The 71,377-nt window shown below is 31.0% G+C and overlaps 7 protein-coding genes and 3 non-coding genes across 14 annotated transcripts in view; 4 read left to right on the top strand and 6 right to left on the bottom strand.

Moving 5' to 3' along the window:
- LOC137811358 (ATP-dependent Clp protease ATP-binding subunit CLPT2, chloroplastic) overlaps positions 1-1,251 on the bottom strand; it is a 6,254-nt gene extending 5,003 nt beyond the window's left edge. Inside the window, exons 1-3 of the mRNA XM_068613056.2 lie at positions 940-1,251; positions 824-862; positions 623-732 (exon numbers count right to left, since the gene is read on the bottom strand). Of these exons, the coding sequence (XP_068469157.1) occupies positions 623-732; positions 824-862; positions 940-1,157 (367 nt within the window). The 5' untranslated portion in view covers positions 1,158-1,251. The remainder of the gene's footprint in view (positions 1-622; positions 733-823; positions 863-939) is intronic.
- A 12,278-nt stretch (positions 1,252-13,529) lies between these two features.
- ACR7 (ACT domain repeat 7) lies at positions 13,530-16,593 on the top strand. Its single transcript, XM_068613053.2, has 7 exons — positions 13,530-13,783; positions 14,370-14,415; positions 14,533-14,647; positions 14,757-14,824; positions 14,940-15,506; positions 15,595-15,699; positions 15,791-16,593. The coding sequence occupies exons 1-7, from the start codon at positions 13,722-13,724 to the stop codon at positions 16,151-16,153; spliced, it is 1,326 nt and encodes a 441-aa protein (XP_068469154.1). The 5' UTR covers positions 13,530-13,721; the 3' UTR covers positions 16,154-16,593.
- An 8,145-nt stretch (positions 16,594-24,738) lies between these two features.
- Positions 24,739-26,732, bottom strand: LOC137809689 (protein cornichon homolog 4). Its single transcript, XM_068610785.1, has 5 exons — positions 26,591-26,732; positions 26,263-26,444; positions 25,267-25,389; positions 25,047-25,174; positions 24,739-24,971 (listed from the first exon to the last, which is right to left on the bottom strand). Exons 1-4 carry the CDS (start codon positions 26,660-26,662, stop codon positions 25,141-25,143), a joined length of 411 nt encoding a protein of 136 aa, XP_068466886.1. The 5' UTR covers positions 26,663-26,732; the 3' UTR covers positions 24,739-24,971; positions 25,047-25,140.
- Positions 26,733-29,456: 2,724 nt separating this feature from the next.
- Positions 29,457-31,982, bottom strand: LOC137811354 (PPR containing protein). Of its 4 annotated transcripts, none has more exons than XR_016518615.1 (4): positions 31,517-31,982; positions 30,332-30,548; positions 29,825-30,219; positions 29,457-29,727 (listed from the first exon to the last, which is right to left on the bottom strand). XR_016518615.1 is itself a non-coding variant. In XM_090298543.1 (3 exons), the coding sequence occupies exons 1-3, from the start codon at positions 31,793-31,795 to the stop codon at positions 29,927-29,929; spliced, it is 789 nt and encodes a 262-aa protein (XP_090154669.1). In that variant the 5' UTR covers positions 31,796-31,982; the 3' UTR covers positions 29,457-29,926. The 4 variants fall into 4 exon arrangements, 2 of the variants coding, with proteins under 2 accessions (XP_090154669.1, XP_068469153.1); XR_011081053.2 differs by having other exon boundaries at positions 29,825-30,168; XM_090298543.1 differs by having other exon boundaries at positions 29,457-30,219.
- A 4,938-nt stretch (positions 31,983-36,920) lies between these two features.
- Positions 36,921-36,993, top strand: TRNAK-CUU (transfer RNA lysine (anticodon CUU)). Its single transcript has one exon. It is a non-coding gene; the product is annotated as a tRNA-Lys (tRNA).
- A 2,749-nt stretch (positions 36,994-39,742) lies between these two features.
- On the top strand, positions 39,743-42,816 carry LOC137811353 (uncharacterized). The gene has a single exon (XM_068613051.2). It carries the CDS (start codon positions 40,264-40,266, stop codon positions 42,496-42,498), a length of 2,235 nt encoding a protein of 744 aa, XP_068469152.2. The 5' UTR covers positions 39,743-40,263; the 3' UTR covers positions 42,499-42,816.
- A 13,842-nt stretch (positions 42,817-56,658) lies between these two features.
- On the top strand, positions 56,659-58,694 carry LOC137811352 (deoxyribodipyrimidine photo-lyase). The gene is given in 7 exon segments (XM_090298542.1): positions 56,659-56,993; positions 57,452-57,477; positions 57,479-57,673; positions 57,675-57,791; positions 57,870-58,116; positions 58,255-58,354; positions 58,456-58,694. Coding segments are annotated over 7 exon segments (1,038 nt in total). The 5' UTR covers positions 56,659-56,699; the 3' UTR covers positions 58,515-58,694.
- Positions 58,695-59,748: 1,054 nt separating this feature from the next.
- Positions 59,749-59,943, bottom strand: LOC137813152 (U2 spliceosomal RNA). Its single transcript, XR_011081385.2, has one exon. It is a non-coding gene; the product is annotated as a U2 spliceosomal RNA (small nuclear RNA).
- A 2,229-nt stretch (positions 59,944-62,172) lies between these two features.
- LOC137813135 (U2 spliceosomal RNA) lies at positions 62,173-62,367 on the bottom strand. The gene has a single exon (XR_011081369.2). It is a non-coding gene; the product is annotated as a U2 spliceosomal RNA (small nuclear RNA).
- Positions 62,368-64,098: 1,731 nt separating this feature from the next.
- On the bottom strand, positions 64,099-67,979 carry PRS3 (phosphoribosyl pyrophosphate (PRPP) synthase 3). 2 transcript variants are annotated; one of them, XM_068613046.2, is made up of 7 exons: positions 67,422-67,979; positions 66,481-66,796; positions 66,258-66,353; positions 65,919-65,987; positions 65,632-65,760; positions 65,404-65,506; positions 64,099-64,634 (listed from the first exon to the last, which is right to left on the bottom strand). In XM_068613046.2, the coding sequence occupies exons 1-7, from the start codon at positions 67,820-67,822 to the stop codon at positions 64,501-64,503; spliced, it is 1,248 nt and encodes a 415-aa protein (XP_068469147.1). In that variant the 5' UTR covers positions 67,823-67,979; the 3' UTR covers positions 64,099-64,500. The 2 variants fall into 2 exon arrangements, with proteins under 2 accessions (XP_068469147.1, XP_068469148.1); XM_068613047.2 differs by having other exon boundaries at positions 65,407-65,506; positions 67,422-67,931.
- Positions 67,980-71,377: the final 3,398 nt, after the last annotated feature.

Below are 71,377 nucleotides of genomic sequence, written 5' to 3'. Positions count from 1 at the left end.
ATCAAACCATCCAAACACAGTGCTGACTATAGGGAAGATCAAGTCCTTTATTGTTCCACTGTAGGTGCACTACAGCACATCACCGCCAACAAACCTAAACTAAGCTATAGTGTCAACAAGCAGTGCTAATCTATGGCTCAACCATTGGCTGAGCATTGGAAGGCACTCAAACAAATTCTTCAGTACTCAAAAGGCACTATCCATCATGGACTTTTGATGCAACCAACTTGCACTCGATGTCCTTATAGTCACCACCATGCATACTATGATGCTAATTGGGCATCTGATATTAGAGACAACAGATGTCCCATGGAACCATAGTATTTTGCATAAAAACTTAACAGGAAACCAATATTTCTATTACATCAAGGAGTATCCCGAATCCCCATTGTTGTGAGTAAGATCCCGTGCTCCTCTATCTATGTTGTACAAACAAACTAATTGATATTATACCATAAGATATCCTCAATTCAGTTTTAAAATATCACTTCCCAAAACACAAACAAATTTTCCTAACCTTAATTCTTCCAAAATAAATTCTTCTAAAATCAATTCCACTAAAAATGAAAAACTAACACAAAAAGCTATACAAGAATTGCAATGCAGCAAATGAGTTAGTTACCCTCGATGAGAACCCCCATGAGAAGGGCTTCAGTGCCGGTAGTAGGATACTTAAGTTTTCTCGCCTCCAATTCAGACATTGCAAACGATTTTATAGCCTTGGAAGACCATCTTGATTTCATCAAAGAAAATTACCAAGAAAATAAGGACAATGGAACGAGAAATGAAGTAGAGTGAAACACATTTGGGAGAAACTACTCACTTAGGAAATTCTTGGCCAGGAGAAGCACGCTCTGCCTTTCTGCATTCAGAATATCACAATTTAAACTTAAAACCCAAAGAAAGGCAAATCAATACCGAATTGGGAAAAGAACTTACGCGGTGGGGAGGCTGAAGGAGACGGTGGCGGGGAGCGGCCGGTGCCGGGAAACAGACACGTGATTTCTGAGATTGAGACTGCATGGTGAAACCCTAAGCTTAGTTCCAAGCCACAAACGTTGAGGACTCTTTAGCGTGAAAGTCTGACCCAGACGAACTCCAGTGTCGGACCGGAATATCAAACTCGCGGGGCAAAGATGGTAGTGCGCACAAGCCATTTCACAACAAATTTTAATGCCACAGTTTGGGACTGGATAAAGCTATTTTAAGCAGAGAAACATACGCCGTCGTATTCTCGACGATATCTTCTGGGCCGCTTGAAAAGTAACAGTTGGGTTTAGGGCCTCTAAAACACTCTACTTGGGCTGGACATTTTTAAAATGTGGCTGCTTCTTCCTGCACCTCCATACCTTCTTCTCTCACCTCCATAGATTTTCATATTTCCAAAAATGCCCCTCTGTAATATTCTGGATTACATAATTCGGAAGTCATTTTTCAAATTTGTAATTAGCTTCCGGATTATATAATCCGGAAGTCTTTTTTCAGATGCATGATTACTTTCTGGATTACATAATCCGGAAGTCTTTTTTAACTTCCGGATTATGTAATCCGGAAGTCTTTTTTCAAATGCATTTCTGGATTACATAATCCGAAAGTTATTCTATGGGGGTGGCACAAGAAGGATAAAAATGTATTTTCATGTTGTGTATGGAGGTGCCAGAAGAAGATATGGAGGTGCAGGAAGAAAGAGTCTTAAAATGTAAATCCAAAATTACTCTTTGCATGCATCTCATCTTGGCAGTTTCTTCCTGCACCCGCACGTTTTTCTTCCTACACCCCACACTCTTCTGCATAGACTAAATAATCCTTATTGGTTTTTTAAATTCCAAAAATATCCCTAACCTAAAAAAACTCAAAGAAGACGGTGAGTGGTGTTCTTGCCCAACGTGAATTCCTACCACTAGCGTGTTAATTCATCTTCCACATTGCACCTCCAAACTATTCTCCTTTCAATCTCACACATTTCTTCTAGGTGATTTAGAGTGCTCTTGATAAAAGTAAGTAAAAAAATTTGTTTTCGAATCTAGACATCCATTTTTTGTATAGATTTTTGTTTTCGTAAGTGCTTTTTCACATTCCAGATTATAGAATCTGGTAGAATTTAGCATCACAGAATACGGTAAATTCTCGGATTTATGCTTCCGGTAAAATTCCGGATCCAACAATCCATAATTAAAAAAGACAATTCCAGATTCAGAAATCCATAACACAAAAAAACAATTCTGGATTCAAAAATCCATAATGCAATTTAGGCTTCTGGATCCACCAATCCGTAATACAATTTAGGCTTCTGGATTCAGCAATCCAAAAAACAACAATTTTTTATATTTTAACTTCTGAAACACCCCCTCATTCGGAAAACACAATTTAATCAATTTCGGATTCATGAATCTGAAATACATTATCGGATCCCGATATCTAGTAACCCCGAAATATCCATAACCACCATGCTCTTAAAAAAAAATTAATTTTTACCTCTACAACCCAAACAACACTTCAGCAACGTTGCGTACTTCTCCACCTTGTTCCAAACAATTACAAAGACCCTCCACAATAGTTGATGTTCAATGATGAAGATGAACTGTGACAATGAAAGTCCAACACGGTGCCCTTTTCAAATTATAAGTCAAGGTTAATTTTGGAATATTTAAAATTGTGAGGTGCATGAAGAAAAACGTGGGGGTGCAGGAAGAAGAAGCCCTCATCTTATAATGTACTTCTTATATTACCTAAACTTGGAAATGCGGCGACCCGTCCCGCACCTGGTCCACAAAAAGCGGGTTGGGATGGCCCGTTCCTCATAGAATTTGTGAGTTGATTTGTGTAGCCCGTCCCGCATAAGGGTTGACCCACGGGTCTGCGGGTTAGCTCGCATAAAAAATAAAAAATATTTTTTAAAAATTAAATAAATAAATAAAAATTTTGAATTTTTATTATTTAGATGCATTAGGTAAACTTTGAAATATGAGGCTACATGAATAGAATATGGATGTGCAAAAAAATATTTCTACATTTTAAAGTTATGCAGATTATACGGCTAACCCTCCCGCACTTGGCCTGTGCAAGCTGCAGGTTATGTGGGACGAGCCTCAACGGGCCAGCGGGCTGGTCCGTACGGCCCGTTCCACTTTGTCACCCCTATAAACTTTTATTCTCGATATTTTACATTTTCCAAAATATCAATTCTGTTATATTTACAGAAATCAAAATACATTTAAAATAGGAATTTCAAAATAATTATTCTAGAATATAAATAGTATATTTCAAAATAACTATTTTGAAGGGATAATTTCAAAATATATAAAAATATTTAAAAATTACTATTTTGAAATATAAATAATATGCTCCAATTTTAAAATGATTATTCTGAACAAAATAATGCGTATTATATTTCAAAAAATATTTTTATAATGTAAAAAAGTACATTTTGGAATGATCTTTTTTGAAATTGCACAAATTACACTTCATAATTGTGTTGTTCCGGGTCTATTTAGAGTTAGGAGAAGATATGACTATGTATATGCACGGAATAAATTTATGTGGAAAATGATATCTGGATTCAACTTGAGATGAACGGGTAACAACATGTGATAAGGACAATCGGAAAAAAATGCTACAATCTCGAAGGTACCTAAAAGATTAATTCACTATATTCACATAATAATTATAATGTTCTCAAACTCTGATTCTATCAAAAGATTTACAATTAACTTTCTATAACATAATTAATCATTTTATCTCCAATATATTCACGGAATAATAACACTTTCAAACCTTAATTTAATAAAAGATTCACAACTAATTTTTTATAAAATAATTAATCATCTTACCTCCTTTATATTCACCGAATAATAACGCTCTCAAATCCTTAAATTTATGGTCCTAAAGGGATCGAAAATTATTTTGTACTAGTTCAAGGAAAAAACCAAACTCTTTATTTACTCTAGAACCCATAAAAGCCTTTGAACAATAACTAACAACCCAATAAAAGCCTTTGAACAATAACTAACATGAGGAAACATAGAAAGATAAAAATATAAAATTTAAGAAAAAAAAAGTATAATATATGAAATTTAGCCCGAACGAAAATATACAAGAAGAAATCTAACAAACAATGCTTATAGAATAACCGCGTAAAATAATATAAAATTTAAGAAAAATCATAATATAAGTAATTTACCCATAAAAGAAATATATAAGAAGTCAAACTAACCAAGTTTATAGAAAGTTTTAAATCATATTCGATTGTAACTCACTTACATGTTTATAAAAAATTATTAAAATGAATAATTTATACATTGAAGCACTATTTTATTTTGTAAAATCTTTATTTTTCTTAAAAGTAACTGAGGTTGTACAATAACATACATTTCTAAAAAGATAAACGTAATTATATTTTAATAGAAACTCGGATACAAAAATCATAATAATTACAACAAACAGTTAAAAAAGACTTTGATATACTAGAAAGTAAGTTTATATTTAATACATTATGATAAAATTACCTATGTGAATATTCTCTCTCTCTCTCTATATATAATTGAACTTATTTTAAATTAACGTAAATTTTTTAGTAATATATAGAAATGGATTTTCCTACAAAGAATAAAAATTGAAGGATGGTTACACACTAAATAACAGCAATGTGGTGCTGTGTGGCTTCGTATTTTATCTTTATTTGCTTTTTGGTACTCTCTTCTTGCCATTGCCACCTTCCTGGCTGCTTCAATAAACGTCCCCACTGTTGTAGTTATATGGTTTGTTCCATTCTCTATTGCATGGTGTATGGTCCCTTATCTCATTCAACACTTCTTATTATTCTATATACTTCTTGTCACCATTCAAAACCCAATTACACACTTCAATATATGCCCTTTCACTTATGCTTCACTTCTTTAACCTCATATTTCTGCAAATTCAAATTTAATCATACTTAACCTATTTAAATGCATGTTTATCCACTTCAGGTGTCTTTGGGCCAGCTTTATCTTTTACTTGAAAGCTACCTTTTTATATTAAAGCTAAAAATAAGAGTTTCAAAATAAAAGCACAAATTGTTTATCGAATCTCATTCTTTTACAGATTTTCTTTATCAACATTCTTTTACATATTAAAGCACTCTTCAAAAAATAAGTTGTTTAATTAAAAAATTTCAAAGAAAAGTTGTGTCTCGTTGAAAAAAGTGAATTTACAAAAGTTAAAAAATTAATAAAAATACTAATTTCATATATTTAAATTTAACTGTTAAAACACACAAAAGTTATCCTAATGACGAATTAATTAGCGGTGATTTGAAAGCTAAACACTAAATTTACTCATAAAATCAAATACATTGGATGTGCTGGAGATATTTGAATGCTATATATGTATTTTACTGTATATGGATTCTTTATTGATTGAAATGAAATACATCGAGTCTTTTAAACATTTTGTCGTCACTTAAAAAACTAAAAGATGTAACATTTTAGTTTGTTTTTGTGATATTTGTTTTCATATACTTTCGAATTATCGTAACTCTTCCAAAAAAACATTTTGGCTTGTGGACTAGTTCACCGAGCTGCAATTCACTCTCTAAAACCAAAAAATAATAATTTTTCAGAGTTCTATTTATTTTGTGTTTTAGCTAAGAAGGGTGTTTCCTTACTAGAACTTACAATTAAGTGAAAAATAGTAGTTTTTAATCTTAAAATGTTGTATTGTTAAGTCATATTTTTTCTTCATATATAGGAGTGTTCTACTCCCCTTCTCCTTTTATGTCTTATTTTGAGTTATATTCTTAAATTGATTACAATCTTGTATATAAAGTCAATCTTCATATTTAACATCCTCTTCCTAATTAACACCCTTTTTTTTTTGAAAAATAATTGGAATTTTTTTATTAATTTAAAAAATGGATATTAAGACTAATGATCATCCATAACCTCACAATAATCATTATTTACATAGACAAGATTGTCTCACATTTTGTGAATCACCTTCGTTGAATTTAAAGATCTCTGACACAGTTTTGTTTGTAAAATATAACTTTAAAAGTTAAATTAATCTTAGTTTTAAGTGTAGAAGGATGCGAGATTCTGAGGGGATATAATAAACTAGAGTTTCAGAAAAAGTAGTTATTTATTGTATGGTACTAAGTGGTGTCCGTATAATTGCACCGTAGTAGTTGCGGAGTGGAGTATCACACACACACTGTATTGATTGGAACATGTTAGGGTAACTAACTACGTTAGCAATAAAAGTGATTATTGATTGGAACATGTTGACGCACGTTGGAGCAAGACAGAACATTAGGTTGGAGCAAAACATGCGTGGAGTGTCCCACGGAAAGACATGCGGCGCCGTTGGATTAAAGGCCTCCCACTCTGCCTCCTCATTCTCGTCTCAACTGTTAAGCAACAGTTAATCTGAAAACCCTAAATCGAAGTAACAAGTGGTGAGTACCAAAATTCCTTCTCTCTCCTCGTACAGTGTCCCTTGGTTTGTGTAAAAAGACAAGCTGACAAACCAAACGCAGTGTGTGGCGTGGCGTGGTGTGGTGTGGTGTGCCCCACGCCTTTTTAGGGTTGATGGCCTGAACCACGTCTCTTCCCGCCACACTTTCAACCATCTTATTCTATTCCTCTCAACTAACCTCTCTTCCAATTCTTTATTCTTTCTTGCAGGCCTTCACCACTCTCTCTATCTTTCTTTTTATTTTTTCTGTTTCAAATATTTTCTGTGTATCTTCTACACTCCAACAATACCAATACATGCTGTATTATTTTGTTTAAAGCCAACCACGGTAGCTAAACCCTGGAACGTGTTTTCTGACAAACCCCCTTCATCCATGGGTCCCAACCCCACTCGCTTCTTTCCGGATTTATCTTTCTTTTAATACTCGTTTCCAACGTTGTAAGAGAACGATGATTATTTGTTTCCTTCTATTCTTTTAATATGTCATAAGACTTATACAGCATTTAGAAGTTGAGGTGAACTGCACTTTTACAAAGCTCATGTTTAATGTTATTTAAGTAAACATTTTTTTTCTGGATGAAAAAAGTTTTGGTGTGGTATTTTTTTTTATTAGTAAAGAATTAATAAAATAAAATAGGATATTTAAAGGTGTATGAATCTTTATATACCAACTTCTCTTAATTTAAGAATTCACAAGTTCAACAATTTTGTTTTATTGGTGGTACTTGATAAACAAATTGTTGGAATTAACATATAAATATTTTTTTTATAATTAGCAAAAAAATATCTTTTTTTTTATTTTAGCATATTTTTATATTTTTAAAGGTTTTGGTTGTTACAAATACAATGAGAATGCAATTTTTGTGACTCATTAATAAAATAGTTTTGTAGTTTTTAATTTGTTATCAAAGTTATTTGGAGTGTTATAGATAAATTATTTGTACTTATTACCTCAATGTTGTATAAACTCATAGTTTTTTTTTTTTTTTAGCAAATAACAATAAAATTAAATGAGTGCACTTCAGAGATGATTCAACCCTCGTACAACATAATGATGTTCAAATAATATATTTCCATCTACATATCAACAAAAAAGACCTTCTACTGTTTATCTCATCTCTACCAATAATAAAAAAGAATAATAAGGATCAACCCTTATACAAATACTAAATTGAATGCATACATACCAAGGGTTCTAGACACCAATCAGAGAATGAGAAATTAACACTGTATCTTTGATGAGATCCAGGACCAAATCTTAATCTGTGCCGCAATGAGAAAACTTCAGCATGATCAACCCCTCCACCTTTAAATAAACAGTTATTCATGTGTCTCCATATCTCGCTAACCAACGCAATCCACACATTGCTCATAATAAAATTAACTGAAGTGGGTGCATCCAAAATCTTGAAATGTTCAAAATGAGACTCAGGATCCATAAAATCGACTGATTTTACTCCTAACCAGTCTAAACTCATAGTATATAATTTCATGTTGAAGGGTGTAATTATTGCCTTATAAATTGATTTTGTAGCATTGAGTTAGACATTAACTCACTATCAAAGTTTATTCTAGTCAATTTTTTTGGGGTTATTATGTCACAGTATATAAATTCACTTACTAAGAAATTGTTATAAATTTAAGTGTCGCATTGAGTAGAAATTAGAAAATTGAGTGACATATAAGGAAAAAAAAAAGATAAAAACGTATTTTCTTTAATCACTTTGTGAGTTTGACTCAAGTCTCAATATTATTGAGTATATTTGGTAAATCCTTACTCATTTTTTTTTTCATCAGCAAAGTAAATCCTTACTCGTAAGATCTATCAATGATATCAAAGTCAATTATAACCAACATAGAACAACTTCTCACTTAAGGAAGAGATTCTTATGATTTCAAGTGATGTAAATCTCACATGTAAAATTTTTATAACTTTTTTGTTATATTTACTTATTTGTTAACTATTGAAAAACACAAAAATAAAAGAAATGAGAATTGAATTGTGTTTTAAAAACTTTTGTCTTTTTTTTTGCTAATATTGTTTAAATCCGTGCCAACAAACAATAGATTTTGTTACTAACTAACAAAGATTTTCATAAACTGAGTTTGAAAAACTTTTCCTTCTTTTAGTCGGTACAATAGATATAACATGTGGGAGGGGTGGATAGCTGGATCTGGAAGGCTGAGGGGTCTCAAAGTTTTACTGTTAACTCAGCTTATAGCAAGGTAAGGAGGGTTAGTGATGGGGAGTCCTCTCCGACCTACTGTAGGTTGTGGAGGTGTAAAGCCTTGCCTTCTGCTGTATTCTTGGCCTGGAGAGTTTTGGAAAATAGGATTGCAACTAGGGTTAATTTGGTAAGGCGCGGGATGGTGGTTGAAAATCCTGTATGTTGCTTGTGTGGGAAGGTCGATGAGTCGTCGAGTCACTTGTTCACCGTTTGTGACTTTGCTTGGAGGGTATGGTGCCTTTGCTTTGAGTGGCTTGGAGTGTCGTTCGTAATCCATTCGGATCCAATGCAAAATTTTATTCAATTCAGGTTGAGTCAGGCATCTGTCTAATGATGTTTGGGGGCAATTTGGGTTGGAATTGTGAGTGAAATTTGGAAGCATAGGAACTCGGTCGTCTTTAATGGAGGAGTGACAGATGCGTTAGAAGTTTTTGCCTCAGCACAAGTAAAGGTGTGGTCTTGGATTGCTGCAAAGTCCCGCGAAGTTTATTTTTCCTATCCCTGTTGGGTTCTAGATCCTTTGGCCTGTATACGGCTGATTCGGTAAAGCTAGTTAGCGCTTGGTTTGGTTGGTCTTTTGACCGGCGGTTTTGGGTGTCGAGTTAGGAGTTAAATTGTATGTGTGTTTGTAAAAGGGTTGGACCACCCCTGAAGTGGTTCTCATTTATTGATTTTTTATTGCTGATAAAAAAAAAAAAACAATAGATATAACATACAATATACCACGATAGAAATGAATAAATTACTTAATATGGTTAGATATTGTTTGTTTGATAGTCCATACTACATCCAATTCTCAAATAATTGTTTAAGTTCAACTAACAGACAATTACTGCATGTATTCTTACAGATTATAATACCTCTAAGCCATACGAGTATTGTTTGACAACAAGCCACTCATGACTGATATGAGTATTATTTCAACAACAAGTCACTCTTCACTCAAAATAAAATAAAAAAATTGTTCTGTGTGGTCACAATGATTACACGATTAAGCACTCTCTACTAGGTTGTTAAATGAATACAACAATGTTCTTATAAAACTATTTAGGACTCATAAAGATTTTGACAACCATTTGGCACTTATTCAATTCAAACTCTACTTGTTTTTCATGAAAGATGACTTTATATAGGTGCAAAAGAAAATAGTCGGTGGAAATTATTTTATGAACGTCAAATAAGCTTTAGGCTTACTTGAATTTTTTCCTTGCATATGACGTAAAAATGCATTAGATGTGTTCAATGCATGCATTAGTTATGCTCAATGCATGCATTAGATGCACTTATATTCTTCAAGCAATGTCCCAATAGTTGGTTATTAGGTCTTGACCAAAAAATCTTAATTTGAAACTATGTAAAGTATAAATTCATAATGACATACAATCATTTTTAGTATTGACAAAACAAGCGCTAGGGAGTTGGTGAAGCAAACCAATTTTAGCACTTCAAAAGATCGTTGATGTAACAAAATAAACATAATTCATAATATTCGTGAGGTATGATGTTAATTTAAAATTTTGTGTGAATTGTTTGAGAATGTGAAAACAAGATTGTATAGTACTATATTATCTTGTAGACAAGTACTTGCATATTTTAAGATATATTATTTTAGACAAAGCTTGTGTTTTACCAATATTTAGTTTTATATTTTGTTATTTTCAATATTTAACTAAAATGAAAAATGTTGAATTTTTTTAACATTTACACTATTTTCTAGACAGATCTGCAAACATCAAATATGTTAATATCAGATATTTAGCTTTTTGGATGAAATCTATTAAACGATAATTAGTAACACGGTAGATAATTTAAACTATTTAAATGTAACCATTTTTTATCAAATTTTAAACTTCAATTTAAACATAATGAACACTATCTAATTGAAAAAATTATAAGAATTTGTTATGAAAAGTCTGGAGAATAAAAAGAAATTTTTTTTTTATAAAGATAATAAGTTTTATAAATAAATTATTAAATAATTAACATTATATTTCATATATTTGATATGACTTATAATTTCAATATGTTATTTTTTAAATAATTTATATTATACAGAAATATTTGACGTTAAAAAAGATTAAAAAATGTAATAAATGAAATAAAAAATCTTACATTGTTCTACTTAATACTTTTACTTGGAGAGAATTAGAAGTGTTATTTTTTAAAATTTTATGTTTTTTAATCTTATTATATAAACTTACATGTTTTACTCTCTGGTTAGAAGTAATATAAACAATCAGTAAGATAGAGTGTTATATTTGTAGTTATAAAACAGAATTTTATTGTTTAAGACTATTCATAGACATATTATCAAATTATTTAACAAATTTAATATAAAAAACCGACGTTTGAAAATAAAATGTAACGAATAACAGTACATAAATGCATGATAAATAAAAGAATATGCAAATTTAATATGTGCATATATATATATATATATATATATATATATATATATATATATATATATATATATATATACACACACGCACATCATACATTAAACCATATGTTAAATGTTATATCAATTATCTGATTATATAAAATCATTTACTTATGTCCTGTATAAATTTTGTTGTAAATTAATTATGCTTAAACCATCCTATTGTAAGGTTTATTTTATTATAAAATCTTATACATTTATTTCAAAAGTCTAATAATTTATTTGAATTGATTTTCATTCAATAGAAAATCATATCTGCATGATTTCCTAAGTTCACGTTACATCTTTGTAAGTTTTAAGATTGTATATTGAGTTTGATTTTTTTCTCTCAGTAAATTCCAACAAGACAATATTGAGTTTGAAATAATATAAGAATAAAATTAAATATATCTTTAAATTTCTACAAATATAATATGATTATGTTTTGCTTTTATCTTTTACAAATTTATTTATTAATCGTAATATATGATATTTTCGAATAGTTTTTATAATTGTTTATAGTTAATTTATTGGATTTTTTTTGCACAATTATGTAATTTGATATTTTTTTTATTTCATATTATTATGTTAAATTTTTATTTATTTTTATGATTTATCGAACAAATACTATTTTAAATTTAGATAATTAAACTTTCTAGTTATATAACTTAGTCAAATAATATATTTATTATTTAATATAAGTAAAATAATTATATAAATAATTTTTTATTCAATGGTTTAGTTTTCTTAACAACTTATTTTTAATAAAAATAATTATAATTTACTTTGACACTTATAATTTATCTTTTATACATTAATATTTAAATTTGACTTTTAAACTATTGTAAAACCATTTTTGTTCAATACAGATGAACAAAGAAAAAATATTTTATATTCTTAAAATTACAACTCTAATATGTTAAAATTACATATAATATTTAAATTAAATATTATTATTTAGTTTTCATCTTTAATTGAAAATTAGTATAAAATAATGTTATTCATGATATATTATATTTTGTTATATTTATTAGTTTTATCTTTAGGGTTTACATATAATATAGTTATAAATTTACAATATATTTCTTACATATAACTTTGGACCATCTTATGTTTTAATGCCGAATTTAAGTGATTTAATTATTGAATATTGCTCTCAAAAGGTGTAATATTCATGTGTTTAAGTGATTTAATTATTGAATATTGTTCTCAAGAGGTGTAATATTCATGTGTTTAAGTGATTTAATTATTGAATATTGTTTCCAAAAGTGTAATACTCACAAGTATATATAACTGGAAAAATAATAAATGTATGATAAATAAATTAATATCAATTTTGAAGATATGTTAAAGGAAATAACAGAAATGGGAAGATACAAATTAAATTCACTACACTAAAACTTCCAAAACAATAATAACTTATTGCAGTCTTACCAATGTATTGATTATACAACAATATTACCTTTTAATGTTGTAAATTTAAATACATATTAATATTCTGTTTGAGTTTTTCTAGTATCAAAGAAAAACTTATTATAATAATAAATAAAAATATATTTATTATCATTTAAAGTTAATTACTGTTAAAATCACTTCATTATCTATTTTATCAATATTTTTTTGACACATTCAGGATTTTCTTAATCAGAGGCCAGCAAATAAGTTACAATGATTCTTAATTAATAGAAAGAAAGAAAGTTTACCATAAAATTATTACAATATCTATGATTTTATAAATTTTAATTGTTTTATCATATTTTTATATTTTAAAAATATATATTTTTTTTAAAAGATTAATTTTATGATTTATCAAATTAGTTCTGTATTTATCGTATTGATTAAAATAAAAAACGAGAATAAGCAAAGGTGAATATCAAGAAAATAGTAATAATAAAAAGATTTAAGTAGTAATAGAAAAAAGTGAATATAAAAAAAAAAGGCAAAAAAGAGTGTATGTTATCACGTGTAGACGTCATCATTGATGTCGTCAAATCTCACCTTAATTACCAAGTTTACTCAGTTTAATTTTGAACTAAATTCCACCACGTGGCTCCACCCTCTCCTAATATGTTCCTACCTGTTGAGTAAAGAACAAGCAAATCGACACGTGGGATCCCACGTGTTTTCCATGCTGGATTGCGAGTCACGCTGATTGGTCCAAAAAGACAGGTGTCATCTTTGTTTAATCAAAATTAAAGTGCTAGTTAAAGGATTTAACAAAATTATGGGGTGTGACTTGAAACAGAGCAACGAAATTAGAAAGCTCGGTCAGCGCCCACGCGCTAGTCACGCCATGTGACAGTGCTGTGTGTGCTATTTTCCCTGTGTATAGACATGCTAGGGTTACCCTATACTAAATATTTTAAATTAAATACACAATATTAATAAAATATTCCTGAAGATAAAAGGGTGCTATATATATATAAGGGTGTTCTATGTGAACACGGAGATAGATAGAAAGAGAGAGAGAAAGAGAGCCACTGTTTGTTGCACACGGTTAAGGGAAGAAGAAGAAGAAAAAGGAAAAGAAGACTCTTGCTGTGCGAACCTCAGATTTCTCTATTCTCAAACAAATACACGAATCTTTCTTCTCTCATTTGAAGAACTGCAAAAGGAAAATGGAATGGCCTGCGTGCACGGACGAATACGAAAAACTTGTAATACGGATGAGCACTCCCAGGTTTGTTATACCTCTTTTCATTTGTTGTCTCTTTGTTTCTTTTAGTTGAGACTGACTTTAGTTTGTAATTCTCTATGTGTTGCATCGATCTATAAGTTTCGTACCTGATTTTGTGTAATCTTAGGCTATCATTCTGTTTATTCTTGTTTTTGTGTTGTTTTATGGATACACCATATGATTTTCTGCAAAAAAAATTATCATTGAGCCATGATTTTTTGTTACTTGGACTGGTAGCAACTCGTTCCCTGATAATTCGAAAATAGGTGCTGTTTTTTTTTTTTTTTTTTCCAGCGAAATCCCTTTTTGGCAGACAAGAATGTTTCGTGTCTATGACCTTGCATTTGCTCCTTCTTGCATCTTATATTTCAAAGGATATCTATTTGTTTCAAAAGTCACACCGACTTTTGAATTTGATTTGTCAGCTGCTAATATTTTAACAGTTTTTTTGACTTTTCTCATTGCGTATGGCCTCCTGCTCTTGTGAAAGGTCGCTGTTTCCTTTAGTGCATTCTTTGTATCTTGATGTTTGGAAGAGAAATCAGGGGACAGATCAATTTTGCTAACTTTGAATTTTTTTCTGAAACAGGGTTGTTATTGACAATTCCGTGTTCTCTTCAGCTACTCTAGTCAAGGTAACCTCCCAAAGAAACTCTTGCGCATATGGGAACTAATTGTTCCAAAAATATTTTGATTTCATGTAAAGAAAGAATAATTAAGTAACAGTAGTCTTTTTTCAATGAATTTCACAGGTTGACAGCGCTAGAAGACATGGTATTTTATTGGATGCTGTACAGGTGCTCACTGACCTGGATCTTTCTATAAAGAAAGCCTATATTTCTGCTGATGGCAAGTGGTGTATGGATGGTAAGCTAATTGACATTTCCCTTTCTAATCACTGGTTTGGTTCCGGTTTCTTCTCGTGAGATGGGTTAATGCGTTATGTACTAATATATTTTGCCTATTCAATGGACAGTTTTTCATGTCACTGATCAAAACGGAAACAAGATAACGGACGAAAGCGTTTTAAAATATATTGAGCAGGTATTTAATGGTCTTTACAACTACTAAATGAGTTACAATTTCGATGTTACCTGATAGAATTTATTGTTTATATATAGTGTTTATTGTGTATCTAATCTGATTTTTCTCTTGACAGTCACTTGGGAGCATTCACTATGGGAGAACCAACAGTTCTAATGGTCTCACTGCGCTGGAATTGACAGGAACTGACCGAGTTGGTCTTTTATCGGAGGTGTTTGCCGTACTGGCTGATCTTCAATGTGATGTGGTTGAGGCCAAGGTTTGGACTCACAATGGGCGTATTGCTTCCTTAATTTATGTGAAAGACTCTAGTTCTGGGTCTGCTATTGAGGACTCTCAGAAATTTAATAAGATTGAACTGCGCTTAAGAAATGTTTTGAAGGGAGACAATGACATCAGAAGTGCAAAAATTTCTGTTTCTATGGCTGCGATGCACACTGAAAGAAGGCTACATCAAATGATGTTCACGGACCGTGATTATGAGAGGACTCCCATTCTTGAGGTTACTTCTGATAGCCCAGTGGTGACGGTTCAGAATTGGGCAGGAAGGGGCTATTCAGTCGTGAATGTTCAGTGCAAAGATCGAACCAAGCTTTTATTCGATGTTGTATCCAATTTGACAGACATGGAATATGATGTATTTCATGCAACTATTAACACAAATGATGACCGAGCATACTTGGTAATTATTCTACATCCTTCCCTGAAAACTAGTTTTTTTCCCCTTGCTTAATTTATGTTACTTAAGTTTGTTCTTATCTTCACTTCAGGAGTTTTACATAAGACACAAAGATGGCACTCCAATTAGCTCAGAACCAGAGCGTCAACGCGTAATTCAATGCTTAAAAGCTGCTGTAGAGAGAAGGGCATCTGAGGTATAGACTTCATTCCTCTGGCGTTTGTATTGTTATTACCTTTTGACATAAAGTGTTGAAGATGAATTAATTTTAAATTATTTGATTATAGGGTGTTCGACTAGAGTTATGCAAAGAAGACAGGCAGGGGCTTCTAGCAGAAGTAATGAGAACTTTCCGCGAGAATGGGCTGAATGTGACCAGGGCTGAGATATCCACTGTAGGGAACATGGCTACAAATATATTCTATGTGACGGATGCGGTTGGAAATCCAGCTGATTCAAAAATTATCGAATCTGTTAGGCAGAAAATTGGGTTAAGCAATTTAGAAGTGAAGGAATTGCCGTTGATAAACCATCAGGAGATACAGAGAGAGGATGAAGCGGTTGGAATTGGTGGGGCAGTGTTGTTGTCCATAGGGAGTCTTGTGAGAAGAAATCTATACAATTTGGGATTAATCAAATCCTGTTCCTGAGTTAGGCTAGAACACAGAGGGTGAGGTTTTCTATGCATATTTTTGTAGCATATTATTCTTTGCTTCAGAATTGGGTTGTGTGCAGAAAAAGTTGAAAGGTAGAATTTGGTGATAGCGGTTGTTTTTAGTTGGTTGAGAGTTGGGTTGGGTTTGGTAGGTGGAAACGGATAGTTAGATGTGTACAGCTATGGCGGATTGGGGTGGCCACCATTTTAAATGCTCCTTTTAATTAGAACAGATTTTGGTTATTGCGGAAAGGTGTTTGAAGGTTGTGAATGCAAGAGAAGAATATAGAATTGGATTCCTGGTGGCAGGGGCACAAGTTTAGGTAGATACAGAACAAATTGGGTTCATTGTTCCCTTAGCACTAAGCTCATGTGTACATATCCACTTTTCCCCATTCTTATCACTATTAATTCTAGTGGTTTACTATTTTTAAATTCAACTCTCCCTTCTTTTCGCCTTTCTCACTAATTGAATTTTTTTTATATTTATTTGCTATCTCTTAAAAAATGTAAAATAAAAAATAAAAGACATATAATTTGTTCTCTGTTTTTATGTTCGATGGTTTAAGTAGAGTTAGGCAAATATACTTATTGTAATATCCTTATCTATTGAAAGAAGAGTTAGGCAAATATACTTATCGGAATAAAATTTTGTTAAATAATGAAAAGGAGTATTGATGTATCGTTAATTGAAATGTCATTAAATCAAAATGAGAATATTAGTTAACGAAAAAATTATAAATAATTAAATATTCTGAATATTTTAAAATGTCAATTAAGTTCAAATTAAAAGTATTTTTTTTTTTTTATGAAGTCACGCTTGGTTAATTCATTCTCGATTGCTTTTAAAAGTATTCATGTCGCAGAGTGGAAGATACTTAATATTAGGACTTTAATTGAATTTTGATTAACTTTGAAGACAAACAAAGACTTAATCTCATGATTCAAATTTAGAAAAGCCGACACAGGAGTTTGACAGAGACACACCCGTGTAAATCATCCGTTAAATTCCTTAACAACATTATAATGACCCATCAAATCACGATATAAATATATATTAAACTATTTAAGATATAATGTGTCAGAAATCTGGAGAAAAGCTTGACCTAACCTCTAACTTGGTTTGTATTTGAAGATTGAATTTCTCTTGAAAGACCAAAATATTGAGTTCCATAAGAGTGGATGAATGAGGTGAGTGAAAAGGAAAGCATGTGGAAAAGGTAACAAGGAGGCAAAGTGCCGTAGTTGTTGCCGCTGTTGTAGGTGAGCTGATTTTGTTTGTTTGCCCAATTTTCACATGCCTTCTCTTCTTTTCTTTCACCTCTTCTAATCAAGTCTCACCACACTCAATCTTATATTTGTTTGAATTTGAAAATAAATTTGAAGGAATGAATTTAAAATAATTTTTAAAAAAATATATAAAAAATGAAAAAAATTATGAAAGTTTGTAATTGATGTCGTAGACCATAAGTAAAATTATAATTTTTTTTAAATAAAAAATATAAGATTATAATTTATTTATTTTTTATATAAAATTATTGTAAAATGAATTTGATTTATTATATTTGTGAATTATAGACTTTGTAATTCAAACATTATTTCCAATACTCTCTTAGAGTTAATTTTGAAAAAAATATAAATTATGTAAAATATTTGTAACATATTTATAATTGTTAGAAACTTAATTTGCTTCACTTTAAAAAAAAATATAATTGTGAATTATTTATTTATGAATTATAGTGGTTTGTAGTTAAAGGAGTAGAATTATTTTTGGTAGAGTGTTAGAACTAACTTGAGAAAAAATACTTATGTCAAATATTCAGAACATATTTATGATTTTGAGAAACTATATTTGATTCAATTAAAAAAATTATAGGTGTGTAAAGGAAAAAAAGATGCTTGTGAACAATTTGAAATGTAGGAAATTTGTTTATGTTGAAGCAAAATTCATAGATAAAATATGGCCATAATAAATATTAAACATAGTATATTAAATATATATATATAAAGAATATGAAATTATAATCATGTTCCAAAAAATAATAACAATAATATAGAAAAATATGTATCATTCAAAAGACTCCTCATAAAGTTGTTGTTACAAGTGTTCAATCCTGTCATGACCTTGTTGAAACGAGAGTTGATGTTGAGGTTTATGGTTCTGATTGATTCCTGCAACTCTTAAATTCTACTCAAAATTTGTGGTATAATTTTAGAGTGATCCTGGATTGGGGATTGAGGTGCACTGCCATGAACATCCTCGTTCGGGCGTCATCTTCCTCATCCTCCCATTGATCTGTCTCATATTGCCACACACCATATACCTGATGGATATTTAACTTCTTCAGTATTTTTTTCGCAAAGAAGTGGGACCACCCGAGCTCGAGACTTGTTCTAGAGATAAATCAACTTTGCACACATTCATGATCCGTGTGACAGCATGGGGAAGATGCATGTTGTGGTCTCGATATTTATGCCATTATATAATGGGGTCAGTTAATCACAATATTATTTTGATTTCCCATAACATGAAAATGTCTTCATGCAACAATTGAGAATAATTACTTCATCGTAGACTCAAGATGTGTCATCCACTGATAGACTACCTACAATCTTGACATTAAGACCTTGCATCCCTTGCCCATAATGACTGCCAATGCCATATCATAATTGTAGTTTAGATCATCATAAGGCCTTTGCAACATTCACTTTTAGTCCCTTGAACTTCAACTTAGTTAACGCCAACCAATCTGGAAGGCCACCAATAATTCGCTTTTGGTTCACCTTGGAATAGGGAAGGCCACCAATAATTCGCTTTTGGTTCACCTTGGAATAGGGGATACCATCGTCTATAATCCTAAGATTTGTGTAAAACACTCTCATCATATCCTCAAAACATCAAAGCTGTTTCAATTCTTGATGTTCCAAAGGATGGTTAGACTCAAATCATGTTGCCTGAAAGAAGACAAAATTCATTACTTTAGGGATCATGATCGATCTATTATAAAATCACCTGCCATACTCCAACATTTTCTCTCACTCGGTAAAAAATTGTAATTGATTAAAAATGTCCTCAATATCAGGGACTCGTGCAGAAGGAACTTAATCATCTGCATGAGCTTTTTCCTTACCCTCTTGACAACTATGTTGTCTCTTAGAAGATGAAGACATCATTCCTACAAAACTTACTGAATTTTTTTGGATACAATAAGTGAACAGTTGCATACAATTTGATGATAACAACCAAAAAATAAATAAATAAATAGTTGCAAACCGTCATATAGATTGAAATATATTATATTTAAATTAAAAGCAAGTGTCAATTTGTGTTATAAATAAAATTACATATCCAATAAAAAAAATAACTATGCATAACTAAATACAAGAAAAATGTAGGTTCAAGGAGACTCAATCATTATCTTCACCAACTTTCTCATTCGTCTATCGGGGGACATGCCAAATAGTTGCTTTACGATATTAGGTTGAGCTCTTAGGAAGTCATAACAGCTATCCAAGACATCAACATTTTGTATGTTCATCTACACTAACATTTATCACAAATCAGATTCAGAGCACTGGAAAGATGTAGTACGACACGAATAAATCTAATGACATGACCACTTACTTTGATGACATAGCTTGTTGCTAAGTAATCTTAGTAGTTTTTCTTTTCTAATTAAATCCTATACCACAATAATGATATCACTATTGTTGGAGATCCCACATCGACTAGAGATTAAAGCCTTTCATTATATACAAGTGGGTGCAAACCTCAACCTTATGAGCCGGTTTTATGAGATTGAGTTAGGCTTAAAGTCCACTTTGTAACAACTATATTAAGATTATATTAGTGAATTTATTTTACAGCAAAAATCATCAATGATATAATTGTAGAAGTCAATAATCATTTTACACGATAATTTATAACGTATAATGATATAAAAATTCTTTATTTTTTTTTTTCATAAAACTGATAGTACGTCAAACATCAAATTGATAAACAGAACTATTTCTTTTACCTAAATAAACCAAACTATTAGAACTTAAAAAGTTGTAAAAATCTTTAAATAATTATTGTCTTAATTCTTGTTCATTACGGATCGGTTAATATGTAAGACATATATCAAGCCAAAACCAATGAATTGATGCGTCATCTCAAGTGTGAATCAGTGACGAAGACGAAAATATAAACAAACGAAATGTTGATTATTAAAAAATAGGACAAAAAGTAAACAAACAAAAAAGGACAAAGGAAAGAAACAAATGAAATGCCAACAAGAACCTCCACATAATATTTTAAGGATTTGTTTACCTTTGTTTTATGATAAGTTGGAAAGAAAGCAGAAAAAAAAAATCAGTGACTAAAAATAAATAAATAAAACAAGTTTTATTCACTCTGCATAATATAAGAGTTTCTTAATTAGCAATGACTCTGTTGTCTTTTATACAAAGAGGTAAGGTATAACACAATCCACATGTTTGATTCAAACATATAAGTGAGACAAACTGAGTTAAATTATAGGCTTAATTCAAATTTGACTATATATTTTTATAAAACAAGAACTGCATTGCAATAGATAAAATGTCTGAACAAGAGAGTAACAAACAAGTTCCCGATAAAAAAAAAATAACAAACAAGGAAGAGAGATTTTGTATTTGTTTTTTCGGATATATGTTCTTATAAATAATAACAAAAATTGAAAAACTAAAAAGTTGTGAGAAATAATAAGAAACATAATTAAAAACACACCAACACTCTATCTATCATTTTTCATAAAATAAAACAAGTGGGCATTTTAAAATTTCATCTTGTAGAAACTTTGCATATTTTTTAATCAGCACAAAGAATCAATAAATTAAGAAAATAATAATAATAACTTGATAGTATTTCAATTGTTTACAAAAAAAAAATTAAACAAAGTGTTCTATTACATTAACATATTAGCCTTTATCCTGAATCTTGGTATATAATCTATAACTTTATTTTTTTAATTTCCTGATGCTTTTCTTTAATTAATTCAAACTAACCCTAAGTTTGCATTATCTCGAGATTACCATGAAAAAATAAACAAAAAATAATGAGAAAATTGAAAATATAATTATTTAAAATTTCCTAAATACTTTGAAAGTAACCATAAAAACAGTAAAATACCACAACAGACAACATACCCTGCACATATACCCTGAAGTAAAATTATATAGCTAAGAACAAACACACACACACTATATTATAGAAAACTTTTTATAGTAATTTTTATAGCAGCAAGTTAGCCACCTGACCCTTTTTGTGTCGTTACATTTGCAGAAAGCATATGTTTGGAGTATGAACAATGATAGAAAGCCAAGGAAATAACAGTTAGAAAGGAGAAGAAAATGATGTCAGTGTTTTTTATTAAGAACAGATGTTGTTTTCCTTTTCATATGAATGACCTGATAATCTGATAAAACGATAATGACAACTCACCAAGTTGCACGAATAAATTAGGCTCACATTTTCAGCTAACCAACAATGTTTGTTCGTTAAACGTTACGATCCAAGTTGCACACTGCCTTGTCTTTCATTGCATTGTTTCTACAAAAGATCATTATTGGCTGCTTCTGTAAAGAATCTTTAACCGATATGCGCCTGCTCATGCAAGTGCAAAGCCAACACGTTTTCAAATGAGATTAACAATGAACACTAACATATTCAAAGGAAACAGAAATTCCTTGGACTTGATGAATGGATTTGTATTTCAAAACATTTTTGTAATCATAAAAGGTATAAAAATAATGTACTAAACATCTGTTGGGGAAATAAAATCAGGATGCACCTGAAATTTCATTAATTTTACTCCAACCTGTGAGGAAGAGTATCTTGGAATTAAATATTATACCAGTAGGTACCGGGTACATGTGGTTTTAGTATTTGTGTTTTTAATTATGGTTTAAACGTGAATTCGGCTCAATAATAATGGATCTATAATAATTATATAAATAGTCACAGGTTTTGAGAAAATGTATATTATTGTCGCGTATTAATTACATCGAACACCGAATACCAAATATTTATTTAATCGTTGGAAATTTTTTATGGTATCATCTCAACCGAGAACATTCGAAGGAGATAAGCTGTAGATGAGAAGTAGCAAAAGTAATCCAAGGTGAAGTTAAATGGTTAAACGAAACGAAGGAAGGAAGATGATTAGTCGATCGAAAAAGAAGAAAATAACATGCAATCTAATTGATCTTTATTTTTACTAATGAAATATATATATATATAAAATAAAAAGAATGAATTTAAAAATTATAAAAAATTATATTGTCAATCCAACCTTCGTATTATAAAAAATAAAAACATTATATTAAAATAAAGACACGTGATTATTATTTTAGTTTGTCAATACTATACTTCATTTTTATGGTTGTTTTATTTTTTATTTTTTAATAAAAAAAATTCATTTTCATTTTCTTTTTCATCTATAATTTTTAACGAAACCATATTCGTTTCTTCTTCTTTATTACATTTTTTTTCTGTATTTCTTTCCTATCAGTCCAACACAAAATTAGAATTTGAAAAATATGATATTTTTTACATAGGGTTATTCGTTTTTATTCTTTAAAAATTATTTAAGTTAAAGTTTCAAAGGACAAACTTAAATTATATTGTTTTTAAAGTACAAGAACTAATAATGAATACATTCTTTACAAAAACTAATAAAAAGACTTTCAGAAACATCTAAAAATATATTCAATTCGTGATTTCAACGCTAAAAAAATGTGTTTAAGAATCCAGAGATGCCTTTTGCGTAGTTTTGGCTTTTCTGGCTCACCTAAATTTAATTGCTTTGCTTCGAAAGTGGATGGAATTGTCTCGTTTGAGGAAAGTTGGAAATTTACATTTTTTTATTTTATTTTATTTATTTATAATTTCAAAGGGTGTTTAACAACTAATTACGGCATGGTCGGAGTTGGATCTTTATTAAGTAAGAATAGTTAATAATTAAAATTTTAATAATTAATTAAATATAATTTAAAAATTATTTATTAATTATATAAATTATTTTAAATATTAATAATATTTTAATATATAAAATAATATTTAATTTAATAATAATTAATTATTTTTTATTTAAAATTAATTTATATTTAATGATTTTTTATTAATATTTTTAATACACAACAAAAATAAAATTTCGTTGTGTTTGAAATACACAACAGAAACTTGTATTTATGTTTAATTAATTTTTTTACAAAAAGAAATTAATGAAATCTCTGATTCAGTAAAATAAGTTTTCGGGTATATTTTGTGAAATGTGTTCTAAAAAATGTAAAAAAAAGGGTAGGAGTGAACTTAACAAAACAGCAAGAATTATAACTTAAAGTTGGAGGGGTGATACTTTTACACCTTTCAAAAATAAAATACATTCATTATACAACTTATAATATTAATATTTTAATTATATTTTTTTAACTTAAAATAGTAATGCATGTTCTTATTATATTGTTGTTTGCCAAATTCTTCCTACATCCAATATTTTTCAACAGCATAATTTCAAAATTCCTAAAATACTTTTATTTCAGATATGAAAATTTAAAATTTAAAATAATATATTTTGGAAAAATAAATCTGAAAGAACATTTTATGTTCTCTTGAAATAAAATTCTGGAAAAAAAATCAAAAATCCATTTTTAATAAGAAAATCTGCAATAAAAAAAATAATACATTAAAATTATTTTTGTCTTTTCCACTTGAATTGTGTGCAGTAATATGGTACAGGAACCTTGTTGTTTTTATTGTATTGTTAAAATAGTTATTAAGTGGGTGTAATTTTCTTTTAGAGTGTCAAATTATTATTTTTAGAGTACCACTCCTTGAAAACCGTTCAAGAAAAATACTCCCCTTACAGCTTATTATATTATTATTTTAATTATATGTTTCTATAAATTATCAATATATATTATATTATTAAAATAGATGTAAAGGAACATTATTTGTTTTTATATATGATCTGAAAGAATCATAGCTTCTCATTTTAAATTTCCGTTTAATAATAATGTTACATGATATCGATTACATTAATTTTATATCTAAATAAATTATTATTTTATTATGATATAATAATTATTTTAAAAAATAATTGTAAAATAGTTATTTTGATGTGTATACAATATCAAACAAGCTTTATTATTTAATTTAAACTGAAAAAAATAAATATAATTAAAATATGAATTTATTAAATTATTATCAAATTTGTGGTGGTCAAACTTTGTGGTTTTTAATATGAGAGGATAAAGTGAAAAATTATTGATGAAGGACCATTATAGTTGACACTTCCAAAAATTTTCAATCTGAGCCCTACAACTCATTTTATTATTTTATATTTAATAACATAATTTCTATTTTATTTAAATTACTCAATTTAATATATTATTATTATTATTATTTACACTTGTTATAAGGATGTCAATTGAAAATAATGGTGTCAAAAATATCTTTTTCTTTTCTTTAATTACATATAGAAAAATGTTATTTTACAACAAGAAAGTAATAATTTATAATTGTAATTTGTTCTATTTTTTTTTTACTTGAAGTCCATATTTCATCAAAAATATACTTTCATTACAGGTTTTCAACATATCTCACTTATGTATAACACTTATAGCTAACACCTCCATTAGACTCTTGTATACAACATTCTCATAACTCAACATTCCTCTATTCCAGTAGGTTCTAAGAATCAATATACTTCTGTTCTGATTCTAAACATAAGTTGTAATGTGGATGCCGATTCAATCTTCCTTCAAAACAAATCTCCCATGAATTTCCCCTCCTAAAAAACACAAGCAAAATATTATTCTTTATCACTTTTTACAAGTATAAACAACAACACAACCCAGCAACTCACCTCTAAATTTCATGATAACAGTATCACAAGTAATTAACTCTTCTCTGCCACACATTTCTGGGAGTTTACAGCAGGCCACAATACAACCAATCCACTACAATTGCTTATCCAGTGATGTGTAAATCATCCTGCAACAAGCAATTATGAATTAAAACATCCATTTTCTTAAAATCTATAAAATGAAAAGACAACAAATAAGCCTTTTTGAAATTAACATTACCAAAATACAGAGAGGAAAAGGGTAAAAACAAGGTAGAAGAATTTGGCAAGCCGTTGCTTCTTTTCCCAAGGGAGAAGGGTGAATATCTCAGTTACATCAATCAAATGCCTTCTTTGTCTATACCTGATTAAAGGATTACAATAAGCAATCAATATCCACATTTCAGTACATTAAAATTTCAATTCATCTCCTTTAATCCTCTAACTAGTATGCAACTATCTACATGCCAAACTTTCCAAGGTTCCAGCTGGTAGAGAAATAAACAGAAGAATTTTACGTGTATAAGCTGGTGTGTATATATTGTTTGGTTTGACCATCAGCTCCATACAACCAAACCAAATAGGGGGGAAATACTGGCTATATATATATGTTGCATATGTAAACGAACACAAATCAGGACATAAAAGAAAATTTAACTGAATGTGAGAACTTTTTACTTGGTTTGTTTCAGCTCTCTAAACATTCCTAGACTCTCTAAAACGTAAAATATCTCCAAACACCCACAGTCTAATTAAATTCATCCTCCAAAAGACCCAAAGTGTAATTAAGTCTATTCTTTAACTTTATCTAGTATCTAGAACCATTAATATGTATGCATTTGATTTAATATCGATCCTTGATTTTTTATTTTTTTTTAGCTGGTTGTGTTGGAATAGACCGTAAGAATTTTTATTTTTTTTTCTGTTGTGTATATAGAAAGATATTTTTTTTTACTCTGAATAAGAGTTATAACACTTCTTAAATGGATCTATATAATTTTATTGTTTCTTAACGGATAAAAAAAGTACATATTTTTCCCTTCTATAAGGTTTTCAAGGAATGGAATAATTAGTTTTCGTAGCGTGTGTTTGTTTCAATGTTGAGCATAGAAATTCTCAAAGTTCAAACTCGAGCGTTGTTCTCACTCTCAAACTGAAGACCGGAACATTTGTAGAATTTGTGATTGTGTATCATCAAGAAACAAGAAAGTAGCAAAGATTAGTTGTAGAAACTTACATTCGGATGTTGTGTAAAAGATAAGGAGCACAAAGGAGTGCCATTATCCAATGCCTAGTAACAAGGTAGAAGAAGCATTGGACAGCTTGCGTCACAAACTCAGGCAAAACCACCTTATTTATTCGAGCAGATAAGTCATAAGGATTTATATAATCGAACTCTAGGTCTGCGAGGCACATTAGCTGCAACAAACGTGAAACAAGACATCACATCACCGTGAAACAGACCAAACAGCATCGTATATATATAACTTGTTTTTTGATATGATAACATTCAACGGAACTTAGAAGATGAAGATGATAATGATATTGATGGAGAAGAAAAAAACCTGATAAGTGACGAGGATAAGCAAGATAATAAGGAGGAAGAAGGAGATGAGCCAAGCGAATAGATCAGACATTGTCTCTTCCTCCTTCTTCACCCCTTCAGTGATGGGGCGTACGTTCGTCGGAGCCTCTCCCGAGTACGTGCACAGTTTGCACGCCTTGGCCTTCCTCTGCATTTGTAGGAGGTGCAAGCCATGCACGCCATTCACGCAACACCACTAACTAAAACAACCATCCCTTTTTCTTGGATACTTTGTTAAATACTATTCATCCAATATTGTTGTCTAATATTAACGTTTAATTGTGTTTTTAATGAATACAACATTAGCCAAATATAATTTATAATTTTTTTTGGTACCGCTAATATAGTCCAGATTTATGAGGTTCGGACACTCCTCTTAAATAGTGTGTCCGTGTCGGACTCACGTATCGGACACGGACACTCGTAAGGTACTTGTAGAACACGTATCGGTAAAAAGTATAATTCAAAAAATATTTATTGAATTTCTGACAATTCTAGCACGATTCTAACACAATTTTAAAAAAAAAATACATTAATTTTCTAAAAACTCAAATTTATTATATAAATTTTTATTATGATATTTTTGAACATGTCATGAAAAACATCTTTATGCTCTAAAAGAAATTTGAAACATACTTGAGCACATAAATCTTTATTGCCAATTTATATAATTCATAATTATATAATATATAAATTTGCGTCCACGTGTCCTACATTTTAGAGATTATATGTATCTTCGTCTGTCCATATTGTATTAGTGTCCGTATCAATGTGTGTGCTTCATAGGTCCACATGGTTTAGGAGTTGAGACTAATGACAATTTATATATTTCTTCTTCTTCCAACTCATCAACTGACATGTCATTTAAGGTTAAGACCTAAACATCAATCTCCAAAGCCGACAATATTTTGGAGGTGGTAATCAAAATTTTAACATTTGTTGATATTTGATTATATTTTTTATATATTGAAAACTATACACCAGAATATAATTAGAAAGAAAATAATTTTTTACATTTTTAAATTGTATTGAATGCAGTTGTAAATTGGTGAATCTCAACTTGCAGTTGTTAAATTAATATTTTTTTAAAAAAATTTATGTATTTTCTAATAAACTTTAGAGATGAAAATAATGATTTTAAATTTTTGGAATTTTTGTACAGAAATCAAAACTGAAATTTGCTATTTAGAATAAAATCAATCATTTTAAAGCTTTCAGAAATATATAAAGAAAAAATTATAAAAAAAAAATAATTAAAAAAAAAATCATCCTTCTGTTTACTTGATTGATATGAACCCAAACTTTTATGATTGGAGTACAATTATTATTTCATCTGTTTTAATTTTCAATTATTTTATTTTACACATACATCACTTTTTTTATTCCTGTCTAAATTTAAAGTATGCTTTTTTTTACAATTGTTTTTATTAATTTGTTCAAAGTAGTAATCAAAATTGCGTTAATTTTAAAGAAATAAAAAAGTGTTATGTTAGATACATAAGATATAAAATATAAAAAAGGCATTAATATAATATCCAACTATTATTTTTTACTTGTTTAAAAAATTTATTAACTTCTAATTTATTTTACAACAGCTTTTATTTTATTTTTATAAATTCAATTATTTTTAAATATTTTATTTTATTAAAATTATTAATTAAAGGGTGCATTAATTTTTTTAATTATTAATTAAAAACTTATTACTATAAACATTAAATTTACGAAATTCGTACAATAAACAGGAAACTTAAGAGCGTTTCTAAAGGTACATAATTTGTTTTCTTATTATTTTTATACATACTCTACCGCACTGTATCCTTTTTTTTTCTTTATCTGATGAAAAAACTATCTTTTTAAACTTTGCAAAGTATCTTACACATCTCTTATAATTCACAGTAATAACCATATATAACTGTAAATTACATGAGAATTTATTATATATTATTCAAGTTTATACTCGATATTTCGTCATACTTTTTTATTATTTTTGTATTTTTTAAAATATTAATGTTAAATATCCTTCGAAACCCCATCTTCTCACTCCAATCTCCGTGGAACAAACTTGGAGATCATATTAATAAATCAAACACCACAAGCTATAACTGTTGAAAGTTCCAGATTTCATTTTTTCACTGTGAGGATGTGAATGCCTTCAAATGAGATTGAGAAGATGCTAATGGCATTTTGGAGATACAAAATCATCAGAAGTAATGTGCAATGTGGGTCGTTAATTAAATAGTTAATATATCGAAGGGATGTGTAGTTTAGAAACATGACTTGTCAAACTTGGACCCGAACAATTAAACTAAATTGCCAATCAAAACTGTATTGTTTTTTCCTTTCAAAGTTTAATTTCACACATTTCCTTTCCCCATTAGATTGACTTCTGTTTATAGTCAGATTTGTAACTTTAAGAGGTTACATGCTATGATCATATACATAGACTTTATTAGAATAAATTGGATGTATTTTAAAAGTGAATTTAAACTTACTTCAACCTAAAAATAAAAAAATAAATTAATATGATGAAGCTTATGTTCACTTATAGCACAATTCCGAATTTGGTTGGCCATACACAGATTAACCCAACCTGTCATCCAAGGTTAAGATCATCATGATTTTTTGGATCATCATGATTTTTTGGACCATTATTCTAAATTCCAACATAATTATGTTAATGTAATAATATTAATTTAGATAAATATATTATGAAAATTAATTTTATTAATGTGATTTTAATGCGTAATATCCTGAGTTCTTTAAATGTTTTGATTTACCTGCACAATGTCCGTGATTATATGATATAAATGCTCTAATTTATTTACACAATGTCCATTCCGATTATATTACATAAAAAAAATACTATAATATATCACATTAAAAGCTGGAGAAACCAACTTCAAATATCCAAGTTCATGAAAGTTTATAAACTAATAAATAGATTACTACTTACAATGAGTATTCTCAACTCATTTTCTGGAACAATACTCATTATATACACACTGAATTTGATGCTCTTACTAACTTGAGCGTCGGAGTATTTTATGCAGATGGAGTCTTCTCTCATTCCTTGGGAGCTGAATCACTAGAGTTTGAAAGGAGACCACTCAGAACCACCTGAGTTCCGACCAAACTCATATCGGTGTATAAAAAAATGAAAATCTAAAAAAGGGTAAAGGTAATATTTACCCAAGTAAAAAAAACATAGAGAAACCTTTGTAATTTGAGTATAAAAAGTGGAAATGAAGGGTTGAAATGCAACATATAAAAAGTTGTTGCTTTTTCCCATCATTGATTGAAGAGATTCTGAGCGTCCTCACTGGGAGCAAACTAGAATGTTCCAAAGACGCTGAGCTCTTCTTACAATTTTGTTAATCTTGCGGGAAAGGAAAGAAGGGAACAAGAATGGAGGATTTGCTATGGATGGAGTAGAGCCACGAATGACTAATTGGGGAGCACTTCCCGAATGAAATGAAGTCATAACAGAAGCATCGCTATTCTTCCGCAGATAAAAACTTCTACTACCCACATCAGCAATCACTTCTGATTTATCCAAACCTTCCAAGCAAAGGTCGTAATCCAAATTAATAACCTCTCCAATAAAATGCTCTTCACGTATATGTCAAGTTTTGATAATCACAGGTTAAACAAAATTACTACTATTCATCTTTACTTACAGCTCTGGAAAAGTAATGAGTGATATATTTAAAATTTGACTTACTCTGTAGACTGAAATGGGAGTGATGCAATTGGAATGAAGATGCCATATTAGGATTGATATCTGGGCTCCTTCCTTCTTCTCTGTATTTATTCACCACAAGCTTGATTGTGTCGTCCACACTGGAACCCAGTTTAACCATGGTTCGAACTGGCCCTGGACTTCCCTCAACGGTCACATTAACTACCACCTTAGCCTCTTTGTCGTACCCCTTTATTATCTAATAATACAATAACACATCACCAATCACCAAGAGGAACGCGTGCTTCCGATCACATGTAAGCAATCACTACTTGACCATGTTTAGTCTTTATTTTTAGTTCTCTCAAGTAGTAATTAGTTTAAAGTCATGCATACTACGTTACTAAGTCTAATATTTAAATCTTTACCACTTGAGGTGCTACGTAAGATAGATTATTAAATTACACTCCATGCTCATTCAACCACAAATGGCAAAAACAAAAAGACATTCCATGCTCATGAAAGAATTTAAATAACCAAGCATCGCAATTATTATCTTCAAATATTATTTGTTTAGGAAGATTAAAAAATGAACATTTCATGTATGAATCATGTTCGTGGTTTGGAATTTTGATAAAAACAAGTAGTTAATGCATGCTTGATATGATATTCTTCACGCCACCTCTCAAGTTTTTCAGGGCTATTCTTGCGTTGCGCAAACGAAAAGCATAGCCAATGGCAAGTTTGAGAGACAAAAGAAGAAAAAAAACAAAAGCCTCTCTCTCCCTCAAATTTGACCCTGTTCTGTCTTAAACCTTACAGAACAATAACAGTGCTTGGCCGAAACTTCAGGATTCTTTCCAATTTTGGACCACCTCATAAAAGAAATACACTTTAATCTAGTTTAGTTGTTCATACCAAACTTCCTTTTTGGGTTTTCCTCAAACGAAAAGAAACATATGAGACAGACTCTCGCTGATTAGGTAGCAAATTAAGTGACCTTATCATGCAAGATATATGAAGGGATTCATCAAAATTAGAAGGTCATCACATCCCACCACCGTAATTTATAATCATTCAACCCTAATTTCAGCCTTCTACTAACCGGACAGAATAACACGATGTTCGTTGTAAACGTTGCAAAAAGTAAACAGTTCTATTTTCATAATAATAATAATAATAATTAATAAAAATGAAGAAGGAGCGTTTAGTAAAGTTGAGAATAACCTGTTTAGTGTGAATCCGCGGAGAGGAAAAGGGAGAAGGGGAAGAGAGAAAGGCATCAGAAAACGTTTTAGGTCGAAAAAACGAGCCTCTTCCACTTCTCCAACAATGGCCGTCAGCATCGCCGTTATCTAGACGTGTAAGCAGCGGCGCCGATGAGCAGCGCCTCAAGGTCTTGACAGGCTTCGACTTGTTGTTCGTCCGGCGGCGGGGCGACGGTAACGGTTGGCGCGGCTTATTTCTCCGAGCGGAACCGAACGGCGAAGTTGTCCGTGGAGACATAGAAGTGGCCTGAGAGAGGATGAGTTGCGTGAATTGTAGTTAAAAGACAATAAAATTGGTAGTTGCGTGAATTTTAGTTGGATTGAGAATAAACAGAAAATGGTTGTTGATGTGGACTTTCCTCCTATTTATCTTCCCATCATCTTCTCTCCAATCTACCATTCCTCATATCTTACATTCCTTTCACATACACATACTTGCTTTTCATCTCTTTATTTTCAAATTTCACCAACTTAGAAAATTATTAATAAATTTAGAGAATTAAACTCATTAATTTGAAAATACCATAAAGTATGGTAATCAAAAACATATTTTTCCATAAATATAATTAAGATATTTGGATTTTGAATACCAAGTAAAGAAAATGTTAAATTTTAGCTTGTATTGTCTAACTCAATTGTAAATTACTTATTTTTCAACTTTACCAATATAGCATCTAATAACTATATTAATACCAATTTACCAATAAAAATACGTATCAAGTTTTTTTCCTAGGATTTTTATCTATGTATAAAAAATAAACTAGTATTTTACAAAAATATAACTCAATAATTAATAATAAAACCTACATTTTTTAAAAAATATACTAGCATCTCAATAAAACATAAATTACAGTATATTTGATTCTAAACTAATATATATATATTATAAATTAAGTAGTTTGTGAGTTATGAGAAAGCCAAGCGGTTGGCACCGGCCATCCATTATTTTATATACTTTTCCTCCTTCATTAAGTAATGCATAATAGTGATTTTTGGTGATAAAATAAACTCTTTTTTACGAAATATTATCTATTTTTCTTTTGCTCAAATGGTCGGTTGGGCTGGCACTCACATACACCTCACTAAACAAATTTACATAGCCCAATTTGGTCCATTTTTAAATGGATATGGGCTATTGCTATTCTTACCTGTTTGAAAATTAAAGAAATCAATAAAAATATATCTGGAATTTTAAAATTTAAATCATGTAAATAAAATATAATTTAAAACTTAATTATAATAATTTAATATTTGAATTATAATTTATATATTACAAATATTATCTTTTAAAAATATAATATCATTTTATAAAATAGATCGACATTGGGTCAACCCAATTATATTCACAAATCGTTTTGACCTAATTAGCCCACATACTAAACACGCCAAACAAAAAATAACTAAAATCCTAATTTTACAGTTCTAAAATATTCAAACCCTATCGTTTTCAAATGTTTCTAAATATTCAATTTGAAAGTGACATCTCCACGCGATAGTATATTTATCACGGGGTTGTTTCATCATTGTATTTTAAAAGTGTATTTAAATTATTTATTCATGTTATAATAGTTAAATATATTTTATATTCGTATATATATATATAATTGTACATAATTTAAATACATTTTAAGTTTTAAAATAAATAAAATGATTGTTATAAAATGTTTTACGTAAGAAAAATTAGTATTTTCGCATCTTAGTATGGTATGAAATAAATAAAAATCTATAATCAAAATAAATAATTAAATATATAATAGTACTATAATTAAAAAATTTAAAAATCATTATGATGAAACTCGTAATAAAAATACATTTAAATGTAAATCATATGTTGAATTTAACATAAATAATTTAAATTATGATATAAGTTAAACAATTAAAATTTCCTTTAAAAAAAATTAAACGTAATTTATAGATAAAGACAAAAAATATAGATGGAAGGAAATAAGTGGATAATAAATAGCATGCGTACATTTATACAAGAATAAAAGAAATATAGTTAATTTGAGATAATTCATATTTATGTTTGCTTAATTGAGAGAATTATGTGAAATGTACATTGAACTGAAGAAAGACAAAAGAGAAATAATATTGAGAGAATGACAAATGTGACAGTTATATTTAATAAACTATATATTTTTAACTATATGAGTTAATTTAGAATAAACCACCGAGAAGGTGAAGTAGATACAAGATAAAATGAAAGTTTATTAAAGTAGGCAGAAATCATATGCAGGTAAAAGGAGAAAGCATTTGGAAATTGCAGTTGGAGACCATGTGTTCATGAGAGTGGCACCAACCAAGAGTGTAAGACGAGCTATCAAATCAAGGAAATTATCTCCTAAGTTTATTGGACCATATCAGATCCTAAGGAAGATAGGTCCAGTGGCTTATGAGATTGCTATACCTCCTCAGTTAGTAAACTTGCATAATGTCTTTCATGTATCATAGCTAAGGAAGTATATCTCTCACGTATTGGAAGTGGATAATGTGCAAATCAAGGATAACTTGTCTTTTGAAGCAAAATCAGTTAAGGTTGAAGATCATTAGAGTAAACAGCTCAGAGGCAAGACCATCAATATGGTGAAGGTGGTGTGGGATGATAGATCTGGTGATTCATCTTGAAAATTGGAAGAAACCATTAGAAAAACCTATCCCTATCTCTTTTCTGGTAAGTCAAATTTCAGGGACGAAACTTCTTTTGTTGGGAAGAATGTAAGGATCTAGAAAATAACCTTAAAGTAGAAGTTGTACATTTTAAATGACACTTGAATATTTTATTATTAAAATGAAAAAAAGCATATAAATAGAAAAATCAGTTATTCAGATTTCATTTTAAAACAACCACCAGCTCTTTAGAAGTTTTCTTTTCCCTTTCCTCACCCTTCTCTCTAAGATTCTAACCTCCTCCCTCATCATTTTGACGATTGGAGTACGCCATTAGACTCCTAGCAGCGAGGACTACAAGACTGTTGTCCAATCAGAATCTTTGATAGAGTAAATTCATTTTTGTTCCTTTTTCCTTTCTTTCCCCTTCTCTCTAAGATTCTGATCTCCTTGCTTATTAGTTTGATGATCGAAGTCTGTCATTGGACTCCTGGTAGTGAACAGTACAAGACTGCCTGATCAAAATCTCAGATAGAGTAAGTTCATTTTTGCTCTTCTCTTTGCGTCAAATTTTGAACTTGTTAGGTTGTCTCTGTCTATGCTTTACATGTAAATCTTTTAGCTTCAAGGTGAATATCTGTTAGCTTAGGGTCCTAGTGATATAGTTATATTTTTTATCAGGGCTATGTGGTGCAGGTTAATTATCTTTAAGCTTTTGGTATATTTGGAGCTCTTAATGAGCATTTGCTCATGTAAAGGTAAGGGAAACTAGTCTTATTCTTTTCAATAGGTTAGAAGATCTGGATGTGGCGGTGGCGTGGTCATCAATATTAAATTTTGCTTGCAGGATTGTCTTTTCTAAGAGTAAAGTAATATATTGACTGAAATGGTTAATTTTGAATATTATACATTGATTTAAAAGTGAATAAGTTAATGAAAGTGTTTGTTTGAGAATTGAAAGTGTTTTTTTTATGAGAATTGAAATATAATTTGTTTGAGATTGAAATGTAAAGTTGTAGATATAATAAATGTTGTAGAATGTATATGACTTTGGAATTGAATGAGTTAACGAGTGTATTTGAATAGTTTGTTGTTTCTTGAATTAATTCAAATGTGATGTTTGATGAGTTTTGGTTGTTTGATATTAAATGAGATATGGAATGGTGTGAAAGTGTGATCAAGACATAGTATTTTCAGAAAAGGAAATACCGTGTTGAGATTGTTGTTAGGGTGTATTTATTTGTTAGGCCTCGTAAGGAGACAATCCTGACTCTACTGGTATAATGGAATCACATACATGAAAGTATTCAACTGGTGAGAGTCGAAGAAGGTTCATATGACTTTGTCTACGGTTTAAAATATAATCTCGTCTTTCAGGTCATATGAATTTACCCTGTCATATGAAATGATGAGTTGATGAAATATTGACATGTTTATGCACATGACTATGTGGATTCATAGTTAATAGTATGACAGGTGCAGGTCTTAGGAGGATTCTAATTTCAATACATGAGTCTTCCGGAAGTAGAATCAAGTGTCTGAGTATGTGAGTCAGTAGAAATCTGACAGGAATAATGTGGATGATAAATTTGATAGACACTTGATGACTTTGTGTAAATTATGAGGATTTGATGGATTATGCTTGTTCTTAAAAGTCAGATTTATATTAGAATCCTTAAAAATAGCTAGCAGATGATCGTGTTAATTTACACGGGAGCAGATGAATTTGCATGTGTTAGAGTTCCTCAGTGAGTAGTCAGAGGAACATATCTTTTTTATGTTGAAATGTTTTGTTTATAAACGTTTGTATTAAATCCCTATGAAGAGGAATATCTTCTTTGGATCCAAATAAGAGAAAATAGTATATGTTTTATATATTAATTACATATTACTTGTTTTGTCTTTATTTGATTATATATGGGTAAAATTAGGGATTTTTTTTTTTTGATCGGCAATAATAAATTAATAAATGCGAGCCACTTCAGGGGTGGTTCAACCCTTGTACAAAGGAAACAAGAGATATCAAACCAACTACTAGCTAAAATTCTCGAACTAACAAACACAATCACTAACCGGACATAGACTTAAACTACATCAAACAACCATTCTCATACACTCCAAAGGTACCATACACCAGCTAGAAAAGGGAAACGAAGCGGATCAAGATCTAGCATTAATCCAAGACCAAACATTTGCTTGCACCCGTGCACACACTTCAGACGCATCAGCCACTCCCCTGTTGAAGATAATAAAATTCTTGTGGGTCCAAATTTCACTCACCAGCCCAACCCAAATTGTGTGCCACACTTCATTAACTGACTTTGAAGACTGGCACATCCTAAACTGTGCAAAGTTTAACACCGGATCAATATGGGACACAAACGCCACCTCCAACCACTCAAGGCAAAGGCACCAAACCCGCCAAGCAAATCTGCAATCGAAAAACAAATGGCAGTAAGACTCTTCCTCCTTCCCACACAATGAGATTTTGTAAAAATAATATACACTTTTTCAAACAATTAAAATCAATATTTGATTGAAGAATATCATAAAACTAAATAACTTTAAAAACTGAATAATGAAGTTACGAATGACAAGAAAATTAGCTAGAACTTCTGATAAAAATAATTCACATGTATAGTATCATGAATTAAAATTTTGAATAAAAAATAAGAAATTGTATTTGCAAAATATTATAGGAAAACAAATTATGATAGTTAATGTCTTAAATAAAGAATAACAATCATATAACATCTGCCCGTCTAGCTCAGTTGGTAGAGCGCAAGGCTCTTAACCTTGTGGTCGTGGGTTCGAGCCCCACGGTGGGCGTTTATTTTTTCATTTTTACATGTTTGTTTTCTTTATGGGCCATTGATTCCTTACGAAAAAAAGGAAAGCCCACTAACTTGTCCTTTTCATTTGCATAGTGGCCCTTAATGGCTCATTTTAAAAAAAAATGGATAGTAACTAATCTTGGGCTATTGACAAACGGACTTGTAGTTTGCAATCCAAGTATTTTTTTTGGTAAATTCTTCATGCACCTCCATAGTTTTTTTGGCAGATTCTTCCTGCACCATATCAATTAAGACTGCATCCAATAATATTATTTTAAAAGATTTATTTGTCCTTCATGATATAAAATCTTACGCCCAACAATATTGTATTTGCACCCAACCCATTAGCAATGAACACTATATGAACCATAAAACCATACACCTCAATAACACTGTATTTGCACCCAATCCACTAGCAATGAACATTACAACCCTACACCCCAACAACATTATATTTGCACCCAATCCACTAGCAATGAACATTACAACCCTACACCCCAACAACATTATATTTGCACCCAACCCATCACTAAGCTTGTTGCAAGGTAGCAGCAGCAAAGAGAAAGATGGTTGCCTAGAGGGAAGGAGAAGTGAGCACCATTGCCACTGCTACAAAAAAAAAAAATCACTACACCATTGTCACTGTTGCAACTCACTACACCACCACCACTTCCATTCAAAATCCATACCACATTAACACAACACTCCTCTGTAGCATTTCAAAAAATATAAAGGTTTCAAAACGCACACCATAGTAAGATAATACTTCTTTGTAGCATTTCAAAAAAAGTTAAGGACAATATTAGATTTTAAAATTTATGTTGGGTACATGTTTAAAATGATATGGTGCAGGAGAAACTGCCTAGTTTTTTCTCACCCTAAATTTTCAAATTACTAAAATTGGTTATTTTGATGTATTCCAAATTATACTGGAATATAAAAAAAAAAATTCTGCTTTAGACTGTGAAGGTGAGATGTGATGGTAGCGTTGGACATGTGAGGTGTTGTGGCGGTGACGTGGAGATGAAAAATTGCTGCGGCAATGAAAGTTAGAGGTGTAGGTTGCTGCAACCGAGAAGAAAAAGAGAGGTGCTTAATGGAAAAGATGAAAGAGTTGTCCTATTTTGTTTTCTCGTGAAGTTTTTTGGCCTATTTTATTTTCTTAAAATTGCCCTATTTTATTTTCTCGTGAAGTTTTTTTGGCTTGGGTATGAGTTTAAGAGAAGGAGCCGTTTGGCATTGAAGACTATCATTGGGTCACCACCAATTATGTGGTTTGTAATCTAATCTCATACACCAAAATTTCATCTTCCAAATTTTGTGATGAATTTGTTGGCCCATATCTTGCTTTTTTCTTGAACCACTTTTATAAAGTGAGTGAAATTTGAAATGAGCATTCTCACTGTTCCTCAGACTTTATGGCTTTCTTTTCTGATGGAATAATTAGGAATATGAGTTTTTCAATCTTAGCCGTACGCGTGGTGATCATGGGGCTCCCATTTTAGTCCCTAACTACACTTCTCTTCCTCACCCTCTTACTCTCTATACATGTTCCTTCCTTAACCATTTTTGGCATTTCAAATCATGAGGGCTAAAAAGATGCACATCTTGCTGCTTTTCTCCCTTCTTTTTTCTTCAATTTCTTCTTCCAAAGAAGAAAGTCCCATCATAAAAGGAAACCATGGTTGTGTAAAAACTTCCTAAGTTTACTGGTCTCATATGATCACTTAACCTAAGTTTTAGATGTTTTCAAAGTCTAAACAAACACATAATAATCTAGGTATTTCTATTTTCAGGACTGAAAAAACTATAAGAGGAGCTAAATTTACTGTATATCAAATTAAAAAAAATAACTTGCTTAAAAAAAATACTTTGTATGATGTGTTGTTAATGTAATGAATTATTGTTTTCTTAAAACAATACACGGAGATTCCTAACCACGATACATTACAGAGAGTTATTTGAGCGTGAAAAGAAAAGGTAATTAGTTGAAATGTCAGAATTTTGTCTATAATGAACTCATCACATGCGTTATCCTATCATAACTTAATTTTATATGATGGAATATACATTCAGTGAACCATTTAATCATTTATCTATAAAAGTACGTTATTTTTAAATTTTGAAAATAATTATACATATTTTATTATAGTCTTAAACATATAGAAAAAAATTTAGTGCAAGATATTTTATTTAACGCAAAGTATAAATGAAATTTCATTATATGCAAACTATAAATGAAATTTCATAATATGCTGAGAATATTAAATAATTTATTTTGTATTAATTATCTTAAAAATCCCATCTAAATTAGTTTAGAATTAAGTGAACTATGTATTCTAGGGAACCATATATTTGTATTCCCTATTTTTGTTAACAAATGCGAATAAAGAGTATAAAATATAAAGACTAAAAAGTCCCTTTTGTTTTCTTATCAAAATCAAACCCTACATTAAATTTAAAATACAGGCAACAGACCCACAATAAGGGCCCAGGAAGCAAAAGGGAAAAGAATAAACAAATATTTGTCCACACTTTACTATAAGTAAATCTAATTTCTTTTACAGTGATTAAGAATATTAGTTAAATTAGTCCAATATATTTATTTATATAATAACACATTTTTTTTTCTGAATTATATTTAAATTGTATTTAAATTTAAAAATAAGCTTATTTATATAAAATTTAGGAAATTGAAATTTATATAATTTAAATTTGAGTGTAGAGAAGTAATAAAGAGAGGTTTAAAAAAACACAAAGCTAGAGAACGTGAAACAAATGTGGAAACTGAAAACTTAAAGCCTCCTCCAGGGCGCGTGTTTTCCACTTGCAAGAGAGTGGGAATTGGGCTGCGCCAGCCATGATGAAGTCTTGGTTTCGTCCGTGGGATGCGTAACAGGTGTTATTCCAGCGTTACCTCGTTGTAGCAGTTCCCATCAACATTCCTGAAGAATGTTCCCCACTCGCAGATAATTTCGGCGTGAAGGTGAAGGAGATTGTTCTTGTTTTCTCTAGAGCGTTCATATTTTCACACACATCTTTCAAATAACAAACCCCACTTTCCCCCTAAAAGTCCTGATGGAGATGGTCGCTTAGTTCCATGGCAACCCACCGGAAATTCAAATTCCGGCCGCTTCCGCCGTCTGCTTTTCCCGACTGAATGCACAGAACACAGAACTTGAAGCCTTTGAACATGTAATAAAACAAAACCATCACTTTCAATTCCTATTGAAATCATCACTGTTTCTTCAACTTCCCACTTGCGATGGCGAGTACCACACCCTCTGCCGATGAACTCACTGCAAAGTCCGCGCACAAGCGCTACGAAGGGTTGCTGACGGTTCGAACCAAAGCTATAAAGGGAAAAGGGGCATGGTACTGGGCGCACCTCGAACCCATGCTGCTGCACAACACCGAAACGGGGCTCCCCAAAGCCGTCAAACTCAGGTGCTCCCTATGCGACGCCGTTTTCTCTGCTTCCAATCCCTCTCGCACAGCCTCTGAGCATCTAAAGCGCGGAACATGCCCCAATTTCAATTGCGCCGCCAAACCAATCTCTTCCGTATCCCCTTCCGCCGCCGCTGCCGCCATGGCGGTCTCTCCACCATCTTCCCCGACCAACCAAAACTACCGGAAGAGAACCTCCGATTCCGGCCCCGCTTCCTCCTCCGAAGCGCCGCCGCTGGCGGTGGTGGATCCATCGCGATTCTTCGGCGAGCTGACGTATGCGCTGCCGCAGCAACCGCATTTGGTGCTGTCGGGAGGGAAGGAGGATTTGGGCGCTTTAGCTATGTTGGAAGACAGTGTGAAGAAGCTAAAGAGTCCCAAAACTTCACCTGGTCCAACTCTCAGCAAAAGTCAAGTCGATAGCGCCTTTGATTATCTCGCTGATTGGGTCTACGAATCTTGTGGTTCTGTCTCTTTCTCCGCTCTGGAGCACCCCAAGTTCAGAGCGTTTCTTAATCAGGTCGGGTTACCCTCAGTGTCTGTCAGAGAGTTCACTGGAAGCAGATTGGATGCGAAGTTTGAAGAAGCTAAAGCAGATTCAGAAGCGCGAATCAGAGACGCTCTGTTCTTCCAAGTAGCCTCGGATGGGTGGAAATGGAAGGGCACGAAGTACTGCGAAGAGAAGTTGGTTAACATGAGCGTGAATCTTCCCAATGGGACCAGTTTGCACAGAAGGACGGTTTTTGTTGGCGGCTCTGCACCTTCCAGTTATGCGGAAGAAGTTATTTGGGAGACAGTGACCGGCATTTGTGGGAATGTCGTGCAACAATGTGTTGGCGTTGTTGCGGATAAGTTTAAGAAGAAGGCGTTGAGAAACTTGGAGAATCGAAACCCGTGGATGATTAACCTTTCTTGTCAGTACCAAGGGTTCAACAGTTTGATCAAGGACTTCAGCAAGGAGCTCTCGCTCTTTAGCACCGTAGCTCAGAATTGTGTCAAGCTGGCGAGTTTCGTTAACCACGAAACTCAAGTGAGGAGCAGTTTCCACAAGTACCAACAGCAGGAATACGGACACGCGTGGTTGCTCCGAATGCCGTTGCCCTCGGGGGACTTCGAGTCTTTTGAGACTGTGTATGCAATGATGGAGGACTTGTTGAGTTCGGTTGGGGCGTTGCAGCTGTTGCTTTTGGACGAGTCTTTGAAAATGGCGGTCGTTGAAGACCCGAATGCGAGGGAAGTTGGGGAGATGATTGGAGATGTGGGGTTCTGGAATGAGTTGGAGGCGGTTCATTCGTTGGTTAAGTTGGTGAAGGAGATGGTTCTGGAGATTGAGACAGAGAGGCCTCTTGTAGGGCAATGCCTTCCACTCTGGGGTGAGTTAAGGGCACGAGTGAAGGAGTGGTGCTCCAAATTCCAGGTTGCGGAAGGAGTGGTGGAGAGAGTCATTGAAAAACGGTTCATGAAAAACTACCACCCTGCTTGGGCCGCAGCTTACATTCTTGACCCTCTTTATTTGGTTAGGGACACAAGTGGGAAGTACCTTCCACCGTTTAAGTACTTGACGGCGGAACAAGAGAAAGATGTGGATAAGCTCATCACAAGGCTGGTTTCAAGGGACGAGGCTCATATTGTTCTAATGGAGCTGATGAAATGGAGAACGCAAGGGCTTGACCCTGTGTACGCTCGTGCTGTGCAGATGAAGGAGAGGGATCCTGCAACTGGGAAAATGAGGATTGTGAATCCCCAAAGCAGTAGACTTGTGTGGGAAACTTATCTCACTGACTTTAAGTCCTTGGGAAGAGTTGCGGTTAGGTTGATTTTCCTTCACGCAACTTCGCCTGGCTTCAAATGCAATTGGTCTTCCTGGAGATGGGTGTGTGCGCAAGGACACTCCAGAGAAGCACTGGATAGGACCCACAAGTTAATTTTTACTGCAGCTCATTCCAAGTTGGAAAGAAAGGATTTTTCAGGTGATGAAGAGAAGGATGCAGAGCTGTTCAGCGGTGAGGACGATGTGTTAAACGAGGTTTTTGTTGACACATCCTCAGCGTGACAATTCTTTTAGGAATTTTACATTTTAGGATTCATTCAATTCTTTCCACTCCCTTCTCTTCTTTCTCTGCTGCCTTTTCATTTATTTCTTCAAGTCGTTAAATATCCTGGGAACTGGGAAACTATATATATCTTCTTGTTAGTAAAGCTACAGAAGAAAGTGCATGAGCAGCACTTACTTGTAAAGGCCAGAAGAGTGTTGTAGAAAATGTATGCTGTAATGTTCCTGTAGTAATTTTCTAGAGAGGAAGCTTTTTTTTCTTTTCTATCAATTTTCCTGTAATCTAAGGTCGAATATATGCTCAAACTTTATCAGCAATTTGGAATCTATAACCAGGAGTGAGTAACGCGGGATATTGTTAAGCATGAGAAATTGTCTTAATGGAATCTGACATAGATATTGTTTCTGTTTTAGAGAATCTTGAATGGCACATGACATGATAAAAAAAAACTGAGGTGTTACTCCGCTTTCATAACTCCTAGATTGGCGAATCTTTTCCACTGCAAAGTCCCAAGGCATTCGTTTTCTTCCTAAAAAGTCAAACTCGTGTATTAATCATCCCAAAGTCTTCTTCAACTAAAGTCAAACACGCAATTGCTTTCAAGTTGAGGAGAATATAAACAACGCCCTACCCCATGGGCTTTGTTTGTTAGCCAACACGAACATGTCCGTTTACTTATGGGGTCCGGATTCTGTTTCTCTTTCCGCTGCCAAAATATAGAACTCTAATCCTTCTAGTTAGTTCAAACTTCCCTCAAAGATGTTTCCGTTCTTAAAACATAGTACTTGGACACATTTTTTGTTAGATCGAAAAATCTGATCTCATAATAGTTATTCAATCTTATTATTTTATTTTTTATTTGTTGTATAAATAGAAGATTATTCAGATCTGTAAATTAATGAATACTTTCTTGAATTATTTATTTTCTTGTATTTATTTTTCCTTTCTCTATAAATAAAGTATATAAAACTAATATAGTATTAGAGTTGTGAAAGAAAGATTTGTTCCACTACAAATAAACAAAGAATGTTGGAGTTAGTTTTAAGTTTTATTGTCTACTCACTTGTTTTAGTCCATATTTCTTTTTTAAGTTTATAAATTTTTGTTGTATAAAAAAGATTAAGGTCACTGGGAGGAGTCAAGTAAATTTCTTCATCAAGATCGTTATGAAGAAAGACATTATTCACTCTTGACGAATAATTATTTCCTTAACACTTGCGAAAGATATAAATCGAATGGTAGTAATTTTAACTACCAAAAAGAAAGTCTCAAAATACTCAATACCTTGAGTTTGAGTATATCCCTTGGTAACCTAGTCAACCTTGTACTGATCAATGGTGTCCTCTAGTTTATGCTCAGTTTTAAAAACTCATTTACACATAATAAGATGTTTTATAGGAAGCAAATCCGTCAAAAACCAAGTTTCATTAGACTCAAGCATTAAGTTCACGTTGCATAACTCCTTTCCAACAATCATATTTTATCTTCTCTTTAAATTATCTATGATCTTAGATAGAAAAAAAAATATTATAATAGAAAGAAGAATATGTAGAGTTATAATTATGGATATTTGAATAAAATATTTAGTACCTGAAGAATGATTGGTAACATCCTTTGAAGAGAAAAAAAAGTAGTATGATAATCCTTCAAATATCCATATTGTTGTATGAGACGAGTAGAAACTCGAATAGGTGAAGGTTGTAGATCCTAATGTTGATGTTGTAAGGTATCAAAATGAGTTAAATGTAATGTATTAGAAGAATTATTAACAGTGTTACTTAATACTTCATGAAGACAACACATTTTTAGAAACTAAAGGAACAATATAACTAACATGTGTAAGCACAACAATATCATTATAAAAAATAGAAGAAAAAAAAACTTAAAGGAGAAAAATTAATATCAATTTTATCTTTATAGAGTGTAGAATAGGTTTGTTTCACAATAATATTCTTCATATTAATATAAAAAGAGTAAAACATTTTATTCCGTGTTTATAATAAAAAAAACCACATTTTTTTAATTCTATAACTAAACTTTGTTCTTCAACGTCAGTAGTAGAGATACAAAAGATTATATAAAAAAAAAACAATTCCATTTAGAGTGTATGTATAGGAGTTGAAGACAAGACATTCAATAACTGCAATTACTATTACGTTAAATTCATGTTTTTGGTGATGCAGTGGCGAATGATATGATTGGAGTGGTAATGAAGGCATGAAATTGATGGTTGTTTGTCAAACTTGGTGGACCATAGATAACCTATAAGCCTAGGAGCTCTCTCACTTTCACTCTCACCTTCTGAAAAAGCATTAGTTGAATTTTTAGATGTCTTTATGTGTGAGGGCCAGAGACAGTTGGAATGGGTGGAGATTGGAAATAGCAACCCCAAGTCTGGAATTAATAATATATTCCAAAACTGGTGAGTAGATGCTGGATCATGAAAGAATACAAATATATAATAAAGTTTTATTCAATGAAAAAAAAAAGCTTTAGTTAACTTCACTTTTAAACATCCTATAATAACGTTATGGTTAGACATGCACATCAACTATATACAAAGCTAATATAACATATATCTTGCTGTATAAATTAGAAGTAAATTTAAATTAATTTTTTAACAGTTTTATTTTAAGAAAGTTTATTATTTATTAAAATAGTCTCACACAGTAGAGTGATTGGATGAGTGTGAGAGGAGGCAAAGCAAAGGAAGGGTGTCGGCATGAAGGCACAGAAAATGGTAGAGAGAGCGATTCTTCAACAACGAATCTCAACCGACTTCTTTCTTTTTTTCAAAGCTTTTACCCCATTTCAGTAGGGGTTGTTGAAACAAAATTATTAACATTGATTTTATTCGCAAAAAGTTCAATGTCTTAATTTCCTGCAGTGAATACTTTGTTGAAGTAGCAGAGCAAAGTTGTTTGTAAGTTTGTGATTATATATTGCAGATAAAAAGGGATGGTCGTACTCATATTATCAAAATACGTCAACATTACAAAAGCCTTCTTATTTTATTAACTAATTTTCTTATATTATTATTATTCATTTCTGCCTCTCTTTAGGTTTATGGTAAATGTATAAAATAACTAAAGTAAATGGTAATAAACATACAATCAATAACATAATACTTAATAATGTTATCATATGCTTTTTAGAACAACACGTGAAAAATCATATTGATATAATTACTTTACTGGTTCTTCTATTTAGAGTAAGATTTAATTTGATACAGTAAAGTTGATAATTAGTAAAGTGGAATATTGGGGTTAATGTTTTTTAATTGCAATTAATGAGTTTTGGTGACTAGGGTTAAAGTTGAACATTAGGGTTAGGGTTTTTAAATTGCAATCAGTGAGTTTGGGGTTAAAGTTGAATATTGGTGAAGTGCGATTTTGTGAAGTGCGATTTTGTGAAGTGCGATTTGGTACAATGTTGGTGTTTGGTGGTTTGACGTGCAGTGTGACACCTTCGAGGAAAATTTGGATGCAAACTACGGTGATTGTAAGATCAACAACACAGACCCATGTGAGAGCTTGCAATCTTTGCCTTTGATTTTGCTGCAATCTTTGTCTTTGATTTTGCTGCATAATGATCTTTGTCTTTTGGACCTTCAAGTAGATTTTTGAATTTAAGATGAATCCTAAGATGATATTCAAGTTGCCTTTTGAATTCAAGAATCCAAATCGCGTACCACAATCACGAAAATGAGGAATATCTAAGCTTAGAAATCAAGAATCCAAATCGTCAACACTACACCACAATCAAGAATTCAAATCGCCCAAATCCTAAATCATTGAATGCTATTAAACAAACCCTAATCTCTTTTTCCCAATTTCGTTGTGTTTAATCTTTCAAACCCTCCAATTGTCAAGTCACAAAACTTCATTATAAGTGTGTCCCATTTCTTAGTCCATGTGTGCCCTTCTTTATGCCACATCATCAACACTTAAGGTTGTTGGTGGAAATTTAATAGGAGAGACCAACTTACATACATTTAAAAAAAAACTTATGAACAAATTGATTTTTTTTAAAACACTGTAATAAATTGAATATTAACCCTAAATGTATAGATAAAAAAGGTAATTATACCATCATATTTTTTCATAAATTATCAAAATCATTAAGTATGTTTATTTTTATATAGCTTGTATTTGAATTATTTTATTTTGATTATGATTACAAAGTATTTTTTTAAGGAAAATTTAAAAACAAACAATTATTTAAAATAATATCAAACGTGATAGAAAACAAACATGAATAAAGTAAACAAAAAACAGAAAATGCATTTTTTTACATTATTAAGTTAAACATATGAAACAAATATTTAAAATAAAGGTTATATATATATATATATATATATATATATATATATTGTTATTATACTTTCATGTGAAATTAGTTTTCATTTCACTACAAGAAAATTGTGAAATAGAAACTAATTTTAGAGACCAAAATAATTAGTTACTATATTGACTAAATTAGATACCATTTTATGAACTAAAAAAAATTATTTGTATCTAAAGTAGTTTCAATTATTAATAAAAAATTATAAAATAGTTTCTAAATTGGTATTTAACCATTAGCTACTAAGATTTTATCTACTAATTATTTATATTCTAAATTAGTCTCTATTAGTCTTTTAGAGACTAATTTAGAATCTAAAATATTAGTAGCTAAAACCTAATAGCTAGTTTAGATACTAATTTAGAAATTATTTTATAAATTGTTATTAATAATAGAAATCACATTAGATACCAGTAATTTTTTAGTCTCTAAAATAGTATTTAATTTAGTTAATATAGTGACTAATTATTTTTTTTATTCTAAATTTGGTTGTTATTTAATGATTTTCTTGTAGTGTTTCTAGTTCAAACTTTAGACCTTATAGATTTTTATAGTAAATGAACTATTGAAATGAACCAATGCCAATTTTTTTATTATAAGCATTCCATAAATCTAAAGTTTGGACTAAAGACACAAATCAATTTTACGTTATAATACATAAAAAAAAATACATTTAATTCTTAAGATAATATGAAACGTGATAAAAAAATAAACATGAATAAAGTAAAAAAAAATACTAGAAAATGCTTTTTGTTTTTAGATCATTAAGTTAAACATATGAATCAAATACTTAAAATAATATCAAACGTGATAGAGAACAAACATGAACAAAATCAAGAAAAGTACTATAAAATGTATTTTGTTTTCACATTAAGTTAAACATGTGAATATCTGGGACTTTTTAGAGGAGAAGAAATGAGAGCATAATGAATAATTGAATATCTTGAGCATTTAATCATTTAGTATTTTTTTTAACGAGTTCATGTTACAATTAAGAATTGTATTGCATTCACTATTAAAAACACTCATTAACAACAGTTAAAAAGGATATATAAAGACGGTTACCAAATTGTCGTTATTACAAGTATTGTTATAAATAAACAATTTATAACAATGATTCCTAAACCGTTATTATAAAAAATATTAACGACATTTGTGACCAATTGTTGTTATTTTGGCAAGTAAATAACAAAAAAATAAAAAAAGATAATAATTTTAAAGACGATTTTCCTTGAAAACTTTGTTATAAGTGAGTATTTTTTTTAAAAATAATATTTGTAAAGATGATCTTGGAACATCGTTATATGTCTTCTTTTTTTTTAAAAATGTTTCATTTTATCTATATACACCTTAATCCCACATAAAATATCAAATTTTCAGAAAATAAAAGTATTTAATATCATAATTTAAATATGAAAAATACATACAACAAATTAAGTACATATATTATTTTACAAAAAGTTCTGTAAATATATGAAAAGTTTTTATGTCATTCTAATAATTTATCTATCTTAAGGTGATATACATAGTTACAAAATATTTTGATCATGTTATCGTTACATACTGTAATGCTTCCAAATCTAGTGGTTGTGGGTCATTGAAAAACTATGACATTTGAAATTTTTTTGAATTAGTGCATGAATAATATACCTGATCCCAACCTCTATCAATTTCAGCTCGCACAATAATCGACATCCACTGCATAGCATAATAATCGCACTCATAACTTCCAAATTGCCTATTCCACTACAAGTCAAAATAAATGTTATTAAATGAATGAATGAGACACATTAAAGTGAGTGAACAAATATACTTTAAATACCTTAAGGTGCATCCAAGTTAGTTTTTTTGCGTTTGCATTTCCCCTCCCACTTAACATGTTATATCCAGAATAAGCATTGGAATAATAAGATTTCATGTTAGAACACATAACATTATGTAATGTATAAGTAATAATAAATGTTAAATGAAATTGTCGTACCTATCTATAATGTGTTTAAAATAGTTAGAGGGTTTCTTATGCAAGGAGCGAAACCATGCAGCGGTATGACCTTGAACAAATATGATCAATAGTTGTCAATAATGCCTATTATCTGCATGTCACCTGATATTTTTAGCATCATCTACATTTGCAAACAAACACTTAAACCTTGGAATTATTGAAAGATACCAAACGACCTTAGCAGGAGGACCTTCCTTTGTGACTTCATCATTATATTCTTTTTCACCAACTTTAACTTTATAACGTGACAAACCACACTTGGGACATCTTCTTAAATTACCATATTCATTTTTGTATATAATACAATCATTAGGACATGAATGTATTTTTTTTATATTCCATTCACATCAGACAAAGAATCTTTTTTGTCTCATAATTTCAATTGGGTGATGTATTTCCTTCTAGAAGCATGTCCACCAACAATTGAAGTAATTATGTAAAGCTTTTGTCAGTCCATCCATTTATTGTTTTCAAATTCATCAACCTTAACACTGTTGATAATTGTGTGAAGTTAGTTGAACCAGGATACAAAGGAGTCTCTACATCATTAGACATATTTTTTAAAATCGATTGAACAAAAGATTATGCTCCCACATCACAAATCATATCCTCTAATCTATCGTCCATTGGAAAATAAAAAAACTTCGAACCTTCGCGGACACTTGGTAACACTTGGTAAGTGCAACAATTCACCATGCCACGTCCATATTGTATAATTTTTCAAAAACTCATCACACAAAAGATGTTCTCTAATTTCGGAAACATTCAATATTCTTCCATTCAAACAATTCACACAAGGACACGTCGTTCTTACTTCGTTATGATTACTAACGACATTGCGTTGTGAAAACTGTATGAATTCTTCCATCCCTCTTTCGTATGCATCAGTTATATGTGGTGTATTAATCACACTCCGATCCATACAACTGATCAATTAAGAAAACTATTTTTATTATAAACCTAAATCAAAATTGTCGAAAGGTTGGACACCCTTGGACTCAGCGTCAACCAAATATTATCTAATTCATTATAAACCTAAATCGAAATTGTTGAGGGTCGGACACCTCCGGACTCAGCATCAACGCGTTCAGTACTAACAAATATTATATAATTCATTATAAAAACTAAATAAAAATTGCTGAAGGTAGGACACCCTCTGACTCAAGATTAACGTGTTCAATGTATACAAATATTATCTAATTCATTATAAAAAAAAATCCAAATTGCTGAGGGTCAGACACCCTCAGACTCAAAATCAACAAGTTGCATTCACAAAGTTATTAGAAAATGTAAAAAGTATTAAAACACTAATAAAAAAGTAAAGAATATTAAAACACTAATAAAAAAATTAAAAAATATTAAAATACTAATAAAAAAGTAAAAACTATTGAAACAATAATAAAAATAAATAAAGAGTATTAAAGCACTAACCTGGCGGGAAAAAATGGTGCGGGTGAGCGAAGGGACAAGGGTGGCCAAGCACAGAGGACCACTGCCGTGGATTACCACCAGCCGGTAGAGTAGAGGCGTGACGCGGTGCGGAGCAGCCTGCAGCGAATCAGAGGTGCGACACAAAGCAGCGTGTGGCGATGCGGCAACCTTCGGTGGTTGCAATGGAAGAAACGACAAAGGGAGGGAGGGACGGTGGGAGGCGACAATGCTCGCTACTTTGATGGAGAACGCCTTGATGGAGGTGTGGTGCTCACGGTGGAAAGAGAGTGGTGGGACTGACTGCGAAAGAGCGTCGATCAACTTCGCAATGGTGGCGGAGGCAAGGCAAAGGGGTGGCGCTTGGGAGAGTTGAAAGTGGAAGAAGATGATGGGAGACGCTTATTTGAGAGTGGAAAGAAGATGAAGTGAGTTGAGAGTGAGAATGTCAAGGGAGAGCGCGCTAATGAAGTGAGTTGTCGCAGTTCTCATACATATAGATATATAACGATAATTCAGGCGAAAACCGTCGTTAAAAATGACAAAAAACTTACATAAATACAACTGCCTTTTTTATTACTACTATTTCTCATGGACGTTGATTCCATATTTTCTATCATGCTTAACTTAATTATGATAAATTTTATATGAACTTGAACTCTTTCTTAAATACACTTGCTAAATCTTAAGGAGTGTCCAATTAGGACAAATACTTGGTTCTAAATGGAAGAAGGTACTTCGAAGAGTCTGGGTCGACTCCAAACAGTTTAACATAGTATTCCATACAACTACTTTTGATATTTTTTTAAAAGGATAGGAAATAAACATCACATACTTTACCACCTTTAACTTTTATTTCCAATAAATGTATAGGTTAGAAGAAGTTTCGTAACAAGTGGATCAATTGGTGATAAATTATATGATTGATTTTCAAATGAAATAAATTGTCCAATCTTTCTTTATAAACTAAAAGTTAGGATAAATACCTCTGTCACTTAACTTCACCCACACATTATATACTTTTAAATTACCATTTCCAATATACTAATATTCCTCAAAAGAAAATTATTTCTCTTATTTTCTCGTACCCTATTCATATATTTGTTTTCTTGTTCGATCAAGTATCCAGTAAGATTAAAAGAGTTACTCTTTGCTCATACTTTTGTCATTCTCATGTTAAAAATAGATCAATTATTAACCTACATTTTGAAATTTCAGTGAAATAAGTAATATAACTTGTGCATGTCACTATCTTATTCGGTTTCTTAATTGGAGTTGAGTTGATTTCATTTTATTTGTTTCTTTTTTGTACTTGATAGTGAAAGTAGGATAAGAAAAATAAGTTAAATTATTTTTATTAAAAAATGTCCCTTGAATTATTTTTCTTTTCTTCAAAAAAATAATAATTTTCGATAAATGAAAGAAAAAATATTATACAATTATTTTTATACTCATTCTAGTATATAACAAAAATAGATAAGGTTATTTGTTGAGAACTATTTTTGACTAAGATAAAAATATTTTATAATATATAGATAATACAAATGAGTGGGAGTGGATCTTATAAGTTTGAATCAAATTTAATCTTAATATAGTAATAGAAGAATCTATGGAAAGTTTGTTATTCTCAAAGTCCACCTCCTAATATTCTCTTATATGAATTTGATAAATATTGAATTTGATAAATATGTAATTGAAACTTCAAAATAAATTATATATTTATTAAAAAAATTATTATTTTCAAGAAAATAAAAAAATCAAACTAATATAATATTAAATAACAACTACAATTATTATTTCATCATTATTACTATTGAATTTTCATTTCAAGTTATTTCCTTAATTATGAAAATTTTAAGATTAAATTGGTAATATCCTTAACCAATTTCTTGATGACCAAATTAACACTACTACATTAAGATTAAGAATTTTTACAATCAACAACTATAGAATGGTCAGCAAGCATTAGAGCTATCAGCAAACATTATGAAGATATTCCCAAAGATCTCGAGAGCTTCTCAACCTTCCACAAAACTCCTCTATTTCTTTCTTATTTTCAAAATTTAAAACCAACTATTGTAAATGAGGGATTCGCTTGGTGTGTTTTTTTTTTTAGCTATAATTCAAAATTCTTCAAAACGAGTAAACTTGATTCGTTAAGCACCGGAAAGTTCAAACTTATAAATATTCTTTGTACAATAATTTTTTCAAGTTTTATAGTCCACAAGTATAATTTAGATTATAGTCTCTTGAGACTTTGTAGTCTTACAATAGGATATGAAGGTTTTGACTTTAAACTAACTTACAAAGAATTATACGAAATTGAACATTCAATCTAAGTTATCTAATTAAGATACATTTAATCATATTTCTTTTAACAATACTCTCCTAAATAATTAAATATCTAATTTTATTTCTTACTTAAAATTATTTTTTATTTAAAAAACATATTTTATTCTCCAGTATATGTAGTTTATGCAATTAGATATTAAAATCCAAACAAATGCATTTGCTTTTTTGCACAATAGTAACTACCTAAGCAAGAAAGTACCATTTATTTTCACCATAATGTATCATCTTCTTTTAAATTCTGCTGTGGATTTAAATAATTTAATTTTGGTAATGAGTTATTTACCTTTTGGATACCTTACTTTGTTTATGAGAATTGAATGTCAAGAGATTCAACCAACTAACCATTTACAATTATTTTTTTTTATCTTTTCAGTTTAAAAAATGCCCAATTGATAGTGTGCTTATTAGCTCACATGTGGCAATTATGCTGCCATTGATGATGGTTATGGGAACCCTGCACCTCTCTTTTTTTGTGTGTACTTTAGTCCTCAAACCCTTTCCACTCAAACAAGATATGGAAACTTTCTAATTCTCTTTTATAATTAAATAAATGTTTTATTAGAATATACTGATTGTTTATATACTTGTATAATGATTATATATGTATGGTAACATAATTGAATATAGTAAGAATTTGGTTTTAAAATTATCTATAAAACACATTTCAATTAATTAGAAAGGTAAAAAAAATCAATTATATTGAAATTAAATAAGTAACAACTTTTTCAAGTATTGAAAGAAAGAAATGGAAAAATATAATACTTTAGAATTATAAAAAATATGTACTTTAGAATTTTTTTCATAATACTTTTTATTTTAATAGTTATTATAATATTTAATTTTAAATAATTATATATATATATATTATTAACTATTATCCTAAAAAAAGTAGATGCACAGTAATTAATAAAGATAATTATCTCATTCTATATATCTATTTTTTCTAATTTCCTTTTAAAATAGAAGAGCATTTTTATTGTAGATTTCAAAACGAATTTTTACACTATTTTTTAAGGATCCCGTTGTGTTAGTATAAACAAATATTATTTTTGAACATTTAGAGTTCTTTTACAATAATCTATTCTTATGTTATACATATTTATTTTGTAAGATGATTTAAAATCCCATCTTATATTTAGAATATCAGTCAATGATATTGTAATAAACATGTTTTAACTCTTTTTTTTTCATATGAGCCATCTTCAGTAATCAGTTTATATCCGACAGTTTTTACTGTTTATGGAACAGTATAAAGTAGAGCCATGGTATATTGATAGTAAAGTTTTAGAAATCCTGTTTTTGCTTTTATGTCTATGTATTTTCTTCCGGTTTATGTCATTTTTCAATTTATGTATCTAATGAAAGATCTTAATTAATTAATCTTAAATATTAAATTAAAATAGAATTATGATTAAAGGTAGAGAGGTTATAATTCAGTCTATATATATCAACTCTACTTATATTTTATTTTATACTTATTATATTTTATATTCTTGCTGACTTGAGTGTCAAAGTGTTATGGTAGGAGAAGTCTCTCATCTTTAGAATCACTAAAACTTAAAAGATCAACCTCGAACCGATAAAAACATCTCTCTTAACCGTTTATAAAAAAGTATTTTAAATGGCTTAATAAAAATAATAATAAAATATATGTAATTATTTATTGATGTGATTAGGGAGAGAGATGATAAAAATTATTGAAAAGAGAGGGAAGAATGATGAGAGTTGGTGGGTGTTGTAATTAGAGATATAAGTGAGAGACAGAGATGATTGCTAATTGCTCACTCACCAACCAAAAGCTCATATCTGTCTCTATCTATATGCTTATGCAAAAGAAAAAGAAAAAGAAAAAGAAATAGAAATAGAAATAGAATGATTAATGTAGGAAGACAAACTCTCTTTATACAAGAATCTTCTTCTGTTCCAAGGCCTAATCATGTCACCCATTTTTTTCATCTCTTGTCCACTGTTAATTCTTGTGGGATTTACTTAACCAATCATTTTATTTCAATGTTCTCCACTTCTAATACCAATACCACATCAGACATTAATTCTTCACCTCAAAAACAAGAACACACTTCTGACCTCTGCTTCAGGATGGGAACCCACTCACATATCTCAATTACTCATCATTCATTCACCTACATTCTTTCTTATTTTCACCAAATTTAATAACATTTAAAGGGATTATTTCATAAACAAATGTTTAAGTGTTTATCTCTTATTAGTCTGTTTTCAAATGAAAAAAAAAATAACCCATTATATTTTTTGACATTTAATTTTTCATTTTAAAGTATTATTTGCGTATGACAACTTTTTATATGGCTAACATGACATATTTATTACTACTTTTTTTTATGCTGGAATGAGGGATATTTGCACTAGAGTTGATTTTGGTTTTAAACTAAAAAAATTACTTAAATTAAAAATATATATATACATATCTAGCTTAATTGAATAGAAGTTTTTTTTCTCGGTCAGAACAATGCAATCAATTTTTTGGGCTTGGCCTTGAAGATTGACCTGGCCTAATTTTGTAGGCAGTTTCCTCCTGCACCCCTATTTTTTTCTTCCTGCACTCCCATAATGTTTTGCAAAGATAAACTTATCCCTAATATTTTTTAAAAATCTTAAAATGCACCTAACACCCACACTCTACTCTTTTTTCTTCCTTTGCACACAGACATACTGTATTGCTCTCTCAACAGCGTGCTACTCCATATCTTGGCATACGTTTCTCTTGGTGGTTCTCTGTTCAGAGAAGAAGGTAAGTAAAAACATTTTGGTTTATGGATCTTTAGTTCCATTTTATTATGGATTTTTGTTTACACAATATATATGTTTTGAGACAGTGTAGTTCGCTAGGTTTACGGAATAGAGAATCTACACTTTGTTTTTTGTCTTCCAAAATATTAAATCCGCAAAACTCTCAAGTTGGTGCATCGTAAATCTTCCAAATTGATAAGTCTAGTAATCTTTCAGATTTGCAGATCCATAGTATATTTCCATATTTCAGAATTCATAATGTAAAAAATACATTCTAGATTCACAAATCCGTAATTTAAAAAATGCAAGTGCCCTTTTTTAAATAAAAGATCAAGACTAGTTTTAGAATTTTAAAAAGTGTGGGTGCAGAAAGAAAAACGTAAGAGTGCAGGAAGAAACTCCCATTTTCGAATAGGTTGGTAAGATCCATCTTTGATTTGGGCCTAAGTGCAATCACAAATAGAATAATAGTAAGTGTTTCTTCCTGTACCTCTACACTTTTCTTCCTGCACCCCTACATTTTTCGAAAAGACCGAAATTACTCTTTACAGTTTTAGATGTTTTCAAAATAATAGTTCCGTTAGCAAAAGATATTTTCGGAATAAAAAATCTGGAAGACAAATAATTATTTTTTTAACACATTTTTTTTAATTTCCAGATTTATAAATCCGAAATTCATAAAACATATTCTGGAAAAGACGTTCTAGAAATATTTTAGAAAGAACAATCTGAAAATCATTTTTTAAAGGGGTACAATATAGTCTTTTCCACAAGTGTGGAGGTGCAGGGAGAAATTTGTAGAGGTGCAGGAAGAAGTTGTCTAATAGTGAATAGCATTGAACACGTGCCAAAGAGAGTGGAACCACGTAGGTGGGTTTGAAACCACACATAGAATTGTTGAATGAGTGTTTCTTCCTGGACCTCCATATCTTCTTTTGTCACCTTTATACCCAACATGAAAATACATTTTTATTCTTATTGTGTCACCCCATAGAGTAGTTTCTGGATTATGTAATCCGGAAATTCATTTTAATTCAAAAATTCATTTTTTGGATTACATAATTTGAAAGCAAAATAAGACTCGAAAAAATACTTTCGAATTATTTAATCCAAAAACTAATTAACAATTTAAAAATTAATTTTTTATTACGAAATCCAAAATATTATAAAGGGACATTTTTGGAAATTCAAAAATTTATAGAGGTGAGAAAAGAAGGTTCGAGGTGGAGTGACCTGTTGAATTTCCCTCCAAGACTGGTGGAGTGAGGCGCAGGGTTGAACACGAGGCCTTCTAAATTAGCGTCGCCGATGACGGTTCAGGCAGGTCGGATTCGGACCCTGAAAGACGGTTCATGCGGAGAAGCGGGTTCGGGTCCAGTTGTGTACTGAATGTTCAGAGATCAACGGGTGAGAGACAACTGGGCTCTGATCCACGCCGTTGAAGAGACCAACAAAGTCAACGTTCCCGTTGCCGTTGTTTTCAATCTCTTCCACAGATTTCTCGGCGCCAAATCCCGTCATCTAGGGTTCATGCTCAGGAACTTGCGTCAGTTGTGCCACCGTATGCAACATACTCTTCAAATTCCATTTTTCTTGTTCCAGGTAACTTGCACAGTTATTCGAGTTTCGCTTTTGTTTGGATAGTTTTTTTAAAGAATATTTAGGTCTCCATCAACTCTTTAACTCTCAAATGAAACTTAAGTTAGAATTAGTTTATGTATCACTTTTCCGTTTGCAGAAGTTGTTTAGGTACATTCCATTCGAAAGAATCATGCACGAGTTTGGTAGAGGACAAAACATTTCCTCCGAGTTATTGCATATGAAGACTCGAACTCAAGATCACTGTTTATACTAAAATAATTTCACATTTATCAACACAATCAGTGGAGGTCTCCTCTGTTGAAGCTAATTTATGGAAACATTTTTGATTAATTTCTTCAAAAGCTAATATTAATTTGTACACGAAGTAATTAATTTTACCCCTTGTAAGAGAGCTTTAACTAAACAAGGTCTTCTTAACTCTTCCAAGATGTTGTTTCTACTTTCAAACTCTATTGTAGGGAGAGGCGGAGGAGACCGTGCCAAAGAGAATGGGGAGCTTCACTTTTGGTAACGGATTTCTCACCATTGCGGGATGTACGAAGGTGTAAAGAAGAGACTTGCAAGAGGGTAAGTGATTCGGTTACGGTGCATGAAGTGGACGCTCACAACGTTGTGCCACTTTGGGTTGCCTCTGATAAATTGGAGTACAGTGCTAAGACAATCAGGACAAAGATAAACAAGGATTTCTGAGTATCTCGTAGATTTCCCTGACTTCGAAGTTGATCTGCCAACTAGGAAGTGGGTACTTTCCGAGAACCATTCCATTGACTGGGATGGTCTCATTGCTGATGTGTTACGGTTAGTGTTGTGTGTTGTTAAGCAAATCATGGGGATATAATGACCCTGGTTTGATGATTGTTTCTGTCAAATTACTAGCAGAGGAGCTGAGGTTCCTGAAGTTGATTGATGTGAGCAGGGGGGAATTGCGGCAAGGGAAGTGTTACACCTTAGATTCAATTGGGAAGTGAAAATGGATTCTGGATTAAAAGGTTACTCCCTAGATCGCAACAACCTGTGCAACCCCAATGCACTCTCTGGTTTATCTCCCTATTTGCATTTTGGACAGATATCTTCTCAGCGATGTGCTTTTGAAGCACGTAAGCGGCGAAATTCACATCCTCAAGTTTGTCTACTTGCCCTGCACTGAATTCTTTCTGTTTCTGTTTATCGATGGTTTTTTCTTCCCCAAAATGGTTTTAATAGACAAACATCTTATACCTATGTTTAGTATAACTTCCTGTTCTTAACTTGTGATCTAAAGGAACTTGATGCCTTCTTGGAGGAGTTGATTGTGCGGAGAGAGCTTGCTGATAACTATTGCTTCTACGAGCCCTGTTATGATTCAATAAAAGGAGCATGGGGTTGGGCTCAGAACACCTTAATCGAACATACCACTGATAACATATTTACTCGTGAGTCACTTTGGTCCGTTTCCAACACTATTGTTTTTGTTTACTTGCAGCTCAAATAGTTTTAGAACTTTTTCAGAAGGGAGCAATTGGAGAATGCACAGACTGCTGATCCTGTAAGCCAATTGTTTCATGGATAATAATTATATTCTCAGCTGAACAACCTGAAACCTTCAAAGATTCTCGCACTTTCTTTCACAGAATAATTTACTACTTCCCTAGTTCTAAGTTTCTCAAACTCAATGCATCTATATTAATATTTGATGCGTTGTTACGCTTCAGCTTTTCTAAATCTTTGTTTTTTTATTCTCATTCGCCTAAATAAGTATTATAGTCAATATATTGTTTTCTTGCAAACATCAGCTCTAAGGAAAACAATGGGTAGTGATACACGTTGACACAAAAATCATAATGTGCAAGAGATTGAAATTGTAAATTTTAACATTCTTTTTAAATCAACTATTATTAATCTTTTAATGATTATAACTAATTATCTAATATACCAGTTATTATAATGAAATGTTTTTAACTTTATTTTAAATCCATAAAACTTATTATAGTACCCCTTAATAAAAATAAATATTTTTAATATAATAGGCACTGGCACAAAAACATGAATTTACTATAAACTGACGTAATAATAAATTTTGCAGTAAATTTATAACTTCACAATTTTTCGCTACTTTGCCTTTTGATAATATAATTTCTTTTCTAATCTTTGCAAAATCTTAAAAATATGATATTGAAAGCTTTTGAGGAGAACGGTAATATTGTGATTGTAACATAATATATAAATATATACTATTTGGTTGAGTGTGACAGCATTTGATTTTATTACTTTAAAAATTATGTAATAAGCAAGATTATTATATAGTTTGAGTAAAAGAAAACTACAATAAGTAAATGATATCCAAAGAAAAATGGTTAACATTACTTTTGAAATCAAATATGTGAAGAGAAGAAAGATATATTGATTTGGTGCATAGTTCAACTATTTTACTTAAGAAAACATGAATGGTGCAACATTTTATGATAGATTTATTTTTACTATTTGAGGAATACTTTGAGAATACTTGGGAAATGCTATTATTATATAATTATTGTTTCAATAAAATTAATCTTTTCTTATAAATTATTATTATTGCCAATCTAACTAAACAATGATTATTTTAAGTATCTTAGTTATAACAAGTGTTCCTTCTTAGTTATAAAATAACACAATTTTTTGTTACTAATACTAATTAGTTTCGTAAACAGACAAAACATTTTAAATTTGTGAAAAAAGAATGGGCCAAAAATTTTAAAGAAATCATAATCTAGAAAGACAGAAACTTGAACTGTTATGAGTGAGATACACCAGGCCTTTGTAATAGTGCAACACAAAGGCGATGCTTGAGGAACCAAGTAGCAAGCTACTTTAACGACCCTCTCCCTCAAAAAATTAATTTAATATCGTGTGAACTAATAGTCCACATATCAGATATTAAACTGATAAGAACAGATACTACACTTGATCTTAGCCAAAAGGCCGAGAAAGGTATGATTTAAATAGCTGAAGTATTCCAAACTTATAGCTTCAGTTTCAGTGACCTTTTAGTATTCTGATGGGTGTGGGACTTCTTATGTTATAGCAAAGACCTTTAAGGCTTGAAACTGTGATTCAGTGTAACATTCGAAAGTAACAGCCGAGTTCATATCAGTCATAACATTTTCAAAGACTTTTTATTAGAATATGTTACTATCACAAATTATGTTAATTATTCTAACTTTGCTACTAATCATGAATGGTTAGGACGGATAAGACTCATTGTTGCATGAAAAAAAGTTTGTTTTATGTTCTACCTAAAAAGAAGAAGATCTTTTATGTATTTTTTTGTGTTCAGATATAAACTTTTAATGTGAATTCTTGTTAATTATTCTGCAACATAATCCCTTTTAGTCCATTTTGTTGTTCAAATAAAAAACAAGACAGACTTGCAATTATAATAAAAGAAACTTTATTTGATTCTATTTAGTCTTGGAATGATGTATGCTGTAAGTGGTCATTGGTTTTAGTTTGTTTGACAAATTTCCTAGCTTTCATCAATTTGTATTGTCTTTGCTAGGTTCAATATATTTTTATGTTTCTTTGTCTTCATGAGTAGGAATTAAAGACAAAAGAAGGTAATTGAATCTCACTGATTTTCAGAAGATGACAATTGTATTTTGCACTGCATCTACTTGGAGAGATTTAACTTTTAACTAAAAACATAACCAATGTTAGGAAGAAAGGCTTACTATTATAAACAGGCTTAATATAAGGTTTTCAATATAATATATAATGATCGAAACATCTTGTTAAATGAAGTAAAAGAAATATACATAGATATTTCTTGGGTTACAAAGTAATGATTTGTTTGCAACTGAAGTATGTTTTTATATGGACTTCTAATGGTTCTATAAGTTCTTCTCAGTATTACAGCAGTCTTGTGATTCTAGTTACTTATTGGTATTGAGTTCAGATGGTGAGAGGTAGTAAAGAGAAAATATTAATTACAATGCACTATTACCTTACAATAAAACCTAATTTTATCTCACAAAATTAATTTAATTGTGAGTCAATATTTGAGTTTTATATTTTTGAACTCCAACTATTGCCAAAAGTTCTGATAAAAGTGTAACTTTGTAACTGAGTTAGAGGGTAGCTCCAAGAATTTTCAAGAGGAAAATAATTTCAAAATGTTTAAATCTGAGACTCATAACTGAGTTTAAATACATTATAGCCTTTCCAGAAATATTTTACTTCAATATACTAGCTACTGTGTTTTTTCTTTTCCACGTCAAGTTTGGTTTTGAATACATCAAATTTTTGAGAGTATTGTAAACAAATCAGTAGAAAATGAATGTTTCTTTAGTATCTTCTCACAAAACAAAAATTAACTCATCTCGCCAACATAACCTCTTAAAAGAAATATTATTTTATAGATCAAGCTTATTTTAAAAATCTGGAATCGCTCAATCTTATTTTCTCTACAGCTGCAGATTAAAGAGAATAAGAGAGCATGTAAAGAAACATCCTCCAGCACTTTGGTTTTGGTTTTTACCTTTATATAATAGTGTTAGTCATCCTTGCTCTCGCTGGTGTATTCAACATCTTATATTGCTGTTAATGTAATATTGGTTTACTATAAACTGAGGTAAAATATATTTTGCAGTAAATTTGTAAATACTAGAGTCTAATATTTTTATTGGTTCTAAAGACAATCGCCTTTTTATTAAAGCATAAACTTATATATTGGTACAATTTTAAAGTGTGAATTTGGTTTTTTTATAACTTCTCACATTCTTTCTCTACTTCACCTCTTGTTAAATATAATTTATTTTCTAATCTTTCCAACAATAATTTCCTCTTTCTATCTTAAAAATATGATATTGATAAATTAAAAAAAATACAATTTCTATATATATTCAGTTAATAAGAATTTCTTAAATTTGTTGAAATTTTCTTAAAAGTTTGATTTTATGTTGAATTTTTTTGAACGGAATGAAAATATTTTGATTTTAATATAATATATAAATATATATACTATTTGGTTGAATGTGATAACATTTGATTTAGAAATTATGCAATATTTTAAGCAAGATTATTATATATTTATGATTGTTCACAGCATTTACATAAACATAGATTTAAAATTTTAATTGGTTGAACTGGGATGAACCAGGCCTTTGTAGTGCAACACAAAAGCATATTTACATTAAACATAGATTTAAAATTTGAACTGGTTTGAGTGGGATGCACCAGGCCTTTGTAATAGTGCAACACAAAGGCGATGCTTGAGGAACCAAGTAGCAAGCTACTTTGATGGCCCTCTCCCTCAAAAAATTAATTTAATATCGTGTGAACTAATAGTCCACATATCAGATATTAAACTGATAAGAACAGATACTACACTTGATCTTAGCCAAAAGGCCGAGAAAGGTATGAATTGAACAGCTGAAGTATTTCAAACTTATAGCTTCAGTTTCAGTGACCTTTTTTTGTTTTGACGAATGTGGGACTTCTTATTCTATAGCAAAGAGTTGAGACTTGGAACTATGTATGCTGTCGAAAATGAAACATGGCAAAACTGAAGATGTTTCTTTAGTATTTTCTCACAGAACAAAAATTAACTCATCTATCCAACATAACCCTCTTAAAAGAAATATTATTTTTTGATCAAGCTTATTTTAAGAATTTGGAATGGCTCAATCTTATTTTCTCTACCCCTACTGATTAAAGAGGATAAGAGAGCATGAAAAGAAACACCCTCCAGCAGTTTGTAAAAGGGTGATTCAAACTTACTTTGGTTTTGGTTTTTACCTTGATATAATACAACATCTTATCTTCCTGTTAATGTAAAGTCAGCTTATTGTAATATATTTTGGTTTTTGTGGGCTTCTAAACATGGTTCGAGACAGATTAACTGATTTGGTACTAATTCACAGCCAAGTTCCTGGAGAAGGAATAGATGTACAGAGAAATATGTCTCAATGTTATAAAGTTTGTGTTCATAATAAGCTCTGCATGTTTGATTTGGGAAACATTGTAAATAATTTGCATGAAAAGAATTTAGCTAATAAAGAACAAATGTTTAAGAATTGTAAATTATACTTGTATATGTAATTATTGACTTAGTTTAAGCATCAAATGCTAAACTTGTTATTTGATGTTTGTTGTGTATGCTAAATGGCTAAGGCACAAGTGCGAATTTAAATCGTGGAGGAATTTAGGTGGACCTTACGATGATAAAGAAAGGATTTTGTTAAGTAGAATCTTGTTTGTTTCTTTCTGGTTTACTATCCAAACTTTTTTTCATTTTGAATTAATTGGAAATTTTACATTCTCTAAAAATTAGAATATTTAATAATTGAATACAGACTTTAACTTTAATTAATTTTATAAAATTAAATTAGGTTTAAAAATTATTTTTTAAATATTAATTATTAAATAAATAAAATGTTTATTTTTTAAATATGTTTACTTTTTATTTTATGAATAGCAAAAAGACTACTAGAATAATGATTTAGGATTTGTTTTGACAAACTTTCCATAAGAATTATGAGACAAATAGGAAAATAAATAAATTTCATAGGTAAAATTAATTTATGCCAATTTTAGCCTTTTCTCTTTTTTTCTAGGAATTCTAATGGAAAAAATTACCCAAATTGATGTTTTATCCTAAAATTACGAAACTAAAATGTTTTTATTGTAAGAACATTCTAAACATTCTCAACCTATATTTTTATAATATATAGGAAATGTATATTATAGCAAAACATCTTACTTATATGTGGTATTCATATTAAGTGGTGGTCGTAAGCTGATGATGGGCTCAATATTTGTTAATTTGATTTAGTCTTATTAATTTTAATAAGAAGTTACAAAATAAGATACACTCATTATATAAATTTAAGTAAACAGCACTCTTAGTTTCTTCGGTCTTTCAATCAGTTCATTATTTATATTGGTGAACCAGTCAGTCATAAGGTGTGCAAATGGGAAAATTCTCCATTAACCAATCCACACACACCCTTTCTCCAAATCAAACAGCGGAGAAATCTTTGCTTTTATTGAACCCATAAACTGTAATGTTAGGACCTCAAACAATCATAAACTGAAATGAAGCATTCTTCCGGCAATTGAGAATTTAGATCTTCAAAATGTTCAGGCAAGATTTTAAAGATGGACATTGAAATCATAATTTATTCAAATTGAAATGATAGAGTTTTAAAGTTTCATATCAAGGATAATACACGCGACTGAAACTACCAAAATCCACAAGATAGTTACATATTTTTTACACAACAGCAAGCTTTGGATTACCATTAAGCAGCAGTTTCAAAATGAATGCAGCCCAGGTAGGTATCACAGCAATAACCTTGGTAAGAGTAGATGATCAAGTTGAGGGGAGACATTCATAAAGTCCTTTTTTTTACTCCCTGGCGTCTTATTATCTCTTGCTATAAGCCACATCCTGAAGTCCAAGAACTCAACTTTGACTATTGTTATTATTAGGATCTGTTTTTTTCACCGTTTTATTGAGCATGAAATGAAAATGACACTATATATGTTCCCTTCAGATTTGAAGACTGGCGGATATGGAGCTTGAAAGGCTGAGAACCTCAAATGGTGGCCTATTCATCACCTCTTTCACTGTTAAGGGGCACGAATCTGTGATCCAGAAGTAAGTAAATGCAGACCCTGGATGCCCTGTGCATGAAAGTTAGAAATGGCTGATGGTGAGAAAATAAAAGTATAAATAGTAAGCCACTGATTTAATAGAAGATTGTTTGATGAAATATTAGCGTTGTTAACACATGGAGTATATCTTATTCATTCATTTTAATTTTACAGTACTCAATTTAATGTTAATTACTGTTTAGTGAAAGCAATACTAGATCTGTGAGTGTTCAATTACAACAAGAATGGTATTCATAATAGAGTAAGAGAGCAACTGCTACTCCTGATATGCTGAAACTCTACCAAATAAAAAAACTAACCAGACACCAAGATAAGTCATCTAAGTACCTATTCCTCTCACAAGTGTAACAGAGGTAAATGACACTAGACCTTGGAAAAAACTAGAAAGTTGAGTATAACAATAAAATCACGATGAAAAGAAGGTCAATGATCTAAAAGAGAGGTGATTGAATATCTGTTGTGGGTTTGGCTCATTTGTGCAAAAAATAAGTTAAAGGGTTCAAGCGGGTGGAACATTGAAGGTATGTGATAATTGACTACATGTTTATATAAGAACTTGTTATTTAACCCACCAAAAGGAAAAATAAAGAAAATTTGCAAGAACTTCAATTAAATCAAATTGATGTAAGAATACGGGTTAACATGTGGCACCTAGTTAATATCGGGACAAGTTCATCAATTCGTATTATAAATTTACAAATACTTGAGATAGTGTTATTTTCCTTTATAACAAACAAAATCAATGATCTTGGCTTAATAAACAAAGTAAAGCAGGTACCACCGCCGTTATCATGTTCAAAGCGTGCCCATGAATTATTTGGAAAAATGCCATGAGTCACGTAAGCACTAATCTTTGATGCTCCATGAGCTGCCAAGACTTTCTGAAAGATGACAGATTAATGAGTTAACAAGATATAAACAAAATCATCTTTCCTACAATAAATAAAACTATATAAGATTCCACCTTTTGTGCCATGTAAGAATCCACATGCACAGATGTTTATACCTGACACTCTATCAAAGTTCCACCTGATTGAACCAAATCATCAACAATCACAATATGCCGATCCCTAGGGTCTCCCTCCTTGATACGAACTATCCTTTGATCTCCTTCCCGAACTTTTGCACAGACTATCTGCATATCCATTGTGTAAGTGCTAACAGATGGAACCACCAAAGCAAGTTAGTCTATGTTTCAAACTTCAAATCAGTAGCTGCTAGACTGGTACCAGTGTGTTATTTATAACTTTTACTGAACTTGAGAAAAATTGTTAGATTAACTATATTCAATACCGTTGGAAAATGCTGCAGTTGCTTATGAAATCGTTTCCATGCACCATCATCAGGAAAAGCAATTGCTATCTGTGAAAGAAGAAAACCAAAGTTGTTATTGAATATGAGATAGTATAAAAGCATTGGTTCTCATTCACTTTTATAACTGATATATAATCTGTTTTTATAACCTTAAAGTTTAAAGTCTTTTGGATAGAGCTTTACTCGTGTGCCTAAGTCATAACATAATTCCCATTATCAAAATTCACATGCACATGAGATAAACCAGAACAGTAAATACAAAACTATACAGGAAACACAGCCTGAAAGAGAAGAAATAAATATAGGTGAAATCCTCACATTGTCAGAATCAGGAAGATCCTGGAGCCTTCTTTTCAGCAAAGGTATCCCACTCTCAAAGCATGGTAAAATGTTATCTCCAAAGTAGAATCTCTCCTGAATTGCAACAAAAAATCAAACAATTATAGCAAGGAATTTCACAACTGAGAAAGAAAGACAAGGAAAACATGAGACAGACCACCCAAAAATACAATTGTTAAAAGCAATTCCACAAATATTAGACCTGCAAGGCATGAATGTCAAACGTCACCAGACTGGTAGGTCCTCCCCTAGAAATGGGTATGTTTGACAAAAGTCTGGCCAAAGTAAAAGCTGTGGCAATATCTCCTTCATCCTCCATACGCTCTGATGTGCCCGTTGGGAAAAACGGAAGGACAAGGGTAAATGAAGCAATGAATAGTTTTGGCAATGCATAAATAACAGGAATCTGCTCAAAAATCACTGCTGGAGAACTGAATGAGGCCAGAAAAGCAACATGCATCCCGCGAATTCCTTGGGCATTGGGAATGAAAATGTTGGGGAAGCCATCAGGAAACTTGCTGAGTTTTCAGTTGCACAAAGTACTTCAGTGAAAGAAACCATACAATTCACTCATAACGCAAACTAGCTAGAAAAAAAAATACCACCCAGAACTAAACGGGCTTTAAGCTTTAATCTCATGCATCAAGATTCACAATGGGGCAGCATAGTGTAGTGCTATATTCTCCTACAAAAGCTCTTACGCCCAAGGAAGTACTAAATGAAAAGGCATTCGATGCGTGCAAATATAAAACACATTTAATACCTATCATACAAAGAAATAATGAGGATGTGATGGGATTTAGAACTATTCTAACCGTAATTCGTATTTACAAGTTCCTAAATTGCAACCACGGAAACATCAATTCTAGCCCAACAAAGCAATTTAGCTAAATGGGGCACTCGAAGCTGATGGAATACAGAGACGAGACAATATAACCGTGATGGGTACTTCCAAGTTCCTACATTGCATAATCTTGACATCAATTCCAGCACAATAGAGCAATTCACCAAAATGGGTCACTCAAAGTAGACGAAAAACAAACACAAATCACCACATTGGTTCGAAACCGAAGAAAACAGAGAGAGGTGCAAAGGATGCATCATGCATGACGAGAAATGCTACATGAGCGAAAAGGGACGAACCCCCAAGAGATGTTGCGGAGCTCGATGGCTTCGCACTCGGCGGCGATTTTCTCGGCGAGGGCCTTGGTCTCGGCGCAGAAGAAAAGGACAACCTTTTTGGCATTTTTGGTGGGGAATTGGGAAGCAGAAGTGACAGCGGAGACAGAAACCAATGAAGAAGAAGGGTTGGTGTTGGAATTGGAGAGAGCGGTGGAGTCTTTGCTCATGTCGGAGATACGCTCGATTGTCCAGCGGCGGTGGCCCTCGAAGCCTTTGATCTCGCACCTCAGATTCGAACTGAAAGAGAAAAGGGATTTGTTGTTGTTCTTCTTAGAGGGGTGAAACAGAGAGTGAGAGCGTTTGAGTGTGAGAGGTTTGTTCGATGGAAGCGACAAAGACGGAGGGGGTGGCGTGGCCGCCATTGTCGGCGGTCACCGTCTGGTTCTTCACTCGAAGATCGCTTTCCCTTTAGGGGGGACAGTTGGAAATGATTTGCAAGTTCGGTACTACATTGTATTCCACAAAGGATCAACCATAATACTATATAATTAGTCACATCTATTTTTAAGTGTCTTATGTGACTCATTTTTGTAACTGAATTTACTATATACATTTTCTCTTGCAACTTTACTTTTACTTGTAATATTTTCATGCTTATATTTTGATTTTAATAATTATTTGTTTAATACATAAAAAATTAATCATACATGTACAAAAACTGCGTATGTTTCTACTGGTCTATGATACAATATTCTAAAAATGTTTTTGACTGGCACAATTAATTATAAGAAGTTTTTTCCGTCATTTTTTCTTAACTTCAATCACTTAAAGGATAGAATGTAAAATAAAAAGTAAATGAAAGAATTAAAACAAAACAACTACGAGATCTATACCCACTGGTAATTTTGTGATCTAAATTTGGAACAATGAGCAACAACCACCAGCTCCTCCAACTCTACGACGATTTCTATTTCTTCAGCTTCCAACACAGACTCACCAATCTTCAACTCAAAACGCTTATGGAATTAAAGGTTTTCAAAATATTATTGCTTCAAAAGAATTCTCCACCAATCCTTCATTTCAGGTCTACTCCGTGTTTCTAAAAATGTTAAATATTTGTAACATTTACACTTTTTATTTTTAACTTATGCATAAATTAATTTTAATATATAAAAATATTTATTTTATTTTTAATAAAAAACTTTATAGGAAAACTCATTTATTAGTAGAAGTTTTCACACCATTCTTACTATAAGTAAAAGGAGCTAAATTGATAAATGAGACCATTTTAACAGCTGGATATTATTCTTTTCAGAACAAATTAAAATAAAAAGTAATGTTGAAAAGAGAGTAAGGAAAAAACGAATGAATATATTGATTCTCGCTGAAAGGAAAGACTAAAATGACTTATATATATATATAACTAACGATATATTTCTAAGAATTTCTTTCAAAGTTAAAGAATGTGTCTTAGACATTCCACTTTGAGCAGCAAAATATGAAATGAGAAGAAGGTAAAACTTTTGGCAAGATTGAAGAAATAGAAAGATATTTAGTTAAGTCCAAAAGTGATTATTATAGAAAAATAAAGTTGGTTTGAAAAATATACATAACTAATTAAGTAAGTATCTTAGCCATGCTAATTCATAAACAAATATTAGTAAGTATCTAATATTATTTATAAGAATTTTTCAAATAATAACTTGTTTTTTATTTATTTTGAAGCTACAAAAGGAAAGAAAGATTCAGAGTATATATAGAGATCAATCAACAATGATTCTTTAGGTGTTAATGCAACATGTTGAATCATAATCATTAATAACTTTCAAATAAATTTCACCTAATAAGTTTTTTTTTTTAATGAGAACCATTTACTTCAAATAAAACAATATTTGGATGTTGATGAAGTATAGTACTATAATTAATATGGTTGGAACAAGCTTGCAAACAAGCATTTTAACATTAGTGAGGATCTTTAATTTGTGTCTTATTTTACATATGTCTATATCAATGTTGTGATGGGTTGCTTCAAAGCTTAAAATTTCTAATGAATTAGAGTACAATCATGTGTTTGTGAGATGTAAATGAAGGTTTGAGTTCTTAGAATGAGGTTAGACCAACGCTTAGGAGGAGTCTAGAGAGTATCTTGAAAAAGACTACTATAGAAAGAACCAGGACAAGTAGAAAGTCTGCAAGAAATTAAGCAAGTGTTTCATTATTCAAATCATGGTTGAAAATACAAAAGGTGATGGGTTATAGGAAGGGAAACTTGCATGGTAAGTTTCAAAAACCCTAACCCTAATAAGTGGCACCTAGGATTAGGTTATGAACCTAATTTACTAATTAATGACCCAAATACAAGGCCCAAAATTAAGTATAGTCTATTTTTTATAATTATTTACAAGGTGGCTAGATATGTTGGGATGGTCCTTCATCAAGATGTGTATATGTTGATTCCTCCTACACTATCTACTTATCCTTCTAATCATTGTTGCAATCTAAAAAAAAAATCTCTACAGTCTGAAATAAGCAACTTGTATAATTTTTTTTCTCTTTTACTACTATCTTCAAGATGCTCAAACTCATGCTGTTTATAGTTTGTTTATCAAGAGCATCGATTATGTTTTCATTGCTCTCATTGTTTACGTTGATGATATTGTGCTTATTGGAAATTGTACTTCTAAAATCATTAAGATTAAAAAGTTATTATTCACTCTCACTTTCATATTAAGGATCTTAGTCGGTTGAAATATCTTTTGAGAATAAAAGTAACTCATTCCAAAAAAGGAATTTCTCTCTGCAATGCAAATATATTATGGACTTGATTAAAGATTTTGATCTCATAGGTTGTAAACCATTCTCCACTCCAATGGATGACTCATTGCATCTCCTTTAGCTGATCCATTGCCATATAGACGATTGGTGCTCATCTATCAGACCTAATGTAGCCTTTGCGACCCAACAACTCAATCAATTCATGGTCACACAAACTTAGACTCATCTTCAAGTTGCCTTGAGAGTAATTCGATATCTAAAAGGATGTCTCGAAAAAGGCTAATTTTTCAGTTGCAAGTCATCAACACAACTTTTTGGATTTAGTCATGCCAATTGAGGATATGTATGTTGATACACGACGTTCCATCACTAGTTATTATATTTTTATTGAAAATTCTTTGGTATCTTGGAAAGCCAAGAATCAATCTATTGTTTCTCGATCTTCTACAGAAGGCGAGTATATGGCCCTTTCCTCTGTCACTTGCGAGCTTCAATGACTTTCTTTCCTTCTTGATGATTTTTATTACTAAGCGTCTTGTCCTCTATTGTGATAGCCAAAATGCATTATACATTGCTAGTAATCAAATCTTTCATAAAAGAACGAAACATTTAGAGATTGATTGTCTCGTAAAAAATTACTTGTTGGACTCATTCATCTTCTACCAGTCTCTTCATCACACATCAATTAACAGATATCCTCACTAAAGCTCTTCCACCACGATTGTTTTACTCAAATTTATTCAAGTTGTAGCTTCTTAACATCTTTAAACCTTCAACATGTGAAGGGCTAAAAGAAAAAGAACCAAAGGCTTCGCAACAGCCCAAACAAGGCAATTTCTTCCTCCACCTCCATAGTTTTTTCAATTCCAAAATTACTCTTGAGCAAAAGGTGCATGATTTTTTTGTTTATTTTAAAATTGTATAAATTGTAAATCTCTTGGACTCTAAAATAAAAAATATAATTTTGTATTATGAATTCTAGAGTTCGAAATGTATGAATCCGAAAAAAGAAAAAGATGAGTGTTAGTAAAAAAGATGAAAAATGACAAAATTGTCATTTCACATGTTCTATAAAGGTGCAGGAAGAAAGCATGGAGGTAGAAGAAGAATTTGCCCTCAAAATTCCAACCCAATCATAGAGCAATACATAAGCCCATTTTATGCAATTTAGGCCCATATTATGCAGTTTTAGTTGTGAATAT

The sequence above is a fragment of the Phaseolus vulgaris genome, chromosome 2, assembly GCF_051622355.1.
Source record: "Phaseolus vulgaris cultivar YP4 chromosome 2, ASM5162235v1, whole genome shotgun sequence".
NCBI classification, from domain to species: domain Eukaryota; kingdom Viridiplantae; phylum Streptophyta; class Magnoliopsida; order Fabales; family Fabaceae; genus Phaseolus; species Phaseolus vulgaris.
Note: the sequence above shows the minus strand (reverse complement) of the source record. Positions and strands in the feature narration are given on the sequence as shown.

What these genes read in the sequence shown, in the direction of transcription:
- ACR7 (XM_068613053.2), top strand. Translation starts at nt 13,722, where the DNA reads ATGGAATGGCCTGCGTGCACGGACGAATACGAAAAACTTGTAATACGG. An exon ending in ATACGGATGAGCACTCCCAG is followed by an intron (nt 13,784 to 14,369) that starts GTTTGTTATACC and finishes TTTCTGAAACAG; the next exon opens with GGTTGTTATTGACAATTCCG. An exon ending in TGGCAAGTGGTGTATGGATG is followed by an intron (nt 14,648 to 14,756) that starts GTAAGCTAATTG and finishes TTCAATGGACAG; the next exon opens with TTTTTCATGTCACTGATCAA.
- LOC137809689 (XM_068610785.1), bottom strand. Translation starts at nt 26,662, where the DNA reads ATGTCTGATCTATTCGCTTGGCTCATCTCCTTCTTCCTCCTTATTATC. An exon ending in TTATCCTCGTCACTTATCAG is followed by an intron (nt 26,445 to 26,590) that starts GTTTTTTTCTTC and finishes CGTTTGTTGCAG; the next exon opens with CTAATGTGCCTCGCAGACCT. An exon ending in CTTTTCCTCTCTGTATTTTG is followed by an intron (nt 25,175 to 25,266) that starts GTAATGTTAATT and finishes TGCTTGTTGCAG; the next exon opens with GATGATTTACACATCACTGG.
- LOC137811354 (XM_090298543.1), bottom strand. Translation starts at nt 31,795, where the DNA reads ATGTCTCCACGGACAACTTCGCCGTTCGGTTCCGCTCGGAGAAATAAG. An exon ending in CGCGGATTCACACTAAACAG is followed by an intron (nt 30,549 to 31,516) that starts GTTATTCTCAAC and finishes TTGTATTATTAG; the next exon opens with ATAATAAAGGGGTACGACAA. An exon ending in CTCCCATTTCAGTCTACAGA is followed by an intron (nt 30,220 to 30,331) that starts GTAAGTCAAATT and finishes ATATACGTGAAG; the next exon opens with AGCATTTTATTGGAGAGGTT.
- LOC137811353 (XM_068613051.2), top strand. Translation starts at nt 40,264, where the DNA reads ATGGCGAGTACCACACCCTCTGCCGATGAACTCACTGCAAAGTCCGCG.
- PRS3 (XM_068613046.2), bottom strand. Translation starts at nt 67,822, where the DNA reads ATGGCGGCCACGCCACCCCCTCCGTCTTTGTCGCTTCCATCGAACAAA. An exon ending in CTCCGCAACATCTCTTGGGG is followed by an intron (nt 66,797 to 67,421) that starts GTTCGTCCCTTT and finishes CTGAAAACTCAG; the next exon opens with CAAGTTTCCTGATGGCTTCC. An exon ending in TGAACATGATAACGGCGGTG is followed by an intron (nt 64,635 to 65,403) that starts GTACCTGCTTTA and finishes TTTCATGCACAG; the next exon opens with GGCATCCAGGGTCTGCATTT.